General features: G+C 41.1%; 2 protein-coding genes across 2 annotated transcripts; both read right to left on the bottom strand.

Annotated features, from left to right (window-relative positions):
* Positions 1-17489: 17489 nt before the first annotated feature.
* Positions 17490-51095, bottom strand: LOC127652000 (polymeric immunoglobulin receptor-like). Its single transcript, XM_052138064.1, has 8 exons — positions 51056-51095; positions 48179-48505; positions 47972-48055; positions 47525-47836; positions 47173-47448; positions 45939-46040; positions 45375-45421; positions 17490-17639 (listed from the first exon to the last, which is right to left on the bottom strand). Exons 1-8 carry the CDS (start codon positions 51093-51095, stop codon positions 17490-17492), a joined length of 1338 nt encoding a protein of 445 aa, XP_051994024.1.
* Positions 28837-38570, bottom strand: LOC127651894 (uncharacterized). Its single transcript, XM_052137942.1, has 5 exons — positions 38437-38570; positions 34594-34890; positions 34172-34489; positions 30088-30405; positions 28837-28999 (listed from the first exon to the last, which is right to left on the bottom strand). The coding sequence occupies exons 1-5, from the start codon at positions 38474-38476 to the stop codon at positions 28902-28904; spliced, it is 1071 nt and encodes a 356-aa protein (XP_051993902.1). The 5' UTR covers positions 38477-38570; the 3' UTR covers positions 28837-28901.
* Positions 51096-72089: the final 20994 nt, after the last annotated feature.

Below are 72089 nucleotides of genomic sequence, written 5' to 3' on the forward strand. Positions count from 1 at the left end.
TTCTTCATGTGCTGACAGCGTTCTGTTGAAACCTAAAGGATCTGTCAATCACAAATAGATGATGCGTCTCAATATATCTGATTATTTAAGTTTCTTCATTAAATATGAAATCTAGAACATGTCAAGGTTTGTACTGGATTTGATTGAGAGTTTGTTGTACTCACTCATAATGTGTAGATGAACAGTTGTAGTAATGATGGAGTAACTGTACGAGTGTCTGTAGATCTGAACTGCACATAAATAAACTCCTCCATCATCTGGTGTCACATCAATAATTGTCACAATGAAGAAATGTTTATCTCGGTCATCAGAAATACTGAATCTTCCTTTCTTCTTCCATTTATCAGTGGAATAGACCACCTCATCAAACGATTGTTTCCCTTTATATACAGTCTTGGCATCATAAACATTACTTTCTGAATATTCACATTTGAATACGGCGGATCTTCCATTTTTCACCTCCAATGTCTTTGAACCATCACAACATGAATCTATCATTCACACACAAGAAAATGTCATTCATATAACACGAGTGAGACATCTTTTATTTAATGGATGTGAGGTATTTGTGGGGCTGAACAGCACTTTAAAAGATCATTCATTAAATGTTATTTAAAATTCTCAGTAATACTTTACAATAAGTTTCCATTTATTGCCATAAGTTAAAAACATTCATTAAAATGAACTAACAATGAAAAATACTTTTATATAATTTTTTATATCAGTTAATGTTCATTTCAACATATACTGATGGATTTTAAAAATAAACATGTAATGTATTTGTTAACATTAGTTAATACACTATGAATGAACATGAACCAACAATGAACAATTGAATTCAAAGATTTATAAATGCTGAAAAATACAGTGCATCCGAAAGTATTCACAGCGCTTCACTTGTCATCTTACAGCCTTATTCCAAAATTGATTAACTTCATTGTTTTCCTCAAAATTCTACAAACAATACCCCATAATGACAATGTGAAAGAAGTTTGTTTGAAATCTTTGCAAATGTATTAAAATAAAAAAATCACATGTACATAAGTATTCACAGCCTTTGCCATGACACTCAAAATTGAGCTCAGGTGCTTCCTGTTTCCACTGATCATCCTTGAGATGTTTCTACAACTTGATTGGAGTCCACCTGTGGTCAATTCAGTGGATTGGACATGATATGGAAAGGCACACACCTGTCTATATAAGGTCCCACAGTTAACAGTGCATGTCAGAGAACAAACCAAGCCGTGAAGTCCAAGGAATTGTCTGTAGACCTCCAAGACAGGATTGTATCGAGGCACAGATCTGGGGAAGGGTACAGAAAAATGTATGGAGCATTGAAGGTCCCAATGAGCACAGTGGCCTCCATCATCCGTAAATGGAAGAAGTTTGGAACCACCAGGACTCTTCCTAGAGCTGGCCGCCCGGCCAAATGGAGTGTCCGGGGGAGAAGGGCCTTAGTCAGGGAGGTGACCAAGAACCCGAGGGTCACTCTGACAGAGCTCCAGCATTTCTCTGTGGAGAGAGGAGAACCTTCCAGAAGAACAACCATCTCTGCAGCACTCCACCAATCAGGCCTGTATGGTAGAGTGGCCGGACGGAAGCCACTCCTCAGTAATAGGCACACAAAAGCCCACCTGGAGTTTGCCAAAGGACACCTGAAGGACTCTCAGACCATGAGAAACTAAATTCTCTGGTCTGATGAAACAAAGATTGAACTCTTTGGCCTGAATGGCAAGCGTCATGTCTGGAGGAAACCAGGCACCGCTCATCACCTGACCAATACCATCCCTACAGTGAAGCATGGTGGTGGCAGGATGTTTTTCAGTGGCAGGAACTGTGAGACTAGTCAGGTTCAAGGGAAAGATGAATGCAGCAATGTACAGTGACATCCTTGATGAAAACATGCTTCAGAGCGCTCTGGACCTCAGACTGGGGTGAAGGTTCATCTTCCAACAGAACAACGACCCTAAGCACACAGCCAAGGTAACAAAGGAGTGGCTACGGGACAACTCTGTGAATGTCCTTGAGTGGCCCAGCCAGAGCCCAGACTTGAACCCGATTGAACATCTCTTGAGAGATCTGTAAATGGCTGTGCACCAACGTTCCCCATCCAACCTGATGGAGCTTGAGAGGTCCCGCAAAGAAGAATTGGAGAAACTGCCCAAAAATATGTGTGCCAAGCTTGTAGAATCATACACAAAAAGACTTGAGGCTTTAATTGGTGCCAAATGTGCTTCAACAAAGTATTGAGCAAAGGGTGTGAATACTTTTGTACATGTGATATATTTACTTATTTTTAATGCATTTGCAAAGATTTGAAACAAATTTATTTCACGTGGTCATTATGGGGTATTGTTTGTCGAATATTGGAATAAAGCTGTAACAACAAAATGTGAATAAAGTGAAGCGCTGTGAATAATTTCCGGATGCACTGTAGATTGTTCATTGTTAGTTTATGATATCTAATACACTCACTAATATTAACTAATAGAACCTAATTATAAACTGTAACCAAATACTCATGTAAGACAAAAGTCTCATGTATTTCTAATATCAAAATGACTCACCAACTTTCATATTCAAATCCATTTGAATAAAATCTATTCTCGAAGTCCTTATCCGGTATCTTCCAGCATCATGTGTCTTCAGTTCTCTGATGAAGATCATGAGGTTTCCATTTTTGTTGCAATACAGAATGAATCTGCCTTCATTATTCCACTGATCATGTTTATAATTAACTATGAGGTCATTCCACCGGCCCTGAGATTGCTTTTGGAGACTCTGATAGTTATTTGAGCAAGGACTCATAGAATAAACAAGAACACTTCCTCCAGAATATCCAGTTACATCAAAGCACCTCACTGAACCTGTCAATCAGATTGAAATTGTCAGTAGTTTGTCTCCAGTTACAGAATATTTCCAGACCTACAGTACGTACTTTAAAATCACTCAAAATTTACCATGAAATTCTATTAATTACTGTATTAACAGATTGAGAAAAAATAATCACAATTGCAGTTGAACTAAATGAGAAGTGTATTGACCTGAGATGAGGTAGAAAGTGAAGATGAGGAAGATCTTCATTGTGAGTTGAGTTCAGCTTCACAGCAGTTCTGATTCTCCTCACAGGATGTTCGTCTTCTTTAAGTTCAATGTTCTCTGTGTGTCTCTACATCTGTCTGCTTTAGTTACTTCCTCTTTATTCAGCTGTTTATCAGTAATGATCAGCTTTACTGGCCCCTCCCACCATCACCATTCACTCAGTATTAAACACAGAGGAACAGCGACCTCTAGCGGATGTGATTGAACATGTAATACAGATTCCAGCTGTACTGTAAACAGGTCTGATTTTTTTTACGTGAAATGTGGGTAAAAGACTTCACAAGAAGATTGCTAGTTCGATTAACCTGTTTGAATACCCAGACTCTGCACAAAATCTCTTGTTTTCATTTTAAGATGAATATGAGCAGCACTTAGCTCAAGCAAATTAAATGTTTTTGCATTTCCACTCCATATTTCCAGTGTAGAAAAGAGTATGATCCCTGTGTTTATTTTTTTACCCCACACCTTTTACCCTTCAAAAGCTCTCACAGTGGATAGTAAAGTCTTCAGAGGAAATAGGGCACAAGAGTTAATCACATCTGAATGAAACACATCCAAAATTAACCTGTTACATCTTTTAATTTTCTTCTAAAAGCACTCTAGAGCAGCATTTACTAACAGATTTCATCTGGAAGAGCACATTTTACTCACACTATGTATGTTTTCAAAGTTTTCTTTCAGTTTTGTAGCCTCATCTCGTGTATTAAAGATGACAATCATGTTGAAAATAAGTTCTCTTACCACAGTGTTTGTCTGTACTGCTGCTGGAGTCCCACAGTACTGCCTCTCTCTTACAGTATCTTATACACGATTGACCTCACCAGCAGGCCCAGACAGACTCTGTACATTCACCACCACTTGAATGTTTGTTTACTCAATATTTTGGCTATTTGAGGATTCTTTCAGCTTCCAACAAGACTGTACTCTCATCTCCATTCATACATTTCACTATGCTAAAATCCCTTAAGTACAATTCTGCAGATTTTCCTTCAGAAATAGCACTGAAAATGTGAAGAAGAAGAAAATCTGCAGATTCTGTCTGGACCTGCTCATCAGTTCATTATTAGAGGCTCTATGATCTGAATTATATCATATTAAATATGCACTGAAGCTGTGGGAGCAGATTGAGAAATGCTGTCCTGTCACTTTAACACACAGCTGTAGATTCAGCACCATGGACAGCAGCTGACAGTCAAACTTCAGAAAAACGCTTGAGGAAAGTTTAACAGCACAAAATGAAGAAAGAGTGAGTAACTGGTAAATAATGAGAAACTAGAGAGTACCACTGGGGTCATTTAACCACCCTTCAACTTACTAAACTATTATGTGACCATCACGTGACACAAAATTGTATTTAATGTATATATATAAAAGTAAGCCATTCAGCAGACATTAACTCACATTTTCCTCTAGATGGAGCCAGATGATTAAATTTGACACCTCAAGTGACTGTGTGTTTAGTGTGAATGATAAAAAGTGATCAGAGAGAATTTTAATGAAAACCCCCTGAGCTCACTTTGACTTACTGTATGCACAAACACATCACAAGCAGGAAGTCAATAGTCACAGATGTAGAGATAATCTGACTTTTATTCTCATGAGATTTCTTGAAATGTATGTTTGTTTGTCTGTCTTGCTTTCTACTATTTATTTAATTCATGTGTTTTTCAGCTGTCTGACAGAATAAAAGCCAACAGAACTCTAGAGAATCATTGGCAACCATGTTTCATGTGCCGCAGTGTTGCGTTCATCACACTGCATGTTTGTTATGGAGGACAAAACATGCAAAAATAATAAATAAATAAATAAATGTAATAATAAGAAAATAAAGGAATAAATGTCTTGATAAAACAAATATAATTAGTTTTTAATGAAAGTTATTCCTGAATTTGTTTTGTAGACTTTTTTTCCTTTATTATTTTCTCTTTTTATTTGTATTGTTTAAAAATATATATATATATTCTTATTTTTTTATATTTATTTATTCCCTCATGTATTTATTTCTATATTTAAATATTCCCACATTTATATTTTTTATATTTATTCTTACATTTATTCGTACATTTCTGTCTCTTGTATGATAATGATGTGGGCGGGTCCTGCTTACCATTGGTTTTTTTTAGATTGAAGATTGAAGCATGTGCTTGATTACTTTTGACTTGTTTTGATGTGAAGTTAGGTCATATATCGTGTAAACTATAACTATTTGTGGGGCTAAAAACACAAGAGCTTAAGTCAATCCATGATTTATTGGTTATACTACAATCACAAAATAAATGTGGAGCTGTTTCTTCAACAAAACCACAAAATGAGCAAGTTTCATAAATATATGATTTAACCTTATACTTTTCTTTTTTTCTCTCTGTATATAACTTCATATTTTGATGCCTGCAAATCCATAATATTGTTTTCTGTTGTTATGATTGTTCATTGTAAAAGATACAACCATGCTTCATTTCCCTGATCGTTTATGTATGTATAATTTCTGCAATAAAAATGAAAAAATAAAAAAATCTATAGCTGATGCTTCACATGTATCTAGAGAGTTGCGCGACATGCCAATGAAGTGGATAACCACACATCAAATAACTGTTTCATTTAGAGTAGAGGTGCTTATTGATGTTTTAGGAGAGCTGTATGCTGGTATGAATGTCGAAGCACATCCTGGATTGTTAAACTCTCTGCAAAATGTTTCCTGCATATTCTAAATCTGCTCTAGTCAGAGGGTGCTGAGGTGGGACGTCCATCTGCTCCCGATAAATATATAAATATATAAAAATAAATATATGTAGGAACAAATACATATAAAAAATAAATTAACACATAAATTAAAAAAAATATGCAAAGTAAATGAATACATAATTAAAAGTTAAAAAGAATAAAAATACAAGTTAATAATAAATATAGAAAATAATAAAGGAATAAAGTCATACAATAAATAATTCAGGAATAATTTTTTTATTGTTACATTTATTTATTTATAATTTATGCAGGTTTGGGCCTCCATAGTTTAATTTTAACTGTTTTTGAACACTTTTCAAGAATTGCAGTGACAAATCACAGATTTACCGTAACGGTAATATGACTTTAAGAGTGTTTCTGTAAAAAAAATATTTGAAACCCATCTGAAAACTTGGAATTAGTTAAAAACAAACAAAAAAAGAAATAAGGATAAAAAAAGAAAACTCTGTACAAAATACTGACATATAAAGAGTCTCAAAACTTTAATAAAAACTGACCTTAACCTAAATATTGTTTCAAATGGTACACCGTGTTTGCAGTGGAAACTTCTATTTCCTGTTTCTTGGTAACACAAATGCACAACGTCTTGTTTGTCAATATGGTCAAAAGCGCAGATGAAAAACACGAACAAAAGGAAACCACAAACTGAAGAGCATGTCATGTTGATGCCTCTTTAGTGCATGCTGCAGAGGGTGCAAAACGTGCCCACGTGAAGTATTAAGTTACGAATTTCTGATTAAAGAAAAGATACAAAAAAAAATACAACTTGTCTCTTAAAACTATGAAACACAAATATAGGTCATTTTAATGATGATTCATTTGTAAAGGTAACTGACTTTGTCTTGTGCGGTGATCTCACAAGAACTTCCGTGTATGAAGACACAGACTCACCACTTCACTGTCTCTCATCTCTCTCCTGTCTGATGATGAGATCACCTCTAATATCACAAACATCAAATACACAATCACATTCAGTAATAATCTCAGAATCATCTCTTGAGAACATTTAACAACATAAAACACAGAGACACGCTGATATTTATTCTCGTAGGAGAACTGGCTGTTTTGACTTGTTGTTTGGACGTGTTTGTTTGTGGCCTGCTTAGTATTGCTTATTCTTATTCTCAAACGTTCATCGTTCATAGTTATATCCTTTGTCATTTTACCGCGTTTCAGATTTTTCCGCTTTTCTCCTGCGGTATTTTACCGGTTGCTGCTGGAACCTAGCTAGAGTCTGTGTTTGTAGCCAGCTAATTTTTTTTTAACATCGCTTATATATCTGTTTTCAGCCTTTAATCCTTAAACATCTGCCATTTTTAAGCACGCATCGGGTCTTCCCGTATTATTCTCTTATCGCGATTCAACTGCGCGCATATTCCACCTGCATCCTTGTTCTATTTTTATCGCGATTAAACTGCGTGCATTTTTTCAGCGCACACCCGTTTTTTCTCCTCTGCGGTACACAGATTATTGCATCGATCTCAAAGCACCGCTTATCAAGAACAACCCCCACCAACAACAAACAATTGCGTAAGGGATTCACATCAATCTCAAACCCTCAACTCTCAGGAACAACAAACAATTTGCGGTAAGTCATGGCATCCGCTCATGTTATTTGCTCCTGCATTGCATGTCATGTGTTTACAATAGCTTCCTCGGTCAGCAGCGAGGGATTCACTTGTGTTAAATGTAAGGAATTAGTCAGTCTGACGGAGAAGGTTAATGAGTCAGAGACTCGCATCCGAACGCTAGTACAGGTCAGTGAGAAAGAGAAGCCGTTAGATACTGTTTCGGATGCGGGCAGTACAGAGAGCAACATACACACTTTGGTTCTGGCTATAGAGCCCCTGCAGCAGGGTATTTGGGGGATGTCTCGGCAGCATACTCACTCAGCAAAGAGACACCACGTTCCTGTTAGGGTTTCCAATCAATTCTCCCCACTCAGTGATACACCCACTGAGAATCATATTGAAAGAGCCCTTGTTATTGGTGATTCTATTGTAAGGAATGTGGAAATAGAGACTCCAGCCACTATTGTTAATTGCATTTCGGGGGCCAGAGAGTCTGACATCAAATCAAATTTACAAGTGCTGGCTAATGCTAAACGTAGATTTTCTAAAATTGTTATCCATGTCGGCACTAACGATGTCTGGCTTCGCCAGTCGGAGATCACTAAAGATAATGTTAAAGAGGTGTGCAAATTTGCAAAAACGATGTCAGACACTGTAATATGCTCTGGTCCCCTCCCTGCTCGTCGTGGTGACGAGGTTTATAGTAGATTAGTGTCACTGAATGGCTGGATGTCTGAGTGGTGTCTGAAGAATAAAATAGCATTTATAGACAATTGAAAGAGTTTTTGGGGTAGACCTGACCTGCTAAAGTGAGACGGATTCCATCCCTCCAGGGAAGGTGCCGCTCTCCTCTCTAGTAATTTGGCTCATAGTCTTAATAATGATAGTAATTGACTAACTGGGGCCCAGGTCAGGAAGCAGACAAACTGGTTAATCCGAACGTCTGCTAGCTACTTTGAGACGTCACACATGTCACATAAACTACAACACATAGAAACTGTATCACCTAGATATCTCATAGAGACTGTGTCTGTTCCAATACCCTCAATAAATCATTTAGAATTTTTTTTATTAAGGTCAAACTTGAACAAAAAAAACAAATTAAAAATACACATCATATAAAAACAGGGCTACTAAACATTAGATCTCTTTCTAACAAAGCACTAATTGTCAATTAAATGATTACAGATCCTAGATTGGATGCGCTCTGTTTGACTGAATCCTGGCTTAAACCGGATGAATATATTAGTTTAAATGAATCTACTCCCCCAGGTTATTGTTATAAACATGAGCCTCGTCTGAAGGGTTGAGGAGGAGGTGTTGCTACAATTTACAGTGAAGTTCATTATATTCATAATGTTAGCCAGAGGGGAACTGGCCCCCACAGTGAGTCTGGTTTAGGGTTAGGGTGGGGTTAGTCAGAGGGGAACTGGCCCCCACAGTGAGTCTGGTTTAGGGTTAGGGTGGGGTTAGTCAGAGAGGAACTGGCCCCCACAGTGTGTCTGGTTTAGGGTTAGGGTGGGGTTAGCCAGAGGGAACTGGCCCACACAATGAGTCTGGTTTAGGGTTAGGGTGGGGTTAGTCAGAGGGGAACTGGCCCCCACAGTGAGTCTGGTTTAGGGTTAGGGTGGGGTTTGTCAGAGGGGAATTGGCCCCCACAGTGAGTCTGGTTTAGGGTTAGGGTGGGGTTAGTCAGAGGGGAACTGGCCCCCACAGTGAGTCTGGTTTAGGGTTAGGGTGGGGTTGGTCAGAGGGAACTGGCCCCCACAGTGAGTCTGGTTTAGGGTTAGGGTGGGGTTGGTCAGAGGGGAACTGGCCCCCACAGTGAGTCTGGTTTAGGGTTAGGGTGGGGTTAGTCAGAGGGGAACTGGCCCCCACAGTGAGTCTGGTTTCTCCCAAGGTTATTTTTCTCCATTAATCTACATCTTATGGAGTTTTGTGTTCCTTGCCACAGTCGCCTTCGGCTTGCTCACTGGGGTTATGAATACAATTATTATTTAATTATTTTAAACACAATTAAGACTCGTATTTTATCTGAATTACACAATGATGATTCATCGACTTTATAGACATTACAGTTTTATCGTCTGTTAATGCTGATCTTCTGTAAAGATGCTTTGAAACAATGTGTGTTGTGAAAGGCGCTATACAAATAAAATTCACTTGACCAAAAGTATAATTACAGTCAATGGAGGAAAGTAAAGATCACAGCAGCAGTATTCAGAGAAGCATCACCTTGTCTCTTGTTGTGTGTTAATTTACAAACAGTCAGAGTGAATCCTCCAATCAGCAGCAGAATCACACACACACAAATGATGATGATCACAGAGAATTCTGGAAATAAATCCCACAAACACACAGTGATAATTACAGAAAAACCTGAAAATGAACATCAACGTAGAGCAAAAATCATGATATTTACATGGCATTTCTTTGTTGTTGACCTTTTCTGTTATTGATTTGTGGTTGGTTTGAGGGGTTATTGTTTTGATATGTTTGCAAATGAGGAAAGCAAATTCTCTCATGCACATATTGTTGATCAGAAATTGTTCAGCCTCTTCTACACTTTCACACACATATACGACTACTTTATCTGTTTCTCTCTTTGTTCAGTCTCGTGTGGTCTCACTGTGGGTTTCAAGACTGTTAAAACTGAATGGAAGTTTCTGCTCTTTTCTGTGGTTTTGAACTGGTCGGAAAAAATAAACCAACCTCGTCATCAAGCAAACATGTAAAACACCTCCAGAATTCATGAGAAACTTTGTGACAAAAACAGTTAAAGATGAATTCAAATGACATTCATTTATTAATATTATTATTACAATTTAAATTATGACTGTTATCTGTAAATTACCTGATTGTTCAAAGATTATATCTGAATAAAAGGGTGATGCAAAACATTTTTTATAAAAGTCCCTCACCTTGTTTCCTGATAATGATGAGATGAGTGCAAAGATAATTCACGTCTCTTTCTAATGTCATTGCACAGCAGTATTTCCCAGCATCCTCTGCTGTCAGTCCAGTGATGGTCACAGTAAAGACACTTGCTGTGATGTCATCATTCAGAGTCAGTCTGTCAGTCTTGGTCTCATTCTGGTCTCTCACAGTCTCAATGAGAGGATTTCTATCTCTAGTGGAGCACTTCCCCTTACAGAGATACTTTGACTTTGATTTATAGATCGGATCATATGGACAGATGATCTCGACAGATTCTCCTTCATGACCAAATGCTGGAGGCATATAGACAATACACAACTCAACACATTCTGGTGGTTTTACTGCATGAAAGATAATAGTTCAATTGTGTGTTTTACTCACTGATGAGTTTGAGTTGAACTTCAGTGGTCAGAGAGATGAAGGTCAGATGTTCTTCACTGGTTTGTGTTCCACACCAGTAAACTCCAGCATCTCTCACTGTCAGATTACTGATGCTCACAGTAAAAACTCTTGATTCATTTCTCTCAGATAAAGAACTCATTTGTGTCACTTCAGATGTGGTGACAGTTTGACAGATGTGATCATCATCCTCTTTACAAAAGTGTGTTGAACTGACTTCATGTTCCTCTGGGATCTGACAGATGATGTTCACTTCCTCACCAACATAAACAGATTTCATTGTCTTCTTCACCAGTGAAGCATCTACAAAACATGAAAAACATCAACAGAAATAAGAACAAATACTTTTAGACATGTTGGAGAGTATTTAAAATTCCTCACCGTCTTTGATGTCCAGCGTGACTTGAGTAACTCTGTCAGTATATTGAGACACATTGACTCCACACCTGTATGTTCCAGCATCTCCAGCATTCAGATCTCTAAAGAACACATCAAGACTCCTCCTCTGGTGTCATCATATAAAGAAACATTTCCATTTTCCATCCATTTATTCTCAACTCCTGCAGACTTAACATCAGAACATCCCTCATCTGATTCTTTACAGATATATTTGGGGTTGGTTTTGTACTGAGGGTGTTCACACTTGATGATGATCTGACCTCCTGAGTAACCGCTCACGCTATATGAACCCACTTTATCTGTCAATCACAAATATCACATTATACAACTCATCAGATCTGACACAATCAACCTAATGTATCTATTGAAGTCTGTAAATTCAAGAGCACAAAACACAGACTCTCAAAATTTGAATTGGATTTGATTGAGAGTTTGTTGTACTCACTCATAATGTGTAGATGAACATTTGTAGTAATGGAGTAACTGTACAAGTGTCTGTAGATCTGAACTGCACATAAATAAACTCCTCCATCATCTGGTGTCACATCAATAATTCTCACACTGAAGAGATTCTGATTCCAGCTTTGAGAGATACTGAATCTTTCTTTCTTCTTCCATGTGCTGTAGATCATCTCAATATCATTTCTTTTTCTAAATATGATCTTCTCATTTTTCTTATAATTCTGTGAATATTCACAGTTGAACTTGGCGGTTTGTCCACTGTTCACAATCACTCTCTTTGACACCCCACAACACGAATCTGTCAAAGTTTTATTTATTTATTTAGAAACAGCTAAATGAGACTTTATAAAAAGGAAAACACATTTAAATTGATTTTATCGACAATTTGTTGTACTCACTCATAATGTGTAGATGAACAGTTGTAGTAATGATGGAGTAACTGTACAAGTAGATCTGAACTGCACATAAATAAACTCCTCCATCATCTGGAGTCACATCAGTAATTCTCACACTGAAGAGATTCTGATTCCAGCTTTGAGAGATACTGAATCTTTCTTTCTTCTTCCATGTGCTGTAGATCACCTCATTAATAGAGTCAATTCCTTCTTTAAATATGATCTTCTCATTTTTCTTATGATTCAGTGAATATTCACAGTTGAAGATGGCAGTTTCTCTAATATTCACCATCAACGTCTTCAATACATAACAACATGAATCTGTCATGCACATATAAAGATTTTGTTCAGTTTTAATATATTTTAAGGCTTCGTAATGATCAATAATAATTCATTATACAAACACTTTACAATATCTCCTACCTTGTTTCACATCCAAAGTCATATCAATAAACCACTTGCCATCAACTACAATCCGGTATCTTCCAGCATCATGTGTCTTCACTTGTCTGATGAAGATCATGAGGTTTCCATCATTGTTGCGATACAGAGTGAATCTCCCTTCAGTAATCCATTGATCATGTTTGTTATAATTTATTATTGCTGTCCGTTCAGGTAACTTGTATATGGATTTAGCATTGCCAATATACCAATAGCTCTTAGAATCAACAAGAACACTTCCTCCAGAATATCCAATCACATCAAAGCATCTCACTGAACCTGTCAATCATATGAATATTGTTATCGTCATTACTTTTATGGCCAGTTGAGCCTCCACAAATAAGCAGCTATTGAACTGATGATTACAGTTTGTCAGTACATGTCATTTGGTGTAGAATGATCAACAGAATTCATCAGGATTGCTGTAATACTGTAAGAGAAGTGTATTGACCTGAGATGAGGTAGAAAGTGAAGATGAGGAAGATCTTCATTGTGAGTTGAGTTCAGCTTCACAGCAGTTCTGATTCTCCTCACAGGATGTTTGTCTTCTTTAAGTTCAATGTTCTCTGTGTGTCTCTCTCTGTCTCTACATCTGTCTGCTTTAGTTACTTCCTCTTTATTCAGCTGTTTATCAGTAATGATCAGCTTTACTGGCCCCTCCCACCATCACCAGTCACTCAGTATTAAACACAGAGGAACAGCGACCTCTAGCTGATGTTAAAGTTTCTGCGACGATGCTTGAAATTCGATTTCCATACAAAAGGATCATTTTCATAAATTCTGTCAATTTTCAGTCTACAAGATATGTCACATTTTAATATAATGTTTAATGAATCATTAAAATAAGCCAAACATGGGATCACACATTAAACTGGATATTCATGTATCTATCATTGTACTACTGAATACCATGCCCAGATGTCCATTTCCTAAAACTACACTGTATCTCAACACCAGACATTGTAGGTTCATATTTCAGTTCTTTTGTGAAAATAACCAATAACTAACCAATTTCATCAACTCAATCTAGGGTTTTTAAATCTCCTTATTGGCACCCAACGGTACAAAGGCGCCCACAAAATCACTGCTGAACACATTTTTTGCATCAGTAGATGAGGATGCAGACGATTACAGTGATCTGAAACAATACCGTGTAGAGCATCACTTCTGTGATCCAGACATCTAAATCATCTCTTTAACAAGCCAAAAGTGCACTTGATTATACCACGCATTTGAATTTATGCCAGGTTATAACACGCTTCTCCATCATTTGATGAATTACTGCTGATATGATCGATAGCAAATGTACACTAACAGCTTGCTTAAATAAAATTAATTTTAATCACCTGTTGTAATAGCACAATGCAAATGAAAAAAGGCGCTATGTGCAAGTGGAACACCCGGTCAGACGTTCCACATTCCCAAATTCTATGTGCTCGGACATGAGAGAACACGGGACGAGACCGACTCAACCCTGAGATTGTAAAATCTCATAAAGGTATTGGATGTTGCCCAGCCCACTGCTCTGCAGATGTCTGCTAGGAAGGTGCCGTTGTCCAGTGCCCACGAGAATGCCACACGTCTCGTCAAGTGTGCTCCTGTGTTGGTTCTTTTTTGTGTGTAGTGCCTTATTTGCCAGAATACTGCTGTTGAGTTTGTGTTACCTTCTTCTTCATTTAATTACTTCTTCATTGTATCACATCCCGGGCAACCTAAACACGGCAGCGGACGCACTGTCGCTACAAGGCATGCTCAGCAGAAAGGGGAGGCTCCACCCCCAGGCAGTCCAGCAGATTTGGGAGCGGTTCTTCAAAGCACAGGTAGACTTGTTCACTTCCCAAGAGACCTCCCACTGCCTGCTCTGGTACTCCCTAGTGGAAGCTCCCCTTGGGACAGATGTACTGTCACACAGCTGGCCCCAGCAAGGGTGCTGTGCAAGGTCAGGGAGGATGAGGAACAAGTCACTCTTGTGGCCCCCTACTGGCCCACATGGACCTGGTTTTCGCGACAGCCCCTACCTGGCAAATTCCCCTGAGGAAGGACCTTCTTTCTCAGGGACGGGGCACCCTCTGGCATCCGCACCCAGACCTGTGGAACCTCTAATTCTGGCCGCTGGACATCTAAATGGCCTACCACCTGCTGTCGAAGACATGATCAACCAAGCCAGAATTCCCTCTACCAGGTAACTTTACACCCTAAAGTGGCGCTTGTACGCAAATTGGTTTTCTTCCCCATTTGAAGACCTGCAGAGATGTGCAGTCGGGTCAGTGCTCTCGTTTCTGCAAGTGATCTCTCCGTGGTCCTTTCAGGCCTTCAGAGACCCACCTTTGAGCCGTTAGAATCAGTCGAGCTCAATGCCCTCTTCTTGAAGACGTCCCTCCTGATCGCGTTCGCTTCCATCAAGAGGGTTGGGGACCTGCAAGCGTTCTCTGTCAGCAACACTTGCCTGGAGTTCAGTCCGGCAGACACCCATGTCATCCAACAACACATTCTCACACCCAACTCGTCACATATGGACGCAAGGGCTGGACCCCTTGGCGTCACTTATTGACGCACTGGGTATACCTTTGGCGTCGTTTTTCGACATGCAGGGTAGTCCGATAGACTTCGGAGCCTGTAGCGTTGAAATTTGACGTCTTGGGTAGCAGATGGGTCGAGAGTCGAGACTGAAATAAATAAAAATAAAAAGGAATAGGCTACAATAAATGATCTATGCCAGGGCTAGTATAATAGATCATCTTTATCTGGCCCTCCAACTGTTTTTTTATGTTTAAAAAATATAGAAGTTTATCGGACTACCCTGCACGTCGAAAAACGACGCCAAAGGTATACCCAGTGCATCATTAAGTGACGCCAAGGGGTCCTGCCCTTGCGTCCATATGTGACGAGTTGGGGTGTGAGAATGCGTTGCATCCAAAGACCGCAACCGGGCTACGTGCCCAAAGTTCCTACGACCCCCTTCAGGGACCAGGTAGTGAACCTGCAAACGCTGCCCCGTGCGTGCTTTGCATACCTATGTTGACCGCATGAAGAGCTTTATATGTTCTGAGCAGCTCTATGTCTGCTTTGGTGGACAGCGGAATGGGAATGCTGTCTCAAAACAGAGGCTTTCCCTCCGGGTCGTTGACGCCATCGCCTTGGCCTATCCCACCCAGATCCCCCGAAAGGGCGGCTCCTGAAGCCCAAAAAGAAAATGACAATGGTTGATGGCAGAGCCTAGAGAGAGGCGTAGACCAGGGGACTCGGAGGGTGGAGCCACAGAGGGCTCGGGGACTGGATTCACAGGAGCCGCTGGAGGAGGAGTGGGCAGAAGACTTGGGATGGAGGCTCAGGAGATGGAGTTGCAGGAGTCAATGGTTCAGTGGGCAGAGCTGCAGCAGGCGGATGCTCTAGAGGCTGAGCAGCAGGAAGTTCAGGGGTGGTGCTGCAGGAGGCGCTGGAGGAGCGGGCGGAACCATGGAAGACTTGGAGGATGGAGCTGTGGAAGTCTCGGAGGGTGGAGCCATGGAAGACTCGGAAGGCGGAGAAACAGAGGGCGGTGCAATGGATGGCTCAGGGACTGGAGTCACAGGAGCTTCTGGAGGAAGCTAATGCTTGCTACTTTTTCAGTAAAAATGCAGCAAATTCATCAGCAGTCAGAATGGGAGGTAGTGGGAGGAGGAGGATTGAAAAGAGAAGAGAAAATTGAAAACAGTTTGCTGGAATCTGAAGTGTTTCAGATCTTATTCTGTAAGAGTCAATCTTGGCAGCAGAAACACTGGAGGAAAAAGAGGAGAGAAGAGATGAATAATTACAACACACAGATCATGATATAAAGTCATGGTAAGGGCAAAGACTGAGTCTGAAATTGTGTGAGAGAGATGAATTCTAATGAATTGTAATGGGATGAAATGAACAGAGGGATGTTGGTAACAGTAGCTGAAGAACAGGTCATTATGTGTTCATGAGAGTCATTTACAGAATGAAAAAACATGATTTCAATGTAAGTTCTTCTGCTGTGCCACGTGTCAGAAGATTCTGTAAATACTCAAAATGACCAGCAGGAGGAGTCAAATTACCATGGATTATCTAAACTCATGTTAACAGGAAGTTTCAAAGACACGTTTCATACTGGTGCGGTGGACAACCCTCAGTGAAAAAGTTCATATAAATAAGTTGTTAATGTAATATAACACATCAAGCAACCACACACATATATATAAAGCAGCTAACTAAAGCGGTTAACTTTTTTATAGACTAAAAATTGAAACCATACACACATGTATGAATCTTTCATCTGTTTAAAACATGAATACATTTTGTATATTTCCTCTCACGCTGACCATTGAACAGTCCTGTTGACAGTTTTGGTCTTTTTCAAGATAAAAACAATAGCAAACTCTTTTGATATGTCAGAATAAAATGTGTAATTAGAAAACTTAAGAACAGTTTCAAAATGAAAAGCATTATCTGAAAAGGCATAATCTAACAATAAATCACACTTGAACTTATAAAACAGCATCAGCACAAGTCTCATGTCACAAGTTCATGTATAAAGTTTTTAATGTGCTAAAATGATTAAGTTATTAAAAATGGACCTCCTCGCAAACTATCTGTAACTAATATCTCTTGTATGTCCAAATCTAAAGCAGAACAAAAGATGAAGTGGCAAACTTGTGAGTATTTAAGAGCTGCTATATATGTGGGAAAGATGCTGCATCTCATCTACATTAGAGTGGAACATTTGCTCAGTGCAGTAAGTGTCACTCAAGTGTTGCATTTCCTGGTTTTTTCACACCTTCATATAAACTGAGAAGACAAACTCTTCACACACTGATGAATGTCTGACAGTTGCTGTTTCAAACATGTAAAAGGAAGCAACATGAACACATTAAAGTCTCTCATGATTCAACACACTGTTGACTGGAATTATTTCTATTTTAATATTCCATTATGGGTCATTTTTACTAAATATTTGTGAGCCAAATCAAATGTTCAAATATCACAATGCATTTTAAAATCCCCTTGGAATTGATTATCCGTAATCTCTGTTATAATAGAATTAGTTCAGTCTTGTGCGGTGACTGACAGCGGCATAATCCGTGTGAATCTCCTCTTTCCTGAAGGTGACTGTATCATCAGTGACAGAATCTTCATGTTTGTGGAATCTGACAGCAGCATACAGGAGCTCATCAGAGGAGTTTGAGGGAAACTGTACAGTAGAATAAAGAGTTGATGAATCACGTCTGCTGTCTGCACAGGATGACTGAAATAAATACAGAAAAATATAGATTTCAAACAAAGAGAACATACAAGCATTTACTATAAGAGCGTGAATTGTACCATATGAATTCTGTTAACCCCCCTTTCCCAAAACACACACTGTTACTCACCGCTCTATTTGTGTCTCTCTTTCTCTTGTCTGATGTTGAGGTGCTTTCTAATGACCAAAACACCAAATCAAGAGATCAGTAAGAGAACACACATACAGAAAACGCAAATAAATGTGTGTGTGTGTGTGTGTGTGTGTGTGTGTGTGTTTGTGTGTGTGTGTGTGTGTTTGTGTGTGTGTGTATATATGTGTGTGTGTGTGTTTGTGAGTGTTTGTGTGAGTGTGGGGATGTTTTGTGTGTGTTTGTGTGTGCTTTTGTGTTTGTATGTGTGTGTTTTTGTGTTTGTGTGTGCTTTTGTGTGTGTGTGTGTTTTGTGTGTTTTGTGTGTGTTTGTGTGAGTATGTTTGTATGTGTGTGTTTTTGTGTGTTTGTGTGAGTGTGTGTGTGTGTGTGTGTGTGTTTTGTGTGAGGGTGTGTGTTTGTGTGAGCATGTGTGTGTGTGTGTGTGAGTGTGTTTGTGTGTTTGTGAGTGTTTGTGTTTTTTGTGTGAGTGTGTATGTTTGTGTGTGTGTTTGTTTGTTTTTGTGAGTTTGTGTATGTGTGATTGTGTGTGTGTTTGTTTGTGTGAGTGTGTGTATATATATATATATATATATGTTTGTGTGTGTGTGGGTTTTCTGTGTGTTTGTGTTTGCTTTCGTGTTTGTATGTGTGTTTGAGTGTTTTTGTGTGTGTGTGTTTTGTGTGTGTTTGTGTGAGTATGTTTGTATGTGTGTTTGTGTTTGTTTGTGTGTGTTTTGTGTGAGTGTTTGTGTTTGTGTGTGTGTGTGTGTTGTGTGTGTGTGTGTGTATATATGTTTGTGTGTGTGTGTGTGGGTTTTGTGTGTGTTTGTGTGTGCTTTCGTGTTTGTATGTGTGTTTGAGTGTGTTTTTGTGTGTGTTTGTGTGTGTGTGTGTGTGTTTGTGTATTTGTGAGTGTCTGTGTGTGTGTGTTGTGTGTGTGTATTTGTGAGTGTTTGTGTGTGTGTGTTGTGTGTGTGTATTTGTGAGTGTTTGTGTGTGTTGTGTGTGTGTTTTTGTGAGTATGTTTGTGTTTGTGTGTGTGTGTTTATCACCTTGTCTCTTGTTGTGTGGTAATTTACACACAATCATCATGAATGCTCCAATCAGCAGCAGAATCACACACACACAAATGATGATGATGATGATGATGGAGAAATCTGGAAATAATTCTGTGATAATTACAGAAAAACACAGAGATACTTTAATAAAAGTTAAACAAATATTAAAATGTTTAACATTCATGTCCAATTTACAGTCAACATTAAAGGCAAAAGTAAAGTGTCACTCGATTCATTTATGCATTTGGCAGACGCTTTTATCCAAAGTGACTTACAGTGCACTTATTACAGGGACAATCCCCCCGGAGCAACCTGGAGTTAAGTGCCTTACTCAAGGGCCCAACAGTGGCATCTTGGTGGTGCTGGGGCTTGAACCCCGACCTTCTGGTCAGTAACCCTGAGCCTTAACCACTGAGCCACCACTGCCCCTGTTTCTGTTTCTAATGAGGTTTTTGGGCTTGTTGTTTTCAGTTTTATTATGGAAAAGAGAAATTTAAAAAGCACACATGGATAATCTTTTACTCTTTTTATTTTCACTTTCAGAACACATTGAACGTGTGTTTAAATGATAAATATTATATTCTTTAAATATTCATTTCTATTGAACATTTGAGAGTTTACATGTTAAAATATCTCCAGTGACACTGTTTGATCATCTGTGATCTCTGTTTGAAGATGATTTTTGATTAGTTTTACTGAATGTTTCTGAATCATCACGAGAGAATATTTGAATCTGAATCACTCTGCAGTAAAAATGAGTTCAATCAAAATCTCTCTTCTGCAGAACTGCACAACCTGTGATCTACTTCTTTTACAGGTCTCTCTGTTTCTTTAGCCATGTGGTCACACAGTGGGTTTCCTGAATAAGTCTGTTCAATGTTCTCAGTCAAACTAAGACTAAAGACCCGGAACATTCTGCAGTTTTCTGTGGTTTTCAGCTGGTGTGAAACCGTCTGTTCATCACGCACACAACACACAACACACAACACACAACCAGAAATGATGAGAAACTTTATACCAAAAAATCAAATAAATAAAATCCATATTTTCATACGACACCAGATAGATTCACTCTACATCCCTAAAAATGTCCAAAACTTGTATTTGTACTGATTTTCTTCTTTATATTATTATCATTCTATCATCTTATTACCACTATTCACAGACACACAAACACACAAACACACATCTGACACGACGTGGCATTATTATCAGGTATATTGTGGCTTTCTGGGGCTTGAGGATGAGACCCCCTTTTGGGACTAGTCAATAGATTAGGAAACTATAGAGCAGGAACTCTTAAAATAGGGGATGGAGATGGGGAGATGTCAGGACAGTCGCAAGAGAGAGGTGAACAGCGGCTTATTTATTCTACAGATTAAAAGTTGATTCGATTCCTCCCAAACCTTCATTTATTAATTTCATTTAAACTTGTGCCAATGATGATGTAAATAAATGAACTCTCTTACCCCTCCTGATGTTTATATGTACTTTAGTGATGACATCAGATCCACACCAGTATATCCCAGAATCCTCTTGTCTCAGATCAGTGATGTTTACAGTAAAGACTCCAGTAGATGCTTCATCACTTAAAGACAATCCATCATCTCTGATTCTCTCCAATGAAACTCCATCCTTTACACACATTGAGGCTTGATGTCCTTTACAGAAGAATGTCTGATGTTCTTCATGATGTTTGCACTTGATTGAGATGTCGTCTCCTTCAGACTGATTCAAGATCAGCTCTGAAAAGAACATCAGTGTCACTCCACACAGTTCAGACACAAGTAATATTCATATTGAGTTGTTCATGTCCCTCACCTTGTTTCCTGATAATGATGAGATGAGTGCAAAGATAATTCACGTCTCTTTCTAATGTCATTGCACAGCAGTATTTCCCAGCATCCTCTGCTGTCAGTCCAGTGATGGTCACAGTAAAGACACTTGCTGTGATGTCATCATTCAGAGTCAGTCTGTCAGTCTTGGTCTCATTCTGGTCTCTCACAGTCTCAATGAGAGGATTTCTATCTCTAGTGGAGCACTTCCCCTTACAGAGATACTTTGATTTATAGATCGGATCATACGGACAGATGATCTCGACAGATTCTCCTTCATGACCAAATACTGGAGGCATATAGACAATACACAACTCAACACATTCTGGTGGTTTTACTGCATGAAAGATTATAGTTCAATTGTGTGTTTTACTCACTGATGAGTTTGAGTTGAACTTCAGTGGTCAGAGAGATGAAGGTCAGATGTTCTCCACTGGTTTGTGTTCCACACCAGTAAACTCCAGCATCTCTCACTGTCAGATTACTGATGCTCACAGTAAAAACTCTTGATTCATTTCTCTCAGATAAAGAACTCATTTGTGTCACTTCAGATGTGGTGACAGTTTGACAGATGTGATCATCATCCTCTTTACAAAAGTGTGTTGAACTGACTTCATGTTCCTCTGGGATCTGACAGATGATGTTCACTTCCTCACCAACATAAACAGATTTCATTGTCTTCTTCACCAGTGAAGTATCTACAAAACATGAAAAACATCAACAGAAATAAGAACAAATACTTTTAGACATGTTGGAGAGTATTTCAAGTTCCTCACCGTCTTTGATGTCCAGCGTGACTTGAGTAACTCTGTCAGTATATTGAGACACATTGACTCCACACCTGTATGTTCCAGCATCTCCAGCATTCAGATCTCTAAAGAACACCATCAAGACTCCTCCTCTGGTGTCATCATATAAAGAAACATTTCCATTTTCCATCCATTTATTCTCAACTCCTGCAGACTTAACATCAGAACATCCCTCATGTGATTCTTTACAGATATATTTGGGGTTGGTTTTGTACTGAGGGTGTTCACACTTGATGATGATCTGACCTCCTGAGTAACCGCTCACTCTATATGAACCCACTTTATCTGTCAATCACAAATATCACATTATTGGTCATAAAGTCTGCTGCAAACACAGGTTCTGTGAACTTTTATTGAGGGTTTGTTGTACTCACTCATATTGTGTAGATGAACAGTTGTAGTAATGATGGAGTAACTGTACAAGTAGATCTGAACTCCACATAAATAAACTCCTCCATCATCTGGTGTCACATCAGTAATTCTCACACTGAAGAGATTCTGATTCCAGCTTTGAGAGATACTGAATCTTCCTTTCTTCTGCCATGTGCCAATGCTGGAGATCACCTCATTAATAGAGTCAATTCCTTCTTTGAATATTGTCTTCCTGTTATTTCTGTGATTCTGTGAATATTCACAGCTGAACTCAGCAGTATTTCCACTATTCACAGTCACAGTTTTTGACTTCCCACAACATGTATCTTTAATACACAAGATATTATGATAAATATTGTACCATGTAACAACGAATGTCTTAAACTGTATCTTTATTTGTTGAGTTATAAAATGATTAGATCAATCAAATGACTGACCTCCTATCACTTTCAATGTCATATCAACATTCTGAAAACCAGATGAACCATCATTTTCGATCCGGTATCTTCCAGCATCTGTTGTCTTCAGTTCTCTGATGAAGATCATGAGGTTTCCATTTTTATTACGAAACAGAGTGAATCTCCCTTCAGTAATCCATTGATCATGTTTGTTATAATGAAGTATGGTTATCCACTTGCCCTGAGTTTGCTTTTCAAGATGTATTTGGTAATTATCCCAAGACTTCTTAGAATCAACAAGAACACTTCCTCCAGAATATCCAATCACATCAAAGCATCTCACTGAACCTGTCAATCATATGAATATTGTTATCGTCATTACTTTTATGGCCAGTTGAGCCTCCACAAATAAGCAGCTATTGAACTGTTGATTACAGTTTGTCAGTACATGTCATTTGGTGTAGAATGATCAACAGAATTCATCAGGATTGCTGTAATACTGTAAGAGAAGTGTATTGACCTGAGATGAGGTAGAAAGTGAAGATGAGGAAGATCTTCATTGTGAGTTGAGTTCAGCTTCACAGCAGTTCTGATTCTCCTCACAGGATGTTTGTCTTCTTTAAGTTCAATGTTCTCTGTGTGTCTCTCTCTGTCTCTACATCTGTCTGCTTTAGTTACTTCCTCTTTATTCAGCTGTTTATCAGTAATGATCAGCTTTACTGGCCCCTCCCACCATCACCATTCACTCAGTATTAAACACAGAGGAACAGCGACCTCTAGCGGATGTGATTGAACATGTGAGACAAATCACAAATAAGTTAAGAAGATCAGATTACATGGGTTAATGGTTTACAAGAAGATTCCTACTTCAGTTAACCTGGTTAATTACCCAGACTCTTCATAAAATAATACTAATAATACATCTCTTCATAAGATGACTTTGAACTTGAACTGTTTCTGTAAATTGCTCAAGAAGCAAACTTGTTGTGTGTTTTTTTCCCCTTCATATTCACAGTGTGTTAAAAAACTTTATGACTAACATACTCTGCACTGCCTCAAATGATCTATCCAATCATCATTGACGATAGGGGGAACCATTATTCACCAGGAATGTGCACCTCTTCTGGTTAAAGCCACTTTCAGCTATTTTACAGATACAAATACTAATTTATGCTGCTTTGTATTGCAAACTGGCAATACATGTCATGTAGTAGTAGTTTCTGCCAATTTTGTGAAAAATCACTCAACATCTTTGGGGTTATGATTTTAGAAGAATAGACTTTATTATCATTCCATAAAGCCGAGTTGCCTGCAGTAAAACCACAGCAACAACTAACTCATCTCTAGGTTTGGTTCATTATATACAGTCCTCTGTGCTTTAGCCCTGGTCAGATTATTTTGAGAAGTAAAAATATATTTTCTCAGCAGTCATGAGTAAAAGCTATTTCTGTTTCTGCACACACCGTCAAATAGTCACACATATGTTGAGCACACATTCCATCACGTCCACAGGCCTTTAAACACACAGTACTGCATGTTTGCCCGTCAGACATAACTGTGGTACAAATCAACAATGTTTTCATTGATTACTCCTGATTAACTTGATAAAAATATACTACAGTCATCACATTGTTTTATGTAATTATTATTTTCATGAACACCTTGGTTTGTAATACTGTTACGAATCAGACAAGGGCAGACGAGGAGTGAGGGTCTACATGCAGTATATTAATGGAAGAACAAAAGGTGAACAGTATAACTCAAAATAACAAAACAACACAGGGAACAAATAAAACATCCACGAGGGGAAAACAAAATATAAACACGAGAAACAACCACAGAGGGCACGGCAAGAACACAGTCAAGGACAACCATTACATTTAACAACCGATAAAGACTGAACAAACAACAGGGCTTAAATACAAAAAGGATAATGACACACAGGTGAGAACAATGAAGTGCATTGGCAGTGATGAGGGAAGGGAATTATGGGAGGTGTAGTCCAGAACAGATGACAAGGGATAAACACAGGGCAGACAACAGCCCCCCCCCCTCAAAGGAGCGGATTCTAGACACTCCCAAAAAGAAAAAAATATCCACAAAAACAAAAAAAAACTAAAAATCATCCAAGGAGTGAAGGGGGAGCTCGGGGCAAACAGGCAGTCCAAGGGGGGCACAAGGGGCAAACAGGCAGTCCAAGGGGGGCACAAGGGGCAAGGGGTTGAGGGGAATAGCGCAAAGACCAGGAGGCAGGGCCAAGATGGAGCCGGGGAACAGGGAGACCAGAGAAGGTCAGCGGGACAGTCTGGAGACCAAGGGGATGACCTCACGGTGGGGACTGGGTCTGGTGGTCTGGGAGGCGGCCACTGGACAGGGAGTGGGTCAGGAGGTCGGGGAGGCGGCCACAGGATGGGGAGTGGGTCAGGAGGCCTGGGAGGCGGCCACAGGTCGGGGACTGGGTCAGGAGGTCAGGGAGGTGGCCAGAGGACGGGGACTGAGTCAGGAGGCCTGGGAGGTGGCCACAGGACAGGGACTGGGTCAGGAGGCCTGGGAGGTGGCCACAGGACAGGGACTGAGTCAGGCGGCCTGGGAGGTGGCCACAGGACAGGGTCAGGAGGCCTGGGAGGTGGCCACAGGAAAGGGACTGGGTCAGGAGGCCTGGGAGGTGGCCACAGGAAAGGGACTGGGTCAGGAGGCCTGGGAGGTGGCCACAGGACAGGGACTGGGTCGGGAGGCCCGGGAGGTGGCCACAGGGCCACAGCCATGGAGAACTCTGAGGAACCATGGATGATTCAGGTGGCGGAGCCATGGAGGGCGGAGCTGTGGAAGACTCAGGTGGCAGAGCCATGGAAGGCTCAGGAGGCAGAGCCATAGAAGGTTCCGGAGGCAGAGCCGTGGTAGGCGGAGCCATGGAGAACTCTGGGGACAGAGCCGTCGAAGGCGGAGTCATGGAAGGCTCAGGAGGCGGAGCCATAGAAGGCTCTGGAGACGGAGCCGTTTAAGGTTCTGAAGGCGGAGCCTTGGAAGGCTCAGGAGGCAGAGCCGAAGAAGGTTCCGGGGACAGGGCCGTGGAAGGCTCAGGAGATGAAGCTGTGGGAGGCGAAGCCAGGGAGGACTTCGAGGGTGGAGCCATGGTAGGAGGAGCCATGGAGAACTCCGGGGGCGAAGCCGTGGAAGGCGGACCCGTGGAAGGTTCTAAAGGCGGAGCCTTGGAAGGCTCAGGAGGCGGAGCCGTGGGACGCTGTGAATGCTGACTCTGGGATGGACCGGGCTGGCAACGCTGGCTCTGGGACGGACGAGACTTCCAGCGCGTCGACCGTGGCAGGCGTGGGCGTTGGTTCGTTGGCTGTGGCAGGCGTGGGCTTTGGCTCGTTGGCTGTGGCAGGCGTGGGCGTTGGCTCGTTGGCCGCTGCAGGCGTGGAGGGTCGAGCCATGGAAGGCTGGGGAGTGACCACTGTGGGAGGAGGGGTAAAGCCCTCTTCCTCTACACCCACAGTGAACGGCGAGCCGCTAACACGCAGAGTCTCTTCCACGAAGTCGAGGAGCGTCCAGCGACGAGTCGCCGGTTGCAACAGCTCCCTTAGCGAACTATTGAGGTTTCCCCTGAAGAACACCACCAAGGAATACTCAGGGAAGTCCGCCACATTTACCAGCTCCAGAAACTCACGAATGTGATCCTCCACTGGACGGTCCTCTTGCTTGAGGCAGAGAAGTTTGTAGGCTGCTTGTTGAGTTGCTAGATCCATTATCGTTTGGTTGTTCTGTTACGAATCAGACGAGGGCAGACAAGGAGTGAGGGTGTACATGCAGTTTATTAAACAAAAGGTGAACAGGATAACTCAAAATATCAAAACAACACAGGGAACAAATAAAACATCCACGAGGGGAAAACAAAATATAAACACGAGAAACATCCTCGGCGGGCACGGCGGGCATGCAGTCAAGGACAACCATTACATTTAACAACCGACAAAGACTGAACAAACAACAGGTCTTAAATATACAAAGGATAATGACACACAGGTGAGAACAATGAAGTGCATTGGCAGTGATGAGGGCAGGGAATTATGGGAGGTGTAGTCCAGAACAGATGACAAGAGATAAACACAGGGCAGACAACAGGGGATCATGACAAATATATTGATTTTTTGCTATTTATCGCATTTTACCATTGTTACATCATAAACTATTGCACAGGCTGATGGAATGAGAGATCAGGCGCTGAAACACTCAGCTCCGTCTGTCACGACTACCACAAACTTTACGCAACCAGAAGAGAGAGCGAAATAGAGAGCACATATAGAGCTGCACTTTTAATGCATCTCAAACTTTCATTGTCAGAGAACATTCTCTTCTAGAAACATACAGTATAGAAAATAAATGAAGGCAACTTTGGAGATTTTGCAGTTAAATATTAACGGAGGTTTAAATGGAGACAAAAAATACTGCATCACACTTTCGGCAAAGTAAAAAGCATATGTTATTATTGTCTCTCAATATAACTCACAGCAACAACAAGTGAATGATCTACTCACTCTTTTACTGTAAAAGCTGAGAAAATGATCTGACAATACCATGTCAAATGTGGTTGTGTGAAGGTTTATAAGCCCACACCACTAAATTCTCATATTATTATCTGTCTATTTATCCTTCTGTCACACATGCTGGAAATGCAGACCAGATTCCACCGGTCAGTTCATTATTAGAGACTCCATGATCTGAATTATATCATGTTAAATATGCACTGAAGCTGTGGGAGCAGATTGAGAAATGCTGTCCTGTCACTTTAACACACAGCTGTAGATTCAGCACCATGGACAGCAGCTGACAGTCAAACTTCAGAAAAATGGTTGAGAAAAGTTTAACAGAACAAAACAAACAAACAGTAAGTAATCTAGAAGTTGAATATCTATTCAGTCTTTTCAGATCCAAACTTAACCATCCATTATCTGTTATTTTTAAAGCCCTTGCAGAAGGGTGAGCGTTGTATGTGCAATACCGTTGTGGAAGCATAAACAATGCTGTGTGATACATCCGACCCTTGCAAAAGAGTGAGCATTGTTTGTGCTACAGCCCTGCAAAGATAAACAATGCTTTGCAATTTACTTTTTATTAAACTCCTGATGAAAGGTGTGCATAGATTGTATAATACTCATGTGAAACGGGTAAGTAGTGAATAAGATCAAGTAAAATATTAAATTATGATGAATACAACAAAATGCAGATCAAGAAGGTCCATCATATGATTACATGCAGTGATGTCACATATGAAGCTTCAAAGCTTGTGTCAATAAAAGCATGTTTCTCACTGCAGTGTGTATCGAAGCTTGATTTGTTTTGCAGAAAACTCTTGGTCAATTCATTAGACTAAATGTTCAGTATTTGATTCAAAAGAATCACTAATCCAGCAGAGGTTTTCATCTCAATAAAGTAACATAAATACCTCCTCTAACCTGCTATTAAAATGTTACAGCCCAGACCGCAAGCACATTTATTTACTAAGCTATACTTTTGAACAGTTAGTCAAGTAACCTATCATGACACATTATATAAAATATGTTTTACGGTGCCAACAGAAAAATAGCATTGACTATAATGTCGTCAAAGCACATATAGAATGATTTAGTGTACTTTATGTTTTGACCAGCAGATGGCAGTACATTGAACTGTGTACGGAAGCTTTGAGTAATGACGCTTTGAGAATTTCACATTTTATTTAATATAGAATTATAGAATTATATTTTAACATGTGAGATAAATCCCCATTGCTTCAGAAAGCTGCACAATCCTATCAATAATTAAAATGATTAATCATTTACATTTAACCCATACTAATACAAATGTTAACAAAATTACCTCTAATAAAAATAAATAAATAAACGTTGAAATAACTGTAATACACTCTTGATTTCATGGGATTAATTCTTCTTTTAGAGCAGCATTATGAATTGTTTGTTGTTAATTGTAATGCAGAAATGTTGATGAGCAGTTACATCCACTAGGTGTCAGTAGAGAACAATTGGTGCTTCCACGACTGTACACAACTATCACAATCCAACACGTGTAGTGAATCTTTAAATGATCCAGTAATTAACACAATTATTTTAAGCTGATCTGATTGTAGTGGGAGAATCTCAAATGTTTTCAGTCGAGATTCAGAATTTACACACAATTACAAAAACAATATTCAGTGAACTTCAGTGTATTTACTGTCAAATTAAAATGATAATTCAACAACTAAAATAAGAAAATTATGAAATTACAATGAATGATTATAAGACTACTTTGAAAATGAAAGAAAATCTACAATATTTTATAAAAAAAACAAATTAAGCAATAATAAAATAATGAAAATAATTAAGTGACTCAATAGTATATTAGTATTTTTCATGAAGTTTAATGCATCGCCACATTGTCTTTGGAGTGGAAACTTTTATTTCCATTCTTAGAAAATAAACCATTTCCTGTTTATCACACCTGACTGAAGCAGAGGTGCCAAAATCATATATGCAAGGCATGGGGTGACATGTAAAGGGTGTGTGTGTGTGTGTGTGTGTGTGTGTGTGTGTGTGTGTGTGTGTGTGTGTGTGTGTGTGTGTGTGTGTGTCATCTTTGTCTCTTGATTTGTCCAACATTAAACATCAGTGTTAATGCTTTAATCAGCAGTAGAACACACACACAAAGGATGATCATCGTAGAGAAATCTGCAAAAGAAAACAGCGTGATCACATAATAAAACACTTTTCATACTATAATTAAAAAAATATTATGGTCAAACAATAAATTAACATTATTGCAGAATACAAGCTAAAAGATATCTGAGCTGCAGCATTTTCAAAGAGATGTTCTGTATTCTGAATTAATTGCTGTTTTGATATATTATAATCTGTTTATATAATGGATGTAAATTGTCAAAATGTAAACCAATATTCTGTTGAAAAAAAACAAAACACGTTTTGATTTGGCAGTTCAGGCAATACATCCACCGACGACAAGTTTTTCTGTGCATGTTTCTGTGTGTTCAGTCTCATGTGGTCACACTGTGGGTTTCCTGTACAACTCACAGTCTTCACCAGCAAACTAAGCAGAGACCCTGAACCGTCTTTCTGTCAGTGTAACTTCATTTTTTACTCTTTTTATTTTTAAATGGTAAAAAAAAAAAAAATTATGATTTGAATTTTAGGATATGCAAAAAGAAATGTGCAAAAACGTGAAAACAGCATGTTTTATTATAATTCATTTGTCAGTTGGGGACGGAGTTTCACGGTCTGGGCAACAGTCCTAGTTACTGCAAACTTCTGTCACTGGCCACTATGCTCTCGAAACCTTCTCCAGATCTGTGCTTCAAAACAATCATGTCTCTGAGTGCTGCAAGCAGTTCCTTCAACCTCATGGCTTGGGTTTTGCTCTTATATTCATTGTCAATCCAATATTAAACAAGTAGACTCCAGTCAAGGTGTAGAAACATCTCAAACACTAATGGGATGCACCTGAGCTAAATTTCAAGTGTCATATCAAGGGATCTGAAGACTTATGTCAATGCAATATATATATATAACTTTTGCAAAAAAAATTAAAATCATGTTTCTACTGTCAGTATGGGGTATGAGTGTAGATTGAGGCAGGGAAAAATATTTAAAAGGATTTTAGCATAAGGCTACACCAAAACAAAATGTGAAAAAAGTGAAGTGGTCTGAATTCTTTCCGAATGAACCTTATCAGTCATACAATGCCTAAATTTAGATTTAACATTTCAAATATGCATGATTAATAAGTATTTAAAGTTCCTCACCCTCTTTAACATCCAGTGTTACTTCAGTAAACGACACCATATACTGAGACACATTGACTCCACACCTGTATGTTCCAGCATCTCCAGCATTCAGATCTCTAAAGAACACCATCAAGACTCCTCCTCTGGTGTCATCATATAAAGAAACATTTCCATTTTCCATCCATTTATTCTCAACTCCTGCAGACTTAACATCAGAACATCCCTCATCTGATTCTTTACAGATATATTTGGGGTAGGTTTTGTACTGAGGGTGTTCACACTTGATGATGATCTGACCTCCTGAGTAACCGCTCACTCTATATGAACCCACTTTATCTGTCAATCACAAATATCACATTATGCATCATAAAATCTGCTGCAAACACAGGTTCCCAGTCTGTCGCTCACTTCAACGTTGTGTCAAAGAAGCAACACTAGGGGTCTTTCTTGAGCGCTGAATATACCTCTGATCTATGAAAAAAGGCCAATGAGAAATTGGAAAACAGAATTTGCATGTCCCGCCTCGGACATACGGGTATAAAGGCGGGGAAATGCGTCTATTTCATTCATACATTTTGTACGGAGCCGATGGCCGTGTATGCAGCAAGCTATGGAGCACATCAGCGGCTTTCTCCTTCTCTGCACGGCAGTGCAGTTTGCCCCTAGACGCTTCTACAACACAAACTTAAAAGAGTTAAAACAGTGATTTTCACTAAAAGCTCAACACACTTTTCAGGACGCGTTTTTATAAAGATGCCCTTCCGCCCCTGGATTTCCTGGATGCGGTAGAGTGCTCTCTACTTCAGACGGCTACAGGCGATGTCTCGTGTGTCTGGGCTGCAATCACACCGTGGCACACACTGCGAGAACATGACCATGGCAACGTTGCGGTCACGGCTTTCCTTCAACCAAAGGAACGCCACTCCAGCCGCCACCCGCTTCGCTCCTTCTTCCCACGGGATTGAGGATGACGCGGCTGGCGATGGAGGCGATCTAGGGGTTGCAGCCAGGTATTTCCCCGCAAATCTCCCGTCCCCTGGAATGCTCGTTGACTTCCATCCATCTTTTCCCAGAGGTGCATGATGAGCTGACAACTGCATGGAGAGCACCACTCTATGCTCGTCACAAAGCCCCTCGCTCATCCGCTCTCACTACCCTCGACGGCGGAGCGGCCCACAGGTACACGGCGATTCCCCAGGAGGATAGGGCGGTTGCGTTCCACCTATGCCCCAAGAACACCGCCACCTGGCGGGGTCACCCTAAGCTCCCCTACAAGGCCTTTAGGACAACGTCGTCATTGACAGCCAAAGCCTACAGCACCACTGGACACTTACGCCCTGCATGCCATGGCCCTTCAGCAAGTCCACCAAGCCAAGGCACATAAAGATCTGCACGAGGGTAGTCCTGATCCCGACGTGCTGCAGGAATTGCGCTCAGTGACCGACCTCGCCCTTAGGGCTACGCAGGCCACAGAGCAGTAACTCGGGCAGGCGATGGCCACTCTCGTGGTTCAGGAACATCATCTGTGGCTGAACTTGGTCGAGATGTGCGAGACGGACAAGACACGCTTCCTCGACGCGCCGGCCTCCCAGTTTGGCCTCTTTGGCGACACCGTCGAGGACTTTGCCCAGCAGTTCTCTGCGGTGAAGAAGCACTCCGTCGTAGTACTGGCACACAGCTGGCCCACGTGGCTGCGCAAGTACGCATTTCCCCCAGTGAGCCTTCTTGCACAGGTGCTATGCAAGGTCAGGGGGGACAAGGAACAAGTCACTCTAGTGGCTCCCTACTGGCCCACTCGGGCTTGGTTCTCGGACCTTGTACTCCTCGCGACAGCCCCTCCCTGGCAAATTCCCCTGAGGAAAGACCTTCTTTTTCAGGGATGGGGCACACTCTGGCATCCGCAACCAGACCTCTGGAACCTCCACGTCTGGACCCTGGACGAGACGTGGAAGATCTAGCTGATCTACCACCTGCTGTCGTAGACACGATCAACCAAGCCAGAGCCCCTTCTACCAGGCAACTTTACGCCCTGAAGTGGCGTTTGTTCGCAAATTGGTGTTCTTCCCGGGCTGAAGACCCACAGAGGTGCCCAGTCAGGTCAGTGCTCTCCTTCCCACATGAGAGGTTGGAGGGGAAGCTGTCCCCGTGTATGTATGTATGAAGGTGTATGTAGCCCACCATGACGCAGTAGACGGCAAGTCTTTGGGTAAGCACGACTTGACGAGGTTGAATCCCTCCCGGCCAAGCCTGTTCCCCTCCTGGGATCTCTCAGTGGTCCTCTCGGGCCTTCAGAGATCCCCCTTCGAGACGCCAGAATCAGTTGGACTAAGGACCCTCTCTCTAAAGATGGCCCTGCTGATCGCGCTTGCCTCCATCAAGAGGATCGGGGACCTGCAGGCATTCTCTATCAGCGACACCTGCCTGGAGTTCGGTCCGGCAGACACACATGTGATCCTAAGACCGTGACCGGGCTACGTGCCCAAGGTTCCTACCACGCCCTTCAGAGATCAGGTAGTGAACCAGCAAGCGCTGCCCAGGGAGGAGGCAGACCCAGCCCCTTCATTGCTGTGTCCGGTACATGCTTTGCGTACCTACTTGGACCGCACACAGAGCTTTAGACGCTCTGAGCAGCTCTTTGTCTGCTTCGGTGGACAGCGGAAAGGGAACACTCTCTCCAAAAAGAGGCTCTCCCATTGGGTGGTGGACGCCATTTCATTGGCCATTCGAACCCAGGCCATACCCCCCCCCACCCCCCCACCCCTCACTCAAGAAGGAGTGTTGCGTCCTCATGGGCACTGGCCAGAGGCATCTCCCTGGCAGACATATGCAGAGCAGCGGGTTGGGCAACACCTAATACCTTTGCGAGATTCTACAATTTCAGGGTATAGTCAGTCTCGTCCCGTGTTTTCTCAGGTCTGAGCCGGTAGAACTCGGAAACAGGCTGACGGATTGACTGGGTGAATCGCTTGCACCTAGCGCCCTTTCCCTTAGCTGAGGTAATACCATGCACTTTCTCTCCCAGGAGAGCCCACTCACTCGGCTCCCTGGATGACTCCTCCCTAGCCCTGTGGGTCCGCAATTCAGTGGAGGAATTTGCCGACCCAATCCACTGCGGGTACTCAAATCTACCCTCTACTGGAATAGGTGCTCCACAGGTTTGGGGTCCTACGTGGACTTTCTGCCAGTGTGTATTTTCCACGGTATGGTCTCCTTATGAGTGGACCCTTGTCTCCCTTGGGCAGTTCTTGCTGCCCCCCGGTCGCCGTGTCTGTAGCAACTCCTCCCTCCGAACAGGCGGTATCTACCACCGTGCCACTTCCCACATGTGACCTAAAAGCCCATGTGGTGTATTTAAACACTTTTACCTCCCCCTCTCTGGGCGGGTGTGGTCTCCGCAGGGCCTTTTCCCCCTGAAAGAATAGGAAACTGGGTAAGACCCCCTTCCCAAGATGCGTGTAAGGGCCCCAGCCGTTTTTGCTCTATGTGAGAAACATAGAGAGAAAAGAGGCCCGGCTAGGCTCGGCCCATTCCCAGGTGGGCAGGCGTCACCTTTTTCCCCTGTCTAGGGTAACTATAAGGATTCTGACGACTTTTTGGGGCATTGGGGAAGGGTACGAGCAGTCTGATACAGCTGGTGTATCAGTACACATATACGGTTCAGAGCATGGCATGATATAAATTAGACCCCTATTGTCGCTTCTTCAACACAACATCAAAGTGAGGGACAGACGGGGAACGTCAAGGTTACGTATGTAACCTCTGTTTCCTGATGGAGGGAACGAGACATTGTGTCCTCCCGGCCATGTAGCTTAGCCGAGCCACTGTTGTGGCCGGACCATTTCCGGCTCCTCAGAAAAATCCTGAATGAAACAGACGCATTTCCCCACCTTTATACCCGTATTTCCGGGGGCGGGACATGCAAATTCTGTCCGCCAACTTCTCATTGGCCTTTTTTCATAGATCAGAGGTATATTTGGCGCTCAAGAGAGACCTCTGGTGTCACTTCTTCGAGACAATGTCTCATTCCCTCCATCAGGGAATGGAGGTTACATACGTAACCTAGATGTTCTGTGAACTTTTATTGAGGGTTTGTTGTACTCACTCAGAATGTGTAGATAAACAGTAGTAATAATGTTGGAGTAACTGTACGAGTGTCTGTAGATCTGAACTCCACATAAATAAACTCCTCCATCATCTGGTGTCACATCAGTAATTCTCACACTGAAGATCTTATATCTGTCATCAGAAATACCGAATCTTTCTTTCTTATCCCATGTGCTAGATATCATCTCAGTGGAGTTCCTTCCTTCTTTATAAATGATCTTTTCATCATTCTTGTTGTCTTGTGAATATTCACAGCTGAAGTTGGCAGTTTCTCCACTATTCACCATCACTCTCTTTGAAACTCCACAACATGAATCTGTCATATATACTGTATATATTTTATACATACAAAAGGATTACATCCAGTATTTAGAGGCTTTCAAAAGGTCAATAACTCCATTAAGCAAACACTTCACTTACCTTGTTTCACATTCAAAGTCATTTCGATAAACCATTGGCCATCAACTCCAATCTGGTATCTTCCAGCATCTGTTCTATTCAGTTCATTGATGAAGATCATGAGGTTTCCATATTTGTCCCGGTACAGAGTGAATCTTCCTTTTTTTGACCATTCATCATGTTTCATATAATTTATTATGTTTGTCCTTGGGTCAAGTTTCACCATGTATTTAAAACAGTAATTGCACCAAAGATTCCAGGAATTAACAAGAACACTTCCTCCAGAATATCCAGTCACATCAAAGCATCTCACTGAACCTGTCAATCAGATTCATACTGTTATTAGAAACTCCATTAATAAGTCACATAAATTTGCAGTCATAGGTTGAGCAGGTGTAAGGCTGGGGAAAGCTTAGCTTCCCACTATCCACAGGCATGATGTGTATGTGAGTGAATATCGATAGAGAATTCCGATTGTTGCCAAGGAATGATGCTGCTCGTAACTGCTGATCTAGAATCATTTTCCAACCGCAATGATTTTATGTGGACTGTTCTACCGGTTCCCACCTCTTCCTTGCCGGTCATTTACCTGTTACAGTGGTGCTGAAACCCAGGATGGAGGAGGGATGTGCTGTTGCGGAGTCCTCACTGCTACCATCCACCAGGGGAGCAGCTGCGGCTGTCTGCCTGGGGATGGAGGGGTCACTGCCAATCATCGAGAGTTGGAGCAAATGCTGCCATAAACTGAAGAAGGGGAGGAGTGTTTCCATCTGCCATTGGCAGGAGGACTCACTGTCGTCCACTGGGGGAGGGGAAAGCTGGCCTCCCCTCATCTCTCTACATTGTGTGTGTGCTTCTGTTTCCGTTTGTTTAATTTGAGTTTCACATTGAACTTTACGTTGACTGTTCAGCTGGATCCCGCCTCCTCCTTTGCCCATCATTTAACTGCTAAACTACAAGGATGGAGCCGATGTAAAAGGAGGAGTAGGGGAGGAGGTGGTTTTCTAGGAGAGCTGACCTTATTACAAGATAAGATGTTGCTTTTATATACTGGTAATTAATTGGAAGGTTAGATGAGTCTGCTCCTCCCAAACGTATATTTCTTAACTTAATTTAATGAGTTTGAATGCCCCTATAATCTTTGCGTGAATGGTAAAATTGGTTTGTCTTGCTGTCCGCAATGGAGGAGCTCAAGGAGGTTACTCAAAAATCGAGCAAATTTATAAAACCCCCAAAATATATGCAAGGTTAAGAACATAATGGATGATTTGATATTGAAGGTGAATCAACCTTCCCCTAGCCACCACGACATGGGTGTCTAGGAATTAGGAAACGTGAAGCTCACCAATGTTGCAGAAGGAGTGAAGGCTTCTAAACCCAAAGGAGCATGCCCAGCGACACCCAGGAGGAAACCCACCCAATGGTGGGGAGCGGAAACCACGATAGGAGTCACATAGTGCTTCCGAATGGAATTAAAGACCCTCAAAGCGAGCTCTATGTAACCCTCTATGGGGGGTTGTTGCCTGCTTCCTTCAGTAATGAGGTCCAGACCTCCAGTCATGAGTTTCTCAGAAGGGGAGAGTCCAGACTGCAATCTGCAAATGATCTTAAATGCAAAAAAGGATAACTCAGCATTTTAGAAAGGGAGAGCTCATTCTGCATTCCCAATAGGGGGCTCACACTGCAATCCAAAATGGGGAACCCACGAGTTATAAAAAACATAGAGCTTGCACTGTATTCAGATGGGAGGGCCCGTATTGCGATTCGAACGGGGGAGCCTACGTTGCATCTGGATGGGAGGGTCCATGATCGCAGGGAACAGGACAGAACAAAGGAACGTGAGAGAGAGCTGAAACTTTTGTAGCCAGCGCCTGTTGAGAAGAGGGAGGGGGGATTGTTAGTGACGAAGTGGGGGCTGAACAATAGTATGCGGCCGCTGTAGTCTGCCGGCCATTTAGAGGGGTGGATGAGGACGCACTGGCAACTACCTCGAGTCCTACCAGCTGATGAAGAGGTGGATTGTGGGCTTTAGAAGATGGAGTGAGGTGTTTGGTTTGCTTGGAAGCCTTGCAGAGATTTCTTTGTTTCGATTGTTTATGGTGTGAATAAAGCTTGTACAGTTGTTCTTTATTGGTTCTTCGTGAGAAAGATACCTGATTTATAGAGGGCTTGACGAAGATCATTAACGGAGCATTTTGCCAAGGGAGGAATTGTGAGGCTTTTGGTTGGAGAAAGAGATGATTGTGATGTCGATGGTGTTTGTAATGTGGCCACGTGCGGAACACTTGTATGTTGAGGAGATCATGAAGGAGGCAGGGAGCATGGTCTTCTTGAGCAGTGTTTGTTATGCTGGGATGGCGTGCGAGGACTTAGTCATCCTGGACGTTCGGCTGGTGAAGGTGATCCTAGAATGAAGGAGGGGGAAACTGGTCTGGTTTACGATGGATGCATAGGTGTCTCTGGAGGACTCGGGAGTTCCTCATACAAAGGAAAGAGCTGGATTTCTGATATGTTGGACATGTTGCCATTGCGGAAAGTTCGGTGCTGGGAGAGCTGACATTGTGACGAGGAAAGAGGTCGCTTTTATATACTGGTAATTAATTGGAAGATTAGCTGGCCGTGCTCCTCCCAAACTTACAATCATTAACTTCATTTATTAGATCATGGTGGCAAATGAACAAGATGAAAACAAGTTCGTCAAAGTTTGTATCATTATTTAAATATTTTTTTGCCAACAAATAATCTGGATTACGTAATAAAATTACAAAAATCAAGTAGTTGTGATCAGATGACATTACATTTGAAAATACTTGCAATCATATTACAGTTACTTTTGTGTGACTTACGTGTTTAATTAATTTACTGATTAAGTATCAATAATGATTAATAAAGCAACAACAGTAAATTTTTCAATTTATTGATCCTCTACTATTTTATTTTAATCTTTTAATTCTTTTCATTTCTAAATCGGTCTACCATTGATATGCATTCTGTAAGTCTTCGAGTGTTTTTGGAAGAGAGGATAGAGAGTTTTGTGGAATTGCACACACAGACCAGGTGTAGCCAGGTGTCTATAATAACACTGAAAGTGCAGTGGTCTCACTCAGTGTTTCTTCATTGGCTTTATACAAATCATTTCAGTTTTAAGGAGACACAGGGCACAAACATTACATTGTATATCTAACCAGCTCCTCATGAACACATTTGAATTATTATTTGAATTATTATTCTGTGTGTCATAGAACCGTGTCTCTATGTCTTTGGAAACGTTTTGTCCATTAAACACATCAAAGTGCCCAATTATTTGAATCCACACATAAACACTGAACCGATTTCCCTGGATAAGCTGTCCATAATTCTAGAAACGTACTAGTTATTCATTTTCTAAATAGGTATGTGTTGATGGTGTGAATTATTCTTATCAGTTAAAATGTTTCATGACCCTTTAAATACTTGAGTTATTTCATGAATAGACAAAGAGCAAGTACAACACAAAACATCATATCAGTTCTCATATTTAGATTTATTAAGTTTTATTTAATGCATTTAAGAAATATTATGTCACAATAGTACAAGATGAACCTGCTCAAATGCATGTGACACAATAAACAAAGTATGGTCAGAGGTAATCCTAAAGTAATGAGAAAGTTAAAAAAGTTATTCTTCGAGAAAACGTGACTGATTACAATTTTTAAACATGTAATTTATGATCAATAATGGATTACAATACCAAAGTACTGTAATCTACCCAGCACTGATTATGGCATATGCAGGACCAAGTGGTTCCATTTCAATTTCAAGAACACACAGAAACAATGAAAATACATTATGATTTGCGCAGTATTATAAGAGAAGTGTATTGACCTGAGATGAGGTAGAAAGTGAAGATGAGGAAGATCTTCATTGTGAGTTGAGTTCAGCTTCACAGCAGTTCTGATTCTCCTCACAGGATGTTTGTCTTCTTTAAGTTCAATGTTCTCTGTGTGTCTCTCTCTGTCTCTACATCTGTCTGCTTTAGTTACTTCCTCTTTATTCAGCTGTTTATCAGTAATGATCAGCTTTACTGGCCCCTCCCACCATCACCATTCACTCAGTATTAAACACAGAGGAGCAGCGACCTCTAGCGGATGTGATTGAACGTGAGACAGTTCATCACAGCTGTACATTAGGATAGATTTCTACTCCTATCAGAAAAAGACTTTCTGTAATACAGTGTGAAAGTAAAACAGTCAACATGCCATTGTCTCTTCTATTAATTATGCATGTTTTGATAATGTTTTCATATTATAGTTAACTTTGCTTCTTGGAGAAAGTTTTGAAAATGTTCTCAAAGTTTTGCAGTCTCATTTCACTCTCTCTTATCTAACACTTCTGATTCATCTCCTTAATCCATGATCTGAATAAGACAGAAATGTGCACTGTTAAAATGAGAAACTGTCACTTAAACACACGGCTGTGGGTTCAGCACCATGGACAGCAGCTGGACGCAAACAGTGCAGCCTATAAAATAAGATCCAGCCTCCAATAATCTGGCCAAACATAACTGTCAGGAGGCGTGACCCTGCTGATTTAATGCATTCTTATTGGCTCTCTACATTTGAATCATTTTAATATATAAGGAACGCAATACACTTTAACTTTACAAACTAATTATTTTAGTTCGTTCTGAGCCAAATCTGTATGTTTTCAAAAGTTCTGAAATCTCCTTTCCAAATGTTAACTGGTCAGAAAAAAGAAACGTTACTAAAGTAATTTTTTAAATGAGAGTCCTCTGCAATTAATGCTGGGTGAAATATAAATTACAGTGTTGCCAAATCTCACAAGAGAAACAAGTGACCTGGTCTGGAAAAACAAGCAAAAATGAGCCTGTTGCATCACCAAAATAAGTGAGAAAAAGAAAGTAATAATTATTTTTCCTGTTTGGTGAGTTTATCAGTATATAAATCATGAAAAGCAAACAGTTAATTCACAGTTAAGTAGAATTTTAATTACAGATCTGATTCTCAGTACAGATATCATTAATGAATGATATCTACCAATAATTCAGTGAAGACTTGGAATCAAGCGATAAAAGTGCTTTAATAATATTTTCCTTGTATCTGGATTAACCATGCATGTATATGTAGTAATTACAAATGTTTGTTAAAAATGTCTTCATTCACAGAATGCTTCATTCACAACAGACAAAAAGGAAATGTGTGATGCAGCAGTTTTCTTCAGGATCAAAGCACATGTTTATTTTTTTTCAGACAATATTAAGTGGTGTAGTTCCAAAAATGTACTGTGATAAACTCTTTGGCCTTTGGTTTCAAGAACAAATTAGCCAAAATAAATGAAGTGATTATGACAGAACACCAGCATTCAAAACTAAAGTTTTGAAGAACAATTGAAAATCCCTTTGTTCTCCTTTTCGGTTATGCGCTGCAAAAAAAAAAAGATGAAAAAAAAACATAAATTTTCGATTCGGTTCCTGGAACTGTTTTTAGTCTGTGATATTAACAAATAAAATGTGTTTTACATATAAAATCCATTCAGTTGTATTATAATACATCTCCACCAGAGGGCACAATACTGTAGCACTATTGAACTGCTCTGCACAGTTTTCTGAGCACACATTTTCCTTGGAGTTTGTAGCCTCGTCTCATATATTAACGATGTCACTTATATTGCTGTGAAAATGATTCATCTAACAGCGGTGTTTGTCAGCACTGCACTCTCTCTTATCTAATACACATGATTCAACTCATCAGTTCATTATATACTGTCACTTTAACACACAGCTGGAAAGCAGCTGGCAGTCAAACTTCAGAAAAACTGTAATTGTAAAATAAACTTTTCTGATCTTAGTAATCAGAAACACTTGGGTCATTGGGGCCAGACTGGAAATGTAACCATTTTCAACTAAATTATTACTATGTCCTAAAAGTAGCTCATTCCTCCTGATTCATTCTTTTATTTCATACTTATAGAAAGTGTAAATCCATATTGAATATAGATAATAAACAGAAGCTGCCAACACAAACATCGACTATCTGCAGTATGAACTCTCTTTTTCTCAAGGTTTAATCTGGAAAATGAAGCAAACATGAACATCATGGTTACTAACGTAACCTCTGTTACCTGATGGAGGGAACGAGACGTTGTGTCGATGTAGTGACACTAGGGGTCACTCCTGGGAGCCTCAGACATCTCAAATGTTTGAGAAAAGGCCAATGAAAATTGTCGAGTGGAATTTGTATGCCACTCCCTCGGACTTACGGGTATAAAAGGAGCTGGAATGCAACCACTCATTCAGGATTCGCACTGAGGAGCCGAGACAAGCGGGTAGTTCAGTGTTGTGGCAGGAGGGCACAACGTCTTGTTCCCTCCATCAGGTAATGGAGGTTACATTAGTAACCATGACGTTCCCCTTCTGTCACTCACTCAAGGTTGTGTCGATGCAGTAACACTAGGGGTCCCCATGGATAATGCCACAACTACTGAACTGTGCTACATGGACTGGCGGTGCGAGATGGGCAGAGCTCTGTGTGCCTCATAGCCAGCACACCAGGCCATCTCATAACTACCCCCAATGCACTCGTAGGCATCAAAAGGTCCCCTGCACCTCGGGGACAAATAAAATAAGGACCAACTGACCCAGCCACGGCCTCTTATATTTTTTCTCCCAAAAAGGAACTAAATCATTAATCTGGGGGCCATATAAGGTCCACATCGGGGGTGTCCCTTGAAAGAGGAGGACACCACGGAGACCACACCTGACCCGGAGAGGGGGAGGGGATTTAGAGTGGGAATACATCACATGGTCTTATTGAGTCTGGTTGGCACATTATGTGGAGGGGTCCCGTTGTAGATCCTACCCGAAGGGGGAGGAGTTACTACAAACACGGTGACAGGGACAGAGAGGTCTCTGCCAAGGAAGACGCAGTTTACCAACGGAGAAACCCTTTTGCGTAAAATACATCACATAGGGTTATTAACGGGATAACCAACGCATGTGGAGCACCTACCCCAGTACAGGGCCTAATTGACACACGTAGTGGACCTGCGGCGAATTTCTCTGAAAACACACCAGCCACAGGGCTAAGGAGGAAGGACATCCAGGGTCCACACTTTTGTGAACGCAACTGGGAGCGCACACCTTCGTAGCACGGTTCGCTGACAGAGAATGCCTGCAGGTCCCCTACCCTCTAAATGGAGGTGAGCAACGTCAGGAGGGCAGTCTTCGAGGAGAGCGCCTTTAACTCAGCTGACTCTAGGGGCTCAAATGGAGTTCCCCGTAGGCCCCAAAGGACCACGGAGAGGTCTAACTAGGGAACGAGGCCTGGTCTGGGGGGGTTTAACCTTCTCGTTATTCTCAGAAACCTGACGATCAAGGCGCACTTCCCTTAATATTTTCATCTACTTCATTGTGATGTGCCGATATAAAAGAAAATTACACTTTCAAGGTGGAGAGGGACAGTCACCCCTCCAGCCTCTGCTGCAGAAAGGAAAGCACTGATCTAACTGCGCATCTCTAGGGGTGCAGGAAGAAGACCACTTAGCAAACAGACGCCACTTCAAGTCATACAGACGCCTCGTCGAGGGATCCCTGCCCTGAGTGAACGTGTCTACCACTGCAGGTGGTAGGCCACTTAGGTCTTCTGAGTCCCATCCAAGGGCCAAACATGGAGATTCCAGAGGTCTGCTGGCAGATGCCAGATGGTGCCCAATCCCTGAGAAAGAAGGTCCTTTCTCAGGAGAATTTTCCAGGGGGGGACTGTCGCGAGGAGCGTGAGGTCTGAGAACCAAGTCCATGTGGACCAATACGGAGCCGCTGGGATGACATGCTCCTCCCTGACCTTGCACAACACAACATCTGTGCAAGTAGGCTCACTGGGGTAAATGTGTATTTGCGCAGCCCCAGGGGCTAGCTGTGTGCCTGTGTGTCTGTGCCGAGGTCAGAGGTTGGGGAGAGCAAGCCACACGCCAAAGCTCCGCGCAAGGGGGACCAAGGGAACAATCGTGTTCGAAATACCGGCAGGTGGGGCCTCACGAAGGACCGGAGCCTGAGGTGCCACTTGTGACCATGCCAAGTCCAGGGACATGATGGGTAGCTGCACGCCGAGGCTGGCCCACTGGGGTGGGCTGTGGCAGAGCCAGTGTTACCTTTGCAGGGACACGCCCTTGGCGACGAGCAGACGGGGTGCGGGATCTTGACCCACGCCGGGGCAGGATGTGTTGAATAGCCTTCATCTGCTTCCTCACCGTTGAAAACTGCCAGGCGAAGTTTCCGACAGTGTCACCGAACAGGCCAACCTGGGAGATGGGGGCCTCAAGGAATCGAACCCTTTCGGCCTCTCTCGACGCGACCAGATTGAGCCAAAGGTCGCATTCCTGGACCACCAAGGCAGGCATCGCCTGCCTGAGAGAAAGCGCTATGACATTTGTTGCCTAGAGGGTGAGATCGGTTGCCGAGCGCAGCTCCTGCATTAGTCCCAGGTCATGTCTACCCTTATGCAGTTCTTTAAGTGCCTTGGCTTGGTGCACCTGCAGGAGTGGAGAGCGGAGGCAGCAGCACCTTAAGGCTTAGCCGCCAATGACGACGCAAGCCTACAGGCCCTGGATGGGAGCTTCAGATGACTCTGCCAGGTGGCAGCACTCTGCAGGTACAAGTGCACCCCGACCACCTGATCCACCTGAGTACCCCCTTGCACCTCTGGGAAGAAAGGAATGGGGGCGGAGCGTGACCATGAGTGCAACCAATCGTCGAGCCAACTGGGCTACCGCACCTGAGGGTGGGACCCTCGGTCAACCCTAGCCTCGAGTCAACCGCGTCAGACAAACCCGCTCTGCGAATCTGCAATCGACAACTAATCCTGACCCATGGTCATACTCACACAATAAGGGCATGAACCATCCACGAACACCATCTCCTCGTGGGTAGCACCCAAGCCCGTGAGACAGTGAACGTGGCCGTCAGAAGCGGAGAGATAGCGACCGCAACTAGGAATAACACACAAACGAAAAGGCATCTTGAAAAAGACACTTTCGTAAGTGCAACTCTTTTATTAGGAAATTTCTCTTTTTAGAGAAAATACACTCATTTTTATTTTTAGAAAATTATTTATTTCGCTGCTGAAGCGCCCAGGGGTATTTTTCTGCACAACACCATTGCGAGAGGGGGAGAACCGCTGCAATGCGCCATAGAAACCAACAGCTCGTAAGAGCGAGAAATGAATGGCTGGCAGAGTAATTCAGCTCAGTGAAATACAACCGATCGGCTCTGAAGTAGAAGTCTGAATCAGTGGTTGCATTCCAGCTCCTTATATATCCGTATGTACGGTGGAGTGGCATGAAAATTCCACTGGCCAATTTTCATTGGCCTATTCTCAAAGATCAGAGAAGTCTGGGGCTCCCAGGAGTGACCCCTAGTGTCACTACATCGACACAACTTTGAGTGAGTAACAGAAGGCGAACTAATTTTCTTTGTAGGTGGAGTCAGAAGACTGAATTCAGAATCAAATAAATAACTGTGTTTAGAGAGTATGATGAAAAGTGATCAGAGAATTGTCAGAGAAGTGATGTGAAAATGTCCAGACCACGAAACGGTTTTGCATTGTTACATAAAAAATGGTTGTCATCCCAATGACGAGTAGATTTAATTTCTTTATTCATACATTTATTTCTTTAGTTCAGTTGAATATTTATGGGAAAGTCTGTTGGTCATTGTATCACTGGTGCTAGCATAATAGTCCACTACAGCCAAATTATCAGTGACAAACCACCTCTTATTAAAACAATTACATCCTTTTAATTCAAATGTGTTAATGCATGAAACATGTCGCAACAACACAATAACAATAAAAATATTTACGAAAGTTCATCTGGTGAATTATGTATTTAAATATAAATGAATACTACAACTGCAACAATATCACAACTCAGAATAAAACTTTTAATTATAATGAATTAATCGAAGATTGCATTCAAAATAAATGCAAATGTATACATTTTACAAAGACTTATAATAAATAATTATAAACAGATAGTTGTATAAAGAAACAAGAAGTTAAATAAGAAAACTACTTTTTAAATGGAATTATGCAATAATAATTTCAGTGAAATAAAATAATAATGAAAATAATTATGCAAGTCAATTGTAATATTTGTAGTTTTCATAAGGTCAATAAAATGCATCTTGTGTTGAGTGGAAACTTTAAGTCCATTCTTAGCAAAGAAACCATTTCCTGTTTATCACGCCTGACTGAAGTGACAAAGGTCTAGTTTGGTTTCTATGATCTTCTACAGAATACACGTACAAGAAAACCACAAATAGATGCATTTGATGCTGTAACTCTACGGTGCACTGTCGCCACGGTAACAAATAACCTTTATACATTTTCAAGTCTAGATTAAATACTGTAGATTTGTTTTTGAAGTGCCACACTTGTAATGAAAGAATGGATACCAAATTAAACTCAACAAACAAAAACACAATCTGTTTTTTTTAGATCCTGCCAAACAGAACGGGTGGAACATTTAAATTAGTTCAGACTTGTGCGGTTATTTACAAATGTACAGAATAAATGTCTTTCCTGAAGGTGACTGTATCATCAGTGACAGAATCTTCATGTTTGTGGAATCTGACAGCAGCATACAGGAGCTCATCAGAGGAGTTTGAGGGAAACTGTACAGTAGAATAAAGAGTTGATGAATCACGTCTGCTGTCTGCACAGGATGACTGAAATAGACAGTTTACTGGTATGATACTGCAGAGATGTTTTTAATAAAGATACAACTTTCCAACACTCATTTTAACTCACCGTTGTATTCGTATCTTTCTTTCTCTTGTCTGATGTTGAGGAGGTTTCTGATTAACACAACACAAAATCAGTAGATGATCATGAATCTTTATAATTGGAGAAGCTCTTGAAGACTCAACACAACTGTATCATGAGTCCATCTGCTCAAACTGTTCAATCTTGGAGTGGTCAAGGGGTCAAATGTTTGGTTTGCTGTCATTAAAGGACGCTTGAGGATGAGACTCAACTCAAACTCTAATTTACAGAATCCTCTTGTGGGATTACTTCATGAATGAAGATAACTACAGGAGATGATCTATTAAATGAGTGAGAATGGAAATGGTGATGCTGAAAGAACGGACATTAGAGTGAAGTCATCAGTGGTCTATAAGGTCTGTTAGACTGATTGATTGACTGACAGATTAGATGAGAGAACTCCTCCTGAACCTTCATTTAACTCCATTTAAGATGGAAGAATAAAGAACACAGATGAACACTTCCGTGAATGAATAAGATCAGAGTAAATTAAGTGTGTGTGTGTGTGTGTGTTGTGTGTGTGTGTGTGTGTGTGTGTGTATTTATCACCTTGTCTCTTGTTGTGTGTTAATTTACAAACAGTCAGAGTGAATCCTCCAATCAGCAGCAGAATCACACACACACAAATGATGATGATGATCACGGAGAAATCTGGAAAGATTAATCAAGCGGTGATAATTATAGAAATATCTCAGAGATACATAGACATTTAAATTTAATAATATTTACAGAATTATTCAAATGACTTACAAGTCCAATACTTAGTTTACATAAATGTTTTCAGTAAATATTCAAAACTAATATGGTGGATAATTTGTAGCAATTTTGCAACGGCTGCAAACATTTGTGTCACTTTTTCATATTTTCTTTCTTTTTTTAATGTTTTTGTTATGGAAAGGGAAAATGCCAAAGCACACATGGATCAAGAAATGTTTTTGCACTTCTATTAATCAAATATCATATTTTTAGATAAATTGTATCTGCTTGTTTCAGTAATGCTTTACGATCTGTAATTTGTGTTTGAGTTTTGTGCGGTGAAACTGAAACATTAATTAATGAATCAGTGATTATATTAAAGTTAATTCACTTTAATTAATGAATCAGTGATTATATTAAAGTTAATTCACTTTAATTAATGAATCAGTGAAAATCTCTTCAATTAAATTCACTCAATCACTACTGAGAGAATCTTCCTGCTTCACTTTAAGTCAAGTCACTTTAATTTGTTTAACGCTTTTCGCAATAAACATAATTTCAAAGTAACTTTACAGAAAATCTTGTCTTAATTTCTTTTAAGCCTTCAGTGAGAGATCCAAATCATTGTATTTGTTGAAGCTGAATTACTCTGCAGGTATTTATTTTCAATAAAGCTTCTTTTTGCAGAACCGCTTACAACCTTTCTTCTTATTCTTCCATCATTCTCTCTCTCTGTTCACTCTTGATCACACTGGTGGTTTCCTGTAGAAGTCGTTAAATCTAACGCCACCTTTGGCTCAATCTAATCTTAGACCCTGAAACATCTTCTGCATTCTGAGGTTTTGAGCTTGTGTAAACGATTCTGATCGTCATGGAAACACACAAAACACCTCCAGTGGAAACTTTGTAGCCAAGAGAAACTCTAAAACTTGATACACCATCAAACCAAGTGAACAACTGTATTTTTAAAGATTATCATGACTATATGTAAATATGTAAATATGTTCATTGTTATAATTATTAGCAATTTGTAAATATCTGAATATTTCAATCAGTCCTGAGAGTGAAACAAATAACATCATCTCACCTCTTCTGACGTTCAGAATGACTTTAGTGATGACATCAGATCCACACCAGTATATCCCAGAATCCTCTTGTCTCAGATCAGTGATGTTTACAGTAAAGACTCCAGTAGATGCTTCATCACTTAAAGACAATCCATCATCTCTGATTCTCTCCAATGAAACTCCATCCTTTACACACATTGAGGCTTGATGTCCTTTACAGAAGAATGTCTGATGTTCTTCATGATGTTTGCACTTGATTGAGATGTCGTCTCCTTCAGACTGATTCAAGATCAGCTCTGAAAAGAACATCAGTGTCACTCCACACAGTTCAGACACAAGTAATATTCATATTGAGTTGTTCATGTCCCTCACCTTGTTTCCTGATAATGATGAGATGAGTGCAAAGATAATTCACGTCTCTTTCTAATGTCATTGCACAGCAGTATTTCCCAGCATCCTCTGCTGTCAGTCCAGTGATGGTCACAGTAAAGACACTTGCTGTGTTATCATCATTCAGAGTCAGTCTGTCAGTCTTGGTCTCATTCTGGTCTCTCACAGTCTCAATGAGAGGATTTCTATCTCTAGTGGAGCACTTCCCCTTACAGAGATACTTTGATTTATAGATCGGATCATACGGACAGATGATCTCGACAGATTCTCCTTCATGACCAAATACTGGAGGCACTAAAACACAGTAACAGACACTTTACACATCTACTGTATCATGATGTTCTGCTGTGTTTGTGTAGAATCAGTTCCACATAAAACTAGATTCTTCTTTTTTAATTATTTATTTAAATGTGTTTTTAAATTCCTCACTTTCTTTCACCTCCTGCACGACTTCAGTGTTCTCAGCAGGTTCTTCTTCATGTACTGACGGTGTTCTGTTGAAACCTAAAGGATCTGTCAATCACAAACAGATGATGCGTCTCAATATCTCTGATTATTTAAGTTTCTTCATTAAATATGAAATCTAGAACATGTCAAGGTTTGTACTGGATTTGATTGAGAGTTTGTTGTACTCACTCATAATGTGTAGATGAACAGTTGTAGTAATGATGGAGTAACTGTACGAGTGTCTGTAGATCTGAACTGCACATAAATAAACTCCTCCATCATCTGGTGTCACATCAATAATTGTCACAATGAAGAAATGTTTATCTCGGTCATCAGAAATACTGAATCTTCCTTTCTTCTTCCATTTATCAGTGGAATAGACCACCTCATCAAACGATTGTTTCCCTTTATATACAGTCTTGGCATCATAAACATTTCTTTCCGAATATTCACATTTGAATACAGCGGATCTTCCATTTTTCACCTCCAGTGTCTTTGAACCATCACAACATGAATCTATCATTCACACACAAGAAAATGTCATTCATATAACACGAGTGAGACATCTTTTATTTAATGGAGGTGAGGTATTTGTGGGGCTGAACAGCACTTTAAAAGATCATGAATTAAAATTTATTTAAAATTCTCAGTAATACTTTACAATAAGTTTCCATTTATTGCCATAAGTTAAAAACATTCATTAACATGAACTAACAATGAAAAATACTTTTATATAATTTTTTATATCAGTTAATGTTCATTTCAACATATACTGATGGATTTTAAAAATAAACATGTAATGTATTTGTTAACATTAGTTAATACACTATGAATGAACGTGAACCAACAATGAACAATTGAATTCAAAGATTTATAAATGCTGAAAAATACAGTGCATCCGAAAGTATTCACAGCGCTTCACTTGTTATGTTTCAGCCTTATTCCAAAATTGATTAACTTCATTGTTTTCCTCAAAATTCTACAAACAATACCCCATAATGACAATGTGAAAGAAGTTTGTTTGAAATTTTTGCAAATGTATTAAAATACAAAAATCACATGTACACAAGTATTCACAGCCTTTGCCATGACACTCAAAATTGAGCTCAGGTGCTTCCTGTTTCCACTGATCATCCTTGATGTTTCTACAACTTGATTGGAGTCCACCTGTGGTCAATTCAGTGGATTGGACATGATTTGGAAAGGCACACACCTGTCTATATAAGGTCCCACAGTTAACAGTGCATGTCAGAGCACAAACCAAGCCATGAAGTCCAAGGAATTGTCTGTAGACCTCCAAGACAGGATTGTATCGAGGCACAGATCTGGGGAAGGGTACAGAAAAATGTATGGAGCATTGAAGGTCCCAATGAGCACAGTGGCCTCCATCATCCATAAATGGAAGAAGTTTGGAACCACCAGGACTCTTCCTAGAGCTGGCCGCCCGGCCAAATGGAGTGTCCGGGGGAGAAGGGCCTTAGTCAGGGAGGTGACCAAGAACCCGAGGGTCACTCTGACAGAGCTCCAGCATTTCTCTGTGGAGAGAGGAGAACCTTCCAGAAGAACAACCATCTCTGCAGCACTCCACCAATCAGGCCTGTATGGTAGAGTGGCCAGACGGAAAACACTCCTCAGTAATAGGCACACAAAAGCCCACCTGGAGTTTGCCAAAAGGCACCTGAAGGACTCTCAGACCATGAGAAACAAAATTCTCTGGTCTGATGAAACAAAGATTGAACTCTTTGGCCTGAATGGCAAGCGTCATGTCTGGAGGAAACCAGGCACCGCTCATCACCTGACCAATACCATCCCTACAGTGAAGCATGGTGGTGGCAGGATGTTTTTCAGTGGCAGGAACTGTGAGACTAGTCAGGTTCGAGGGAAAGATGAATGCAGCAATGTACAGAGACATCCTTGATGAAAACCTGTTCCAGAGCGCTCTGGATTTCAGACTGGGCGAAGGTCCATCTTCCAACAGAACAACGACCCTAAGCACACAGCCAAGATAACAGAGGAGTGGCTATGGGACAACTCAGTGAATGTCCTTGAGTGGCCCAGCCAGAGCCCAGACTTGAACCTGAGTGAACATCTCTGGAGAGATCTGTAAATGGCCGTGCACTGACGTGCCCCATCCAACCTGATGGAGCTTGAGAGGTCCTGCAAAGAAGAATTGGAGAAACTGCCCAAAAATATGTGTGCCAAGCTTGTAGAATCATACACACAAAGACTTGAGGCTGTAATTGGTGCCAAATGTGCTTCAACAAAGTATTGAGCAAAGGGTGTGAATACTTTTGTACATGTGATTTATTTATTTATTTTTAATACATTTGCAAAGATTTCAAACAAACTTCTTTCACGTGGTCATTATGGGGTATTGTTTGTCGAATATTGGAATAAGGCTGTAACAACAAAATGTGAATAAAGTGAAGCGCTGTGAATAATTTCCGGATGCACTGTAGATTGTTCATTGTTAGTTTATGATATCTAATACACTCACTCATGTTAAATAATAGAACCCAATTATAAACTGTAACCAAATACTCATGTAAGACAAAAGTCTCATGTATTTCTAATATCAAAATGACTCACCAACTTTCATATTCAAATCCATTTGAATAAAATCTATTCTCGAAGTCCTTATCCGGTATCTTCCAGCATCATGTGTCTTCAGTTCTCTGATGAAGATCATGAGGTTTCCATTTTTGTTGCAATACAGAATAAATCTCCCTTCATTATTCCACTGATCGTGTTTATAATTAACTATGAGGTCATTCCACCGGCCCTGAGATTGCTTTTGCAGACTCTGATAGTTATTTGAGCAAGGACTCATAGAATAAACAAGAACACTTCCTCCAGAATATCCAGTTACATCAAAGCACCTCACTGAACCTGTCAATCAGATTGAAATTGTCAGTAGTTTGTCTCCAGTTACAGAATATTTCCAGACTTACAGTACATACTTTAAAATCACTCAAAATTTACCATGAAATTCTATTAATTACTGTATTAACAGATTGAGAAAAAATAATCACAATTGCAGTTGAACTAAATGAGAAGTGTATTGACCTGAGATGAGGTAGAAAGTGAAGATGAGGAAGATCTTCATTGTGAGTTGAGTTCAGCTTCACAGCAGTTCTGATTCTCCTCACAGGATGTTTGTCTTCTTTAAGTTCAATGTTCTCTGTGTGTCTCTCTCTGTCTCTACATCTGTCTGCTTTAGTTACTTCCTCTTTATTCAGCTCTTTATCAGTAATGATCAGCTTTACTGGCCCCTCCCACCATCACCATTCACTCAGTATTAAACACAGAGGAACAGCGACCTCTAGCGGATGTGATTGAACATGTAATACAGATTCCAGCTGTACTGTAAACAGGTCTGATTTTTTTTTATGTGAAATGTTGGTAAAAGACTTCACAAGAAGATTGCTAGTTCGATTAACCTGTTTGAATACCCAGACTCTGCACAAAATCTCTTGTTTTCATTTTAAGATGAATATGAGCAGCACTTAGCTCAAGCAAATTAAATGTTTTTGCATTTCCACTCCATATTTCCAGTGTAGAAAAGAGTATGATCCCTGCGTTTTTTTTTTTTTTTTTTAGCCCTCCAAAGCTCTCACAATGGATAGTAAAGTCTTCAGAGGGAATAGGGCACAAGAGTTAATCACATCTGAATGAAACACATCCAAAAATAACCTGTTACATCTTTTCATTTTCTTCTAAAAGCACACTAGAGCAGCGTTTACTAACAGATTTCATCTGGCAGAGCACATTTTACTCACACTATGTATGTTTTCAATGTTTTCTTTCAGTTTTGTAGCCTCGTCTCGTGTATTAAAGATGACAATCATGTTGAAAATGAGTTCTCTTACCACAGTGTTTGTCTGTACTGCTGCTGGAGTCCCACAGTACTGCCTCTCTCTTACAGTATCTTATACACGATTGACCTCACCAGCAGGCCCAGACAGACTCTGTACATTCACCACCACTTGAATGTTTGTTTACTAAATATTTTGGCTATTTGAGGATTCTTTCAGCTTCCAACAAGACTGTACTCTCATCTCCATTCATACATTTCACTATGCTAAAATCCCTTAAGTACAATTCTGTAGATTATCCTTCAGAAATTGCACTGAAAAAAGATTCTGTCTGGACCTGCTCATCAGTTCATTATTAGAGACTCCGTGATCTGAATTATATCATGTTAAATATGCACTGAAGCTGTGGGAGCAGATTGAGAAATGCTGTCCTGTCACTTTAACACAGCTGTAGATTCAGCACCATGGACAGCAGCTGACAGTCAAACTTCAGAAAAACGCGAGGTGAAAGTTTAACAGCACAAAATGAAGAAAGAGTGAGTAACTGGTAAATAATGAGAAACTAGAGAGTACCACTGGGGTCATTTAACCACCCTTCAACTTACTAAACTATTATGTGACCATCACGTGACACAAAATTGTATTTAATGTATATATATAAAAGTAAGACATTCAGCAGACATTAACTCACATTTTCCTCTAGATGGAGCCAGATGATTAAATTTGACACCTCAAGTGACTGTGTGTTTAGTGTGAATGATAAAAAGTGAAGAGAGAGAATTTTAATGAAAAACCCCCTGAGCTCACTTTGACTTACTGTATGCACAAACACATCACAAGCAGGAAGTCAATAGTCACAGATGTAGAGATAATCTGACTTTCATTCTCATGAGATTTCTTGAAATGTATGTTTGTTTGTCTGTCTTGCTTTCTACCATTTATTTAATTCATGTGTTTTTCAGCTGTCTGACAGAATAAAAGCCAACAGAACTCTAGAGAATCATTGGCAATGAAACAATGAAACACAAATATAGGTCATTTTAATGATGATTCATTTGTAAAGGTAATTGACTTTGTCTTGTGCGGTGATCTCACAAGAACTTCCGTGTATGAAGACACAGACTCACCACTTCACTGTCTCTCATCTCTCTCCTGTCTGATGATGAGATCACCTCTAATATCACAAACATCAAATACACAATCACATTCAGTAATAATCTCAGAATCATCTCTTGAGAACATTTAACAACATAAAACACAGTGACACGCTGATATTTATTCTCGTAGGAGAACTGGCTGTTTTGAGAAAAGATCACAGCAGCAGTATTCAGAGAAGCATCATCTTGTCTCTTGTTGTGTGTTAATTTACAAACAGTCAGAGTGAATCCTCCAATCAGCAGCAGAATCACACACACACAAATGATGATGATCACAGAGAATTCTGGAAATAAATCCCACAAACACACAGTGATAATTACAGAAAAACCTGAAAATGAACATCAACGTAGAGCAATAAAACATGACATTTACATGGCAGTTCCTCCAGAATATTGTTGTAGTTTTTCATGCCAATTTTGTGAAAAATCACTCAGCATCTTTGGGGTTTTGATTTCAGAAGAATAGACTTTATTATCACACAATAAAGCCGAGATGCCTACAGTGAAACCACAGTACCAACAACAACTGAAGCATCTCTGGTTTGGTTTTACTTAAATACACCTCCTCAAACAAGGTGGGGCTTACATGTATTATCTATCATGCTCTTCATTGACTCTGGTCTGACCATATTAAGAAGTAACAGAATGTCCTTTGGAAGAGATCAATTCTCCCCCCTAAGTAATGCTATTTATGTTTCTGCACACACAGTTAAATAGTCAAACATATGTGAGCACATATTCATCACGTCACAGGCCTTTACATAGAGTAAACTGCATGTTTGCCCCTCAGACATAACTGTGGTATAAATCAACAATGTTTTTCATTGATTATTCCTGATTAACTTGATAAAAATATACTACAATATCCAATCACATCAAAGCATCTCACTGAACCTGTCAATCATATTAATATTGTTATCCTCATTACTTTTATGGCCAGTTGAGCCTCCACAAATAAGCAGCTATTGATCTGTTGATTACAGTTTGTCAGTACATGTCATTTGGTGTAGAATGATCAACAGAATTCATCAGGATTGCTGTAATACTGTAAGAGAAGTGTATTGACCTGAGATGAGGTAGAAAGTGAAGATGAGGAAGATCTTCATTGTGAGTTGAGTTCAGCTTCACAGCAGTTCTGATTCTCCTCACAGGATGTTTGTCTTCTTTAAGTTCAATGTTCTCTGTGTGTCTCTCTCTGTCTGCTTTAGTTACTTCCTCTTTATTCAGCTGTTTATCAGTAATGATCAGCTTTACTGGCCCCTCCCACCATCACCAGTCACTCAGTATTAAACACAGAGGAACAGCGACCTCTAGCTGAGGTTAAAGTTTCTGCAACGATGCATGCAATTAGATCTCCATACAAAAGGATCATTTTCATAAATTCTTTACATTTTCAGTCTACAAGATATGTCACATTTAAATATAATGTTTAATGAATCATTAAAATAAGCCAAACATGGGATCACACATTAAACTGGATATTCATGTATCTATCATTGTACTACTGAATACCATGCCCAGATGTCCATTTCCTAAAACTACACTGTATCTCAACACCAGACATTGTAGGTTCATATTTCAGTTCTTTTGTGAAAATAACCAATAACTAACCAATTACATCAACTCAATCTAGGGGTTTTAAATCTCCTTATTGGCACCCACAAAATCACTGCTGAACAAATTTTTTTGCATCAGTAGGAGAGGATGCAGACGATTACAGTGATCTGAAACAATACCGTGACTGTAGAGCATCACTTCTGTGATCCAGACATCTAAATCATCTCTTTAACAAGCCAAAAGTGCACTTGATTATACCACGCATTTAAATTTATGCCAGGTTATAACACTCTTCTCCATCATTTGATCATTATTTGATGAATTACTGCTGATATGATCCATAGGAAATGTACACAAACATCTTGCTTAAATAAAATTCATTATATCACCTGCTTTTATCTGGCGGTAATAGCGCAATGCAAATGAAAAAAGGCGCTATGTGCAAGCGGAACATCCGGTCAGACGTTCCACATTCCCAAATTCTATGTGCTCGGACCTGAGAGAACACGGGACGAGACCGACTCAAACCTGAGATTGTAAAATGTCATAAAGGTATTGGATGTTGCCCAGCCCACTGCTCTGCAGATGTCTGCTAGGAAGGTGCCATTGTCCAGTGCCCACGAGAATGCCACACGTCTCGTCAAGCGTGCTCCTGTGTTGGTTCTTTTTTGTGTGTAGTGCCTTATTTGCCAGAATACTGCTGTTGAGTTTGTGTTACCTTCTTCTTCATTTAATTACTTCTTCATTGTATCCCCTTATTTTGCTTATAATTAAAATTCTGCATTTGGATCCTCACTCTCTTGCCTCGTCCCTGACACTTTGAAGTGCTGCCTACTCACATACACCTTTAGAATCATAAAATGCTTTAAACAACATGATCTTTCTTTGTTTCATCTTCCTAAGGATTTGAAGGTGAGGTAGGTACCAGAGATTAATTGTACATAAATATATTATAATAAATACCACGATATTGACTAGACTGCAGTGGAAATTCAATGCAACAATTTGAAGCTTCCGCTGCGCAACATGTCGATTATCTGCAGAGCGTATGCTGTTGGATCTATGGCGCATATCAGCGGCAATGTCCTTCTCTGCACGGCAGTGCAGCTTTGCCCCTGGGCGTTTCGACAGTGCTGCTAAAAGAGAATATTTTGTAAAAGAGGTTTTTTTTCTATAAAAGAGTAATACACAGCTGGCGTTGAATGTCCTTTTCAGGACGTGTCTTTATAAAGATGCCCTTCCACCCCTGTGTAGTTCCTGGATGCGATCGATTTCTCTCTGCTCCTGATGGTCATAGACACTGCCTCGTGTGTCTGGGCCATGATCACACTGAGGCGGCATTTGTGGATGGTTCATGTTCTCACTGCGAGAACTTAGCCATGGCAACGTTGCGGTCATGGCTTTCCTTCTTAAAGAGGAACGCCACTCCAGCCGCCCCCCGCGTCGCTCCTTCTTCCCACGGGATTGAGGACGACCCTGCTGGTAATGGAGGTGATTTGGGTATGGCAGCGGGCTCTGTTTCGCCGGGTAGATCCTCACGAACCACATGGAAGACTCGACTGCCACCTTCGGGTTGGCATGCCCAGTCTGATGCTGACGCCCAGATGGCAGACGTGCTTGGCCGGGCCGCCGTCAGCATGGGGTTGGACTGGAACCCTCCATCCTCCCCACAGCCTTCACGGCTAGACGATTGGTTCCTCGGGTCCGGACGGCGCTCACTGGACAGGCCTGGCACCCCGAACGCGAACCCCTCTCCTTCGGACCAACGACTGCTGCCCCCTGGCTGAGTCCAGAGGACGCCTACACAGGACCTCATCCTCAGTCACTAACCCGCCCCCTGCCGGCTGTGCGGAACAAGGTAAATGCTTTGAGTCTTCTCTCATCACCAAAGCCTCGGGATGCGCTTTTGCCTCCTTACGCCACACTACCTGCTCCGCCCCGCTGTGAAGCCTTGCCAGTTACATCAAAAACTATTGTCCCCTTAGTGTCCCTTGCACGGAGCTTGGACGCGTTGTTCTCACTTCCCAACCCATCGCGCTGGCTGGCCAGGACCATCCGACTCGGCTATGCGATTTCAGTTCACCACCCCCCCGCTCCCTTTCAGCAGCGTACGCTTTACCTCGGTGCACAGCGAAGACGCCAACACCCTATGTGTGGAGATCGCGACGCTTTCACTCAAAGACGCAATAGAGTTTGTCCCTCCAGCCGAGATGAAGAAGGGTTTTTAAAGCGGTTCCTCTAAAACAATTCCAGAGGCTCCTGTGGCATATGGCATCCTTAGCGGCGGTCGCACCACTGGGGTTTATGCACATGAGACCGCTTCAGCACTGGCTTCAGACTCGAGGCCTGAGTACCGTGTGTTCATCACCCCCACCTGCCGCCAGACTTTCAAAACCTGGACAGACCTCTGTTTTTCTGCAGACAGGAGTCCCCCTTCAGCAGGTGTCCCGACGCATTCTGGTCACCATAGATGCCTCCAAACAGGGTTTGGGCTCCGTGTGCAACAGGCATGCAGTCGCCAGCTCCTGGACAGGGCCCCAGCTGGGTTGGCACATCAACTGCCTTGAGCTGCTGTCTGTAATCCTTGCCCTGCAGAGGTTTCTCCTGCTAATACAGGGCAAGCATGTCTTGATTCACTCAGACTGAACCTCCACGATAGCGTACATAAATCGCCACGGTGGCGTGCACTCTCGTCAAATGTCACTACTTGCCTGCCATCACTTGCCTGTCACTACTTGCCTGCCAATGACTCAGGTCGTTGCGCACCACTCACATCCTGGTCAACCTAAACACGGCAGCAGATGCACTGTCGCAACAAGGCATGCTCAGCAGAGAGGGGAGGCTCCACCCCCAGGCAGTCCAGCTGATTTGGGAGCAGTTCTTAAAAGCACAGGTAGACCTGTTCACTTCCCAAGAGACCTCCCACTGCCTGCTCTGGTACTCCCTAGTGGAAGCTCCCCTCGGGACAGACATGCTGGCACACAGCTGGCCCCAGCACGGGTGCAGTGCAAGGTCAGGGAGGACATGTCACTCTTGTGGCCCCCTACTAGCCCACACGGACTTGGTTTTCGCGACAGCCCCTCACTGGCGAATTCCCCTGAGGAAGGACCTTCTTTCCCAGGGACGGGGCACCCCTTGGCATTCGCGCCCAGACCTCTGGAACCTCCAATTCTGGCCCCTGGACAGGATGCGGAAAATCTAAGTGGCCTACCACCTGCTGTCGTAGACATGATCAACCAAGCCAGAGCTCCCTCTACCAGGTAACTTTACGCCCTAAAGTGGCGCTTGTTCGCAAATTGGTTTTCTTCCCGATTTGAAGACCCGCAGAGATGCGCAGTTTGGTCAGTGCTCTCATTTCTGCAAGTGATCTCTCCGTGGTCCTTTCAGGCCTTCAGAGACCCCCCTTCGAGCCATTAGAATCAGTAGAGCTCAATGCCCTCTTCTTGAAGACGGCCCTCCTGATCATGATCGCTTCCATCAAGAGGGTTGGGGACCTGGAAGTGTTCTCAGTCAGCAACACTTGCCTGGAGTTCAGTCCGGCAGACACCCATGTCATCCTAAGACCGCGATTAGGTTACGTGCCCAAAGTTCCTACGACCCCCTTCAGGGAGCAGGACCAATCTGAAAGCGCTGCCCTGTGCGTGCTTTGCGTACTTATGTTGACCGCATGAAGAGCTTTATATGTTCTGAGAAGCTCCATGTCTGCTTTGGTGGACAGCGGAAAGGGAAAAACGGAGGCTTTCCCTCTGGGTCAAAGCACCTTGGCCTATACCAACCAGATCCCCCAAAAGTGCGGCTCTAGAAGCCCAAAAAGAAAATGACAATGGTTGATGGCAGAGCCTAGAGATAGGCGTAGACCAGGGGACTCGGAGGGTGGAGCCACAGCGGGCTTGGGGACTGGATTCACAGGAGCCGCTGGAGGAGGAGTGGGCAGAAGACTTGGGATGGAGGCTCAGGAGATGGAGCTGCAGGAGGCAATGGTTCAGTGGGCGGAGCTGCAGCAGGCGGATGCTCTAGAGGCTGAGAAGCAGGAAGTTCAGGGGTGGTGCTGCAGGAGGCACTGGAGGAGCGGGCAGAACATGGAAGACTCGGAGTGTGGAGCTGTGGAAGACTTCGGAGTGTGGAGCTGTGGAAGTATCGGAGTGTGGAGCCTTGGAAGTCTCGGAAGGCAGAGAAACAGAGGGCTTGGAGGGTGGTGCAACGGATGGCTCAGGGACTGGAGTCACAGGAGCTTCTGGAGGAAGCTAATGCTTGCTAATTTGTCAGTAAAAATGCAGAAAATTCATCAGGAGTCAGAATGGGAGGTAGTGGGAGGAGGGGGATTGAAAAGAGAAGAGAAAATGTAAAACATTAAAGCTGGAATCTGAAGTGTTTCAGATCTTATTCTGTAAGAGTCAATCTTGGCAGCAGAAACACTAGAGGAAAAAGAGGAGAGAAGAGATGAATAATTACAACACACAGATCATGATATAAAGTCATGGTAAGGGCAAAGACTGAGTCTGAAATTGTGTAATGCGATTAAATGTACAGAGGGATGTTGGTAACAGTAGCTGAAGAACAGGTCATTATGTGATAATGAGAGTCATTTACAGAATGAAAAAACATGATTTCAATGTAAGTACTTTGCTGTGCCACGTGTCAGAAGATTCAGTAAATACTCAAAATGACCAGCAGGAGGAGTCAAATTACCATGGATTATCTAAACTCATGTTAACAGGAAGTGTCAAAGACACGTTTCATACTGGTGCGATGGACAACCCTCGGTGAAAAAGTCGTTATAAATAAGTTGTTAATGTAATAAAACACATAAAGTAACCACACATATATATATAAAGCAGCTAACGAAAGCGGTTAACTTTTTTATAGACTAAAAATTGAAACCATATACACATGTATGAATCTTTAATCTGTTTAAAACATGAATACATTTTCTATATTTCCTCTCACGCTGACCTGTGAACAGTCCTGTTGACAGTTTTGGTCTTTTTCAAGATAAAAACAATAGCAAACTGTTTTGATTTTTGACAAAATGAAAAGCATTATCTGAAAAGGCATAATCTAACAATAAATCACACTTGAACTTATAAAACAGCATCAGCACAAGTCTCATGTCACAAGTTCATGTATAAAGTTTTTAATGTGCTAAAATGATTAAGTTATTAAAAATGGACCTCCTCGCAAACTATCTGTAACTAATATCTCTTGTATGTCCAAATCTAAAGCAGAACAAAAGTTCAAGTTGGCAAACTTGTGAGTATTTAAGAGCTGCTATATATGTGGGAAAGATGCTGCATCTCATCTACATTAGAGTGGAACATTTGCTCAGTGCAGTAAGTGTCACTCAAGTGTTGCATTTCCTGGTTTTTTCACACCTTCATATAAACTGAGAAGACAAACTCTTCACACACTGATGAATGTCTGACAGTTGCTGTTTCAAACATGTAAAAGGAAGATGAACACATTAAAGTCTCTCATGATTCAACACACTGTTGACTGGAATTATTTCTATTTTAATATTCCATTATGGGTCATTTTTACTAAATATTTGTGAGCCAAATCAAATGTTCAAATATCACAATGCATTTTAAAATCCCCTTGGAATTGATTATCTGTAATCTCTGTTATAATAGAATTAGTTCAGTCTTGTGCGGTGACTGACAGCGGCATAATCCGTGTGAATCTCCTCTTTCCTGAAGGTGACTGTATCATCAGTGACAGAATCTTCATGTTTGTGGAATCTGACAGCAGCATACAGGAGCCCATCAGAGGAGTTTGAGGGAAACTGTACAGTAGAATAAAGAGTTGATGAATCACGTCTGCTGTCTGCACAGGATGACTGAAATAGACAGTTTACTGGTATGATACTGCAGAGATGTTTTTAAAAAAGATACAACTTTCCAACACTCATTTTAACTCACCGTTGTATTCGTATCTTTCTTTCTCTTGTCTGATGTTGAGGAGGTTTCTGATTAACACAACACAAAATCAGTAGATGAACATGAATCTTTATATTTGGAGAAGCTCTTGAAGACTCAACACAACTGTATCATGAGTCCATCTGCTCAAACTGTTCAATCTTGGAGTGGTCAAGGGGTCAAATGTTTGGTTTGCTGTCATTAAAGGACGCTTGAGGATGAGACTCAACTCAAACTCTAATTTACAGAATCCTCTTGTGGGATTACTTCATGAATGAAGATAACTACAGGAAATGATCTATTAAAGGAGTGAGAATGGAAATGGTGATGCTGAAAGAACGGACATTAGAGTGAAGTCATCAGTGGTCTATAAGGTCTGTTAGACTGATTGATTGACTGACAGATTAGATGAGAGAACTCCTCCTGAACCTTCATTTAACTCCATTTAAGATGGAAGAATAAAGAACACAGATGAACACTTCCGTGAATGAATAAGATTAGAGAAAATTAAGTGTGTGTGTGTGTGTGTGTTTGTGTGTGTGTGTGTGTGTGTATCACCTTGTCTCTTGTTGTGTGTTAATTTACAAACAGTCAGAGTGAATCCTCCAATCAGCAGCAGAATCACACACACACAAATGATGATGATGATCACGGAGAAATCTGGAAAAATTAATCAAGTGGTGATAATTATAGAAATATCTCAGAGATACATAGACATTTAAATTTAATAATATTTACAGAATTATTCAAATGACTTACAAGTCCAATACTTAGTTTACATAAATGTTTTCAGTAAATATTCAAAACTAATATGGTGGATAATTTGTAGCAATTTTGCAACGGCTGCAAACATTTGTGTCACTTTTTCATATTTTCTTTCTTTTTTATGTTTTTGTTATGGAAAGGGAAAATGCCAAAGCACACATGGATCAAGAAATGTTTTTGCACTTCTATTAATCAAATATCATATTTTTAGATAAATTGTATCTGCTTGTTTCAGTAATGCTTTACGATCTGTAATTTGTGTTTGAGTTTTGTGCGGTGAAACTGAAACATTAATTAATGAATCAGTGATTATATTAAAGTTAATTCACATTAATTAATGAATCAGTGATTATATTAAAGTTAATGCACTTTAATTAATGAATCAGTGATTATATTAAAGTTAATGCACTTTAATTAATGAATCAGTGATTATATTAAAGTTAATTCACATTAATTAATGAATCAGTGATTATATTAAAGTTAATGCACTTTAATTAATGAATCAGTGATTATATTAAAGTTAATTCACATTAATTAATGAATCAGTGATTATATTAAAGTTAATTCACTTTAATTAATGAATCAGTGATTATATTAAAGTTAATTCACTTTAATTAATGAATCAGTGAAAATCTCTTTAATTAAATTCACTCAATCACTACTGAGAGAATCTTCCTGCTTCACTTTATTAAGTCAAGTCACTTTAATTTGTTTAACGCTTTTCGCAATAAACATAATTTCAAAGTAACTTTACAGAAAATCTTGTCTTAATTTCTTTTAAGCCTTCAATGAGAGATCCAAATCATTGTATTTGTTGAAGCTGAATTACTCTGCAGGTATTTATTTTCAATAAAGCTTCTTTTTGCAGAACCGCTTACAACCTTTCTTCTTATTCTTCCATCATTCTCTCTCTCTGTTCACTCTTGATCACACTGGTGGTTTCCTGTAGAAGTCGTTAAATCTAACACCACCTTTGGCTCAATCTAATCTTAGACCCTGAAACATCTTCTGCATTCTGAGGTTTTGAGCTTGTGTAAACGATTCTGATCGTCATGGAAACACACAAAACACCTCCAGTGGAAACTTTGTAGCCAAGAGAAACTCTAAAACTTGATACACCATCAAACCAAGTGAACAACTGTATTTTTAAAGATTATCATGACTATATGTAAATATGTAAATATGTTCATTGTTATAATTATTGGCAATTTGTAAATATCTGAATATTTCAATCAGTCCTGAGAGTAAAACAAATAACATCATCTCACCTCTTCTGACGTTCAGAATGACTTTAGTGATGACATCAGATCCACACCAGTATATCCCAGAATCCTCTTGTCTCAGATCAGTGATGTTTACAGTAAAGACTCCAGTAGATGCTTCATCACTTAAAGACAATCCATCATCTCTGATTCTCTCCAATGAAACTCCATCCTTTACACACATTGAGGCTTGATGTCCTTTACAGAAGAATTTCTGATGTTCTTCATGATGTTTGCACTTGATTGAGATGTCGTCTCCTTCAGACTGATTCAAGATCAGCTCTGAAAAGAACATCAGTGTCACTCCACACAGTTCAGACACAAGTAATATTCATATTGAGTTGTTCATGTCCCTCACCTTGTTTCCTGATAATGATGAGATGAGTGCAAAGATAATTCACGTCTCCTTCTAATGTCATTGCACAGCAGTATTTCCCAGCATCCTCTGCTGTCAGTCCAGTGATGGTCACAGTAAAGACACTTGCTGTGATGTCATCATTCAGAGTCAGTCTGTCAGTCTTGGTCTCATTCTGGTCTCTCACAGTCTCAATGAGAGTATTTCTATCTCTAGTGGAGCACTTCCCCTTACAGAGATACTTTGACTTTGATTTATAGATCGGATCATAAGGACAGATGATCTCGACAGATTCTCCTTCATGACCAAATACTGGAGGCACTAAAACAGAGTAACAGACACATTACACATCTACTGTATCATGATGTTTTGCTGTGTTTGTGTAGAATCAGTTCCACATAAAACTAGATTCTTCTTTTTTAATTATTTATTTAAATGTGTTTTTAAATTCCTCACTTTCTTTCACCTCCTGCACGACTTCAGTGTTCTCAGCAGGTTCTTCTTCATGTACTGACGGTGTTCTGTTGAAACCTAAAGGATCTGTCAATCACAAACAGATGATGCGTCTCAATATCTCTGATTATTTAAGTTTCTTCATTAAATATGAAATCTAGAACATGTCAAGGTTTGTACTGGATTTGATTGAGAGTTTGTTGTACTCACTCATAATGTGTAGATGAACAGTTGTAGTAATGATGGAGTAACTGTACGAGTGTCTGTAGATCTGAACTGCACATAAATAAACTCCTCCATCATCTGGTGTCACATCAATAATTGTCACAATGAAGAAATGTTTATCTCGGTCATCAGAAATACTGAATCTTCCTTTCTTCTTCCATTTATCAGTGGAATAGACCACCTCATCAAACGATTGTTTCCCTTTATATACAGTCTTGGCATCATAAACATTTCTTTCCGAATATTCACATTTGAATACAGCGGATCTTCCATTTTTCACCTCCAGTGTCTTTGAACCATCACAACATGAATCTATCATTCACACACAAGAAAATGTCATTCATATAACACGAGTGAGACATCTTTTATTTAATGGAGGTGAGGTATTTGTGGGGCTGAACAGCACTTTAAAAGATCATTCATTAAATGTTATTTAAAATTCTCAGTAATACTTTACAATAAGTTTCCATTTATTGCCATAAGTTAAAAACATTCATTAAAATGAACTAACAATGAAAAATACTTTTATATAATTTTTTATATCAGTTAATGTTCATTTCAACATGTACTGATGGATTTTAAAAATAAACATGTAATGTATTTGTTAACATTAGTTAATACACTATGAATGAACGTGAACCAACAATGAACAATTGAATTCAAAGATTTATAAATGCTGAAAAATACAGTGCATCCGAAAGTATTCACAGCGCTTCACTTGTTATGTTTCAGCCTTATTCCAAAATTGATTAACTTCATTGTTTTCCTCAAAATTCTACAAACAATACCCCATAATGACAATGTGAAAGAAGTTTGTTTGAAATTTTTGCAAATGTATTAAAATACAAAAATCACATGTACATAAGTATTCACAGCCTTTGCCATGACACTCAAAATTGAGCTCAGGTGCTTCCTGTTTCCACTGATCCACCTGTGGTAAATTCAGTGGATTGGACATCATTTGGAAAGGCACACACCTGTCTAGATAAGGTCCCACAGTTAACAGTGCATGTCAGAGCACAAACCAAGCCATGAAGTCCAAGGAATTGTCTGTAGACCTCCAAGACAGGATTGTATCGAGGCACAGTTCTGGGGAAGGGTACAGAAAATATTCTGCAGCATTGAAGGTCCCAATGAGCACAGTGGCCTCCATCATCCATAAATGGAAGAAGTTTGGAACCACCAGGACTCTTCCTAGAGCTGGCCGCCCGGCCAAATGGAGTGTCCGGGGGAGAAGGGCCTTAGTCAGGGAGGTGACCAAGAACCCGATGGTCACTCTGACAGAGCTCCAGCATTTCTCTGTGGAGAGAGGAGAACCTTTTTCAGAAGAACAACCATCTCTGCAGCACTCCACCAATCAGGCCTGTATGGTAGAGTGGCCAGACGGAAGTCACTCCTCAGTAATAGGCACACAAAAGCCCACCTGGAGTTTGCCAAAAGGCACCTGAAGGACTCTCAGACCATGAGTAACAAAATTCTCTGGTCTTATGAAACAAAGATTGAACTCTTTGGCCTGAATGGCAAGCGTCATGTCTGGAGGAAACCAGGCACAGCTCATCGCCTGACCAATACCATCCCTACAGTGAAGCATGGTGGTGGCAGCATCATGCTGTGGGGATGTTTTTCAGTGGCAGGAACTGTGAGACTAGTCAGGTTCGAGGGAAAGATGAATGCAGCAATGTACAGAGACATCCTTGATGAAAACCTGCTCCAGAGCGCTCTGGACCTCAGACTGGGGCGAAGGTTCATCTTCCAACAGAACAACGACCCTAAGCACACAGCCAAGATAACAAAGGAGTGGCTACAGGACAACTCTGTGAATGTCCTTGAGTGGCCCAGCCAGAGCCCAGACTTGAACCCGATTGAACATCTCTTGAGAGATCTGTAAATGGCTGTGCACCAACGTTCCCCATCCAACCTGATGGAGCTTGAGAGGTCCTGCAAAGAAGAATTGGAGAAACTGCCCAAAAATATGTGTGCCAAGCTTGTAGAATCATACACACAAAGACTTGAGGCTGTAATTGGTGCCAAATGTGCTTCAACAAAGTATTGAGCAAAGGGTGTGAATACTTTTGTACATGTGATTTATTTATTTATTTTTAATACATTTGCAAAGATTTCAAACAAACTTCTTTCACGTGGTCATTATGGGGTATTGTTTGTCGAATATTGGAATAAGGCTGTAACAACAAAATGTGAATAAAGTGAAGCGCTGTGAATAATTTCCGGATGCACTGTAGATTGTTCATTGTTAGTTTATGATATCTAATACACTCACTCATGTTAAATAATAGAACCCAATTATAAACTGTAACCAAATACTCATGTAAGACAAAAGTCTCATGTATTTCTAATATCAAAATGACTCACCAACTTTCATATTCAAATCCATTTGAATAAAATCTATTCTCGAAGTCCTTATCCGGTATCTTCCAGCATCATGTGTCTTCAGTTCTCTGATGAAGATCATGAGGTTTCCATTTTTGTTGCAATACAGAATAAATCTCCCTTCATTATTCCACTGATCATGTTTAAAATTAACTATGAGGTCATTCCACCGGCCCTGAGATTGCTTTTGCAGACTCTGATAGTTATTTGAGCAAGGACTCATAGAATAAACAAGAACACTTCCTCCAGAATATCCAGTTACATCAAAGCACCTCACTGAACCTGTCAATCAGATTGAAATTGTCAGTAGTTTGTCTCCAGTTACAGAATATTTCCAGACTTACAGTACATACTTTAAAATCACTCAAAATTTACCATGAAATTCTATTAATTACTGTATTAACAGATTGAGAAAAAATAATCACAATTGCAGTTGAACTAAATGAGAAGTGTATTGACCTGAGATGAGGTAGAAAGTGAAGATGAGGAAGATCTTCATTGTGAGTTGAGTTCAGCTTCACAGCAGTTCTGATTCTCCTCACAGGATGTTTGTCTTCTTTAAGTTCAATGTTCTCTGTGTGTCTCTCTCTGTCTCTACATCTGTCTGCTTTAGTTACTTCCTCTTTATTCAGCTGTTTATCAGTAATGATCAGCTTTACTGGCCCCTCCCACCATCACCAGTCACTCAGTATTAAACACAGAGGAACAGCGACCTCTAGCGGATGTGATTGAACATGTAATACAGATTCCAGCTGGACTGTAAACAGGTCTGATTTTTTTCATGTGAAATGTGGGTAAAAGACTTCACAAGAAGATTCCTAGTTCGATTAACCTGTTTGAATACCCAGACTCTGCACAAAATCTCTTGTTTTCATTTTAAGATGAATATGAGTGTTGTTGTCTTCATTAATCCTTGGTTAACATTAAGACACGTACATGCAGGAGTTATAATGCCCAGCTTCTTTACTTGCATATAAAGAACACACCTCACCAGAATGGCCACAAGCCATACAACAGTGGGTCATACCAACTACATGAACTATAGGGGTGTGCTGGTCAGAACCATTCACTGCATATACTACATCCCCCTTCTTAAGCTTTTAAACAGAGTATTAATCAGACATAAAACAAGGACAGTATGCTGGCAACATCACCAGTGTATGAAATAAACGTTTGCTATGAACAAGCAATAGTTACACTAATCTAGCATACTTAAGTAAGCACATAATCCTCGAACCGTGCCGGTTGTCTGACGATGCGTCCGGCTCTTGTGCATTCTGGTCGCCGCACAGTTCTTTCCACATCTTGAGGAGGCTCATTTGGAACAGGATTTGAAACAGTGTCTTTGCTCAAATCATTGTCAGTGTCCATGGAACAGTCAGGTTGTGAGCCATGTTTGCTTGACCTGTCAGGCCTGAGATGACGTCTGTTCCTGCGGTAGACTGTGCCCGCTGGTGTGACAACATCGTATGAACGGGGCTCTTCTCGGGCACTGACAACTGTAGCTGGTTTCCATGTATTTCTGATTCTCATATATACTCTCTGTCCCCCCTTGAAGGCTGGAAGTGGGGCTGCTGTTCTATCGTACCATCTTTTTTGCTGTGATTGAAGATGCTGCAGCGCTTCCTGGATGTGTTTAGGTATAGAAGGTTGCAGAACAGTTTTGCTGGCCGGTAAAGTAGAACGTAAGACTCTGCCCATAAGGATCTGGGCTGGGGAGTGCTGGAGACCAGTAACAGGAGTGTTGCGGAGAGTCAATAAAGCCAGATGAGGGTCAGTGCCAGACAGAGCAGCAGCTTTCAGCACAGATTTGACAGTCTTTACGGCTCGCTCTGCCATGCCGTTGGACTGAGGGAATTTGGGGCTGGAGTGTGTGATGTTGAAACCCCAGTCATGAGCAAATCGAGCCATTTCAGCACTGGCAAAGGGTACATGATCTGCAATCAGGATCTCAGGCACACCATGTCTTGCAAACACTGCTTTGAACTGTGCGATTAGTGAGGCTGACGTTTTGTCTGGCAGCTGTAAGACTTCTGGGTATTTAGAAAAATAGTCCACAATCAGAAGAAATGAACGTCCTTGAAAGTCAAAAATGTCAGCAGCTATCTTCTGCCAGGGTCCCTTTGGAACTGGATGTGAGATAAGTGGCTCCTTTTGATTTTCAGGGCGACTCTCTTGACAGAAACTACAGACTTCTACCATGTGACGTACGGCTTCAGTGAGTCCTGGCCAGTAGAAACATGATCTGGCGTGTGCTAGAGACCGCTGTATACCCTGATGTGCCGCATGAAGTCGTTTCAGCACTTCTTGTCGCAGTGCGCGAGGGATAATGATGCGATCATCTTTCAAGAGTAGCTCATCATCTATGCTAATAGTGTGTCTGACTGGCCAGTAAGCTTGAGCAGCCAGTGGGACATTTTTCTTTCTGTCCGGCCATCCTCGCTCATGTAACTGCCGTATCAGTTGAATCTCAGCATCTGACTGTGTGGCTTGTTGGATCATGTGCATGATGTTACCACCAAGTGATTCTCCATTCATTGCATAGATGACTTTCTCTTCGCTCAGGTCTAGACTCTCTGTTGTATCAGACTGAATGTATGCTCTGGACAGCGCGTCGGCGATATGCATCTGGTTGCCTGGAGTGTAAACAATGTGGATGTCATACCTTTGCAGCTGGAGCAGCATTCTTTGAAGGCGTGCTGGTGCTGCGCCTATGGGTTTGGAGAATATCGCCTCAAGTGGTTTGTGATCAGACTGAACCCTAACAGGCACACCGTAAACATGCTGGTGGAATTTTCTCAGAGCAAACACTATGGCCAGTAGCTCTTTTTCTATCTGGGCATAGTTCTTTTCAGCCGCAGATAGCGCTCTCGAAGCATATGCAATTGGTTGCTGTTTCTGCATTAGAGCAGCCCCCAAGCCATCTTTTGAGGCATCTGCCTGCACTTCAATAGGCTGCTTTGGGTCAAAATGTCCAAGAACAGGTGCAGTTGCTATGGCTGTTCTGAGTTTTTCAAGTGCTAACTGCTGTTCAGGATGCCATTGCCAGTCTATGTCTTTCCTTAGCAACAGCCTAAGAGGTGCAGTGAGGGTGGCTTCATTGGGAATGTATTGTGACAGGTAGCGTGTCATACCTAGCAGACGCTGAAGGGCTTTTCTGTCAGTGGGAGGGGAAAATTGCAATATTGCCGAAACCTTCGATTCATCAGGCTTCACTCCCTCAGCGGTGATAACGTGGCCTAGGTAAGTCACCTCATTGACCATATACTGCAATTTGTCTTTGTTGAATTTCACATTTAGACTCAGCGCTCTGTTCATCACTTTCTCTAGGATGTCATCATGCTCCGCTTTGGTGGATGCCGCTATGATCATGTCGTCAGCCACCATGAAAACACCTTCAATGTCCCCAAAGCTTTCTGAGTTCAAGCGCTGAAATACCTCACTCGCTGACTTTATACCAAAAGGCATGCGATGGAAACGGTATCTGCCCCACGGCGTGTTGAAAGCACAGAGATCTGCTGACTCCTCATCTAGTTGAATCTGCCAGTAGCCATCCTTCTCATCCAGGATGGTGAACAACTTTTTGCCAGCTAGCTTACTCCGTATGTCCTCCAGAGTGGGAATATTGTAGTGCTGGCGGAGTATGGCCTTGTTTAGGTCTCTGGGATCCAGGCAGACTCTCAGTGCACCGTTTTTTTTTTTCTGTAATGCAAAGACTGCTAACCCATGCAGTAGGTTTAGATACTTTGCTTATGACACACCATTTTTCCAAATCATCAAGTGTCTCTTTCAGTCGGTCATGAACTGCATACGGTATCCTCCTGCAGCCGTGTATTACTGGAGGAATGGAAGGGTCAGTGTGAATATGGTGCAATCCAGGAAACTGGCCCAAACCTTGAAATACTGATGCATAGCGGCTGAGGAGCTCAGTTTTTGTGGTGGGTGATGACGGTGTGAGAGCGTCTACTTTTCTTAGAAGGTCCAACTGCACACATGCCTGTCTCCCCAGTAGGGCTATATCTGATGCTGTAGTCACAAAGAACATCATGTCAGTTGTTTTATTTTTAGCCTGCACATGGAGTTTAACAACACCTTCTGGTTTGATGCGGGTGCCTCCGTACGACACGAGCACTGTGTTTGTTTCTTGGATGTTCACAGGAACCTGAAGCTGATCAATGATTTTCTTTGGAATGACGTTGGCTTCAGCACCTGTGTCAAGCTTGAAGTTTACAACAATGCCTGCCATACTCAGCTTTGTGTGCCAGCCTGTATCTGACGTGTTTGAGTGAACTACCGTACCCACAAACAGTGTGTCTATCCCAGAAATTTCGGCATCTATATCGAGCGCGTCCATTTTGGCTTTAGATTTGCACACAAGTGCGAAGTGGTTCTTTTTGCCACATTTTTTGCACACTTCATTATAGGCAGGGCACTGCCTTGGCATGTGAATGCGTCCGCATTTGCCACAATTTTTTGAATGTGCCCTAGTTGGCGGTGTCACTTGTTTGTGCACTGCTGATTTGTTTGATCTCCATTTAGGCTGAGAACCATTTTTGGCGACGGCATGCACAAATTGTGTTTCTGATGATGCTGCCATAGCTGTGACTTGCGCCCTCGTGACTTCTTTAGCTCTGCACATGTCAATGGCTTTTGACAGGGTTAACTCAGATATAGACAGCAGTCGTTCACGAAGGCCAGAGTCTGTTATGCTGAAAACTATTTTGTCTCGTATCATGAGATCTTCAGTTTCTCCAAATTCACATGTGCGTGCTTTGTTTCTTAGCTCCGTGAGAAATGTATCTATGCCTGCTTGCTCAGAGAATGTGTGAGCCCAGAACTGATGTCTTTCAAAGACAGTATTCTTCCGCGGAGCACAGTATTTTCGCAGTGCTGCGAGGACCTCTGATAATTTTTTATCTCGTGGATCCTCGTATTCGATCTCGAGCGAGTTATAAATGTCTAGCGCCTCTTCTCCTATGCTATGCAGCAGTACAGCGATTTTTCTCGTCTCAGATTTATCCACTAAAGCTGAGGCAGTAAGATACAAGTTAAATCTTTGTTCCCACTTACGCCAATTTTCAGCCAAGTTCCCCGTCAGTGACAAAGGTGATGGCGGACGAAGCATTTCCATTTTGTCCGTCTCGTTGTCTTGTTAGCTCGTAGGGCTCGTTAGGATAATCCAACGGTGCTGCAGTTCGACACTGTTTTTTTGTTTTTTGTTTTTTAAGTTACCCGCGCCACGGTGATCTTCAGTCACAAGTTGATGTGCGCAGTGTTATTCAGGAGATACATCCGACTTCTGACACCATGTTGTTGTCTTCATTAATCCTTGGTTAACATTAAGACACGTACATGCAGGAGTTATAATGCCCAGCTTCTTTACTTGCATATAAAGAACACACCTCACCAGAATTGCCACAAGCCATACAACAGTGGGTCATACCAACTACATGAACTATAGGGGTGTGCTGGTCAGAACCATTCACTGCATATACTACAATGAGCAGCACTTAGCTCAAGCAAATTAAATGTTTTTGCATTTCCACTCCATATTTCCAGTGTATGAAAGAGTATGATCCCTGCGTTCCAAACGGGATGTAGCACCCTCTGAAGGGCTCTTTGAAGGGAGAACAATCATGATAGTCATGCTGCAAGTTTGCTTCATTACCGATTTATTTTTTTACCCCACACCTTTTAGCCCTCCAAAGCTCTCACAGTGGATAGTAAAGTCTTCAGAGGGAATAGGGCACAAGAGTTAATCACATCTGAATGAAACACATCCTAAAATAACTTGTTACATCTTTTCATTTTCTTCTAAAAGCACTCTAGAGCAGCATTTACTAACAGATTTCATCTGGCAGAGCACATTTTACTCACACTATGTATGTTTTCAAAGTTTTCTTTCAGTTTTGTAGCCTCGTCTCGTGTATTAAAGATGACAATCATGTTGAAAATGAGTTCTCTTACCACAGTGTTTGTCTGTACTGCTGCTGGAGTCCCACAGTACTGCCTCTCTCTTACAGTATCTTATACACGATTGACCTCACCAGCAGGCCCAGACAGACTCTGTACATTCACCACCACTTGAATGTTTGTTTACTAAATATTTTGGCTATTTGAGGATTCTTTCAGCTTCCAACAAGAGTGTACTCTCATCTCCATTCATTCATTTCACTATGCTAAAATCCCTTAAGTACAATTCTGCAGA

The sequence above is a fragment of the Xyrauchen texanus genome, chromosome 11 (assembly GCF_025860055.1).
Source record: "Xyrauchen texanus isolate HMW12.3.18 chromosome 11, RBS_HiC_50CHRs, whole genome shotgun sequence".
NCBI classification, from domain to species: domain Eukaryota; kingdom Metazoa; phylum Chordata; class Actinopteri; order Cypriniformes; family Catostomidae; genus Xyrauchen; species Xyrauchen texanus.

Excerpts from the sequence above, each read along its gene's own strand:
- LOC127651894 (XM_052137942.1), bottom strand. The coding sequence starts at position 38,476 with ATGAAGATCTTCCTCATCTTCACTTTCTACCTCATCTCAG. Across the intron at positions 34,490-34,593 it reads GACTTTGAATGTGAAACAAG|ATTCATGTTGTGGAGTTTCA; the intron begins GTAAGTGAAGTG and ends TATATATGACAG. Across the intron at positions 29,000-30,087 it reads AACACTGGATGTTAAAGAGG|ATTTCTCTACGATGATCATC; the intron begins GTGAGGAACTTT and ends TTTCTTTTGCAG.
- LOC127652000 (XM_052138064.1), bottom strand. The coding sequence starts at position 51,095 with ATGAAGATCTTCCTCATCTTCACTTTCTACCTCATCTCAG. Across the intron at positions 47,837-47,971 it reads CGTGCAGGAGGTGAAAGAAA|TGCCTCCAGTATTTGGTCAT; the intron begins GTGAGGAATTTA and ends ACTGTGTTTTAG. Across the intron at positions 47,449-47,524 it reads CATCATTATCAGGAAACAAG|AGCTGATCTTGAATCAGTCT; the intron begins GTGAGGGACATG and ends TGTTCTTTTCAG.